Here is a 70,834-nt window from a genome sequence, read left to right as displayed (position 1 = left end):
TCAGTGAAGAGACAGGGGAGTGAAGCGTTAATTACCCCCTGTCCCCAGGTCATTAGCTGCACAGCTACCTGTGCACAGCTATCATCGTCCTCTCTGGCACCGATGGATTTGGGGCTGTTTGGGTTGGGAGAAATGCTGAGATCCTTTCATGACCAGTTCAGTGGCTGGGTCAGAGACTGAGCACGCTCTGCCTGCCTTCCTTCACCCCCCGTGCTGCTGCACTTTGGCTTTAATTACAATTTTCCAGCCTGACTTTCAACTGACTTTGCTGCAGCTGGATAGGAAAGCTTTGTAGGGCTTTGCAAAAAAATTAAGCCACAAAAATTTAACCTTTCATAAAGGAGTTGCTGACAGTTTCTAGAGGCTGATCCTGGTTGTTGTCCTTGAACTCAGAGATGCCTCAGTTCCCAAAATCACGTGTGAACCAATGTATCATAATCCCTACCCCTGATAATTTTGGAGTGGATTTTGGCAACTGTAATACAATTCTGAAATAAATAGAATTTTACACTTCTAAAATAAATAGAATTTATTTCAGCTGCTGTGAAAAGGGTGGCTTAAAATGTACATGGGGTGATTTTTTCTGAGAGTTTCCAAACCTGTTTAATCCATTTTCCTCTGCACTTTACATGTGTAATTGCACTTGCCTGCAAAGAGCATTTGAGTGAATGCACAGATCAAAGGAGCTGACAGCTCACATAATAAATCCTGTTTGCTCCTAATAGAGCTACAGGGCTGAGCATTTGCATGCACAAATCTGGGGAATTTTTAAATATCTGAAGTTACACAGCAAACAAGTGGTATCAATCTCATTTCCAACAGTTAATCATCATCTTAAGTATTTTTATATGCGGAGCAATGGGATGTTTTTAAATTATCCTGACAGTATTTCAGCTATTTCAACCAAAGGGAATAAATAGGCAGTGAACCAGGTCCTGTAAGTAATTTTCCAGCTTTGTATCTCTGCTGGGGTCCTGGAAATCAGGTGTGCAACTGAAGTATTTAAAATCAGAAGCAGGTAAAATTCTCCAGGTTACAGCCCTGAAAGATAAAGAAACAGTGACAGTCTCCAAATTCCATCTGACTTGCACAGGACAATGAGGCTGATTTAAAGCACTGAGTAATCCCCTGAACAGTTTTCAGAGGGACTGAGATTAATGTTTAGTACTGAACATAAAGCACAGGTGATGCTCAGGATTGCTGTATTCCATGTTCTGCCCTTCCATTTCCCATTTTCCTGCACTTATCTTCAAAATCCATAATTACACTAATGAACCTCTCTGCCTATTGCTTGTCTGACAAGGAAATCACTTTCAGACACTTGAAAAACCGAGCACAGGAATTACTCAGCTGGCTAACAGTCTGGATCTGAGCTATCCCTCACTTTTAAAAGCCATTAGGAAGGCTCTTGACACGTGGAATATTCGAGCTGGAATCTGATGAGGAGAAGCAGCAAAGGAAAGACAAGTTGCAGTCAGGATGGATTTACTGCCAAAGCTAAACGACTTTTCAGCAGCCCTCATTTCCCAAAGAACAGCTGGTTTGATTCTCTGAGTCAGCTGCTGATCAAAAAAAATGCAACATCAGAGGTGGGGATTGAAATAGGTGTTAGACACCCTTCAGAATCCCGCAGGGCTTCAGGGCAGGCAGGAATTCCAGCCTCAAAAAAGGGATTTTTCTTCCAGCTTCTTTAGGGTGGAGTGCTCACAGCCTCAAGTGATGGATATTGTGAAGTTGGGTCTTCAAAATTAGGCGAAGGAAGCAATGAAGAGACAGAGTTTAGGTGTTGGGAACTTGGTTTTGCAGCAAGACCTTGAGGCTCAGATGCATTCCCAAAAGTAACACCCTGGAGCCTGCTGTTCCCGTGGACTCCCTGCTTCCCATTTCCTCGTGCACTGAAAATCCAGTTGTTAGTTAAACAGCTTATTAATTAACACAGGAGACCTGCCCTTCTCCATCCCTCCAGATCCTGAGGGGTCACCTACAGGTGTTGCTGTCAAAAATGCAATTTCCATCCTGAGTGCCCCTTGGTTTGAAAACTCCTTTGCAGGCCCACAAATCCTCTGGAGTTCTGCTTAAAACAAAAAAGCAGCACTGCTGGGAAAAGCAGAGTTAAACCCTGGATTGTAAATGCAGGTGAACCCGGTGGGGAGGAATGCTGGTGTGTGACTCCAGCTCAGGAGGCTGAATGATTTCTGTATTATAACTATGCTACAATCCATTAATATACTGTTTAAAGGAGGTACTAAAACTACAAACCTGCTTTTCTAACTACCAAATCTCACTCACAACTGGTGCCCCTCTCTGAGAGTGCAGCCACAGGTGGGCTGGATTGGCCATCAGCTCCAACAATCCTCACCAGAACCCAACCAAGCAATCACCCCAGGTAAACAATTCTGCAAACACATCCCACATGGGAAAAACAAGGAGCAGGGATAGAAATTGTTTTCTCTTTCTTCTCTCTGTGCTGCTCCATGAAAAATCCTGAGCGAGAGAAGAATGTGCCTGGCACACCCTGCCCCATCCCCAGAGGGCAGAACACAGCCCAGCACTTCCCACTAAAATATCCCAATAAAGGAGTGGGGAAGGGCCTCTTGGTGAGGATCAGTGGCACTTCCATCCCCAGCCAGCTCGTTTTCCACCTCAGTCTCTTTCCCTCTGGTGCTGTCTGCAAATCCTGGGAGGCAGCTCTGCAGCGTGCTGTGGGTTTGATCCCTTTGCACCTCTGGAGCAGCAGTTCTGATAGCATTCCTCTCGATTTAGCACAGATAAATGCAAGCTGTAATATTTTATTAAACTGTTCCCACTTCTTCAGCTTGCTGTCTATGAGATGCTGGATGGTTAGCAAAAAAAATTGGATTAACAGAACGCTACGTTCATTTTTCTCTAACTTCTGGGTCAGATTTAATCAGCTTACAAGTCAAAGAATGCTTTCTGCCACAGCAGTAAACACAGCTGGGATCCAAGTGGAGCTGTTGGGGGCAGAAAAAAGGCTCATGCACTTGGATTGTCAGCTAAATTCTTCTTTCAGGCTCTTTCTCACTGCTTGTGATCCTTGGGAGAAAGAGGCACTTTTTCATTTCAGCAGGCCAGGTTGTCTGGGCCCCAGGATTGCTCATGTGGTCCTGTCAGACTTTCCTCATTGCTAAGACATCCCAGCCCTGCAAGTGCTGAAGGAGAACATTTATTTCTTCAGTGAAGCCCGAGTGGAGGGATCAAAAATCGAGAGAAAACAGATTTATTGTGTGAGGTGGGTGGGGTTTGCCCTGGCCTGCTTTTCTGACAATAATCAAAGCTGTCTGCAGCATTGCATAAGGCGAGACCCCCAATAAAGGCAGGGGAAGGCTGGGCATTTATCATCCATTTATCAAATTCCCCACTCCTGGTGTGCACAGCCTCGTCTGCCCTGGGCAACAACAGAACAGGGAAAAGGAGGAGTCTGACTTCCCTGAGAAACTGGGGAAAAAAGACTTTCTGTCAAATATTGACCAAGAAAATGGTGATACAATACATTATCCTTCAGAGATCTTTTAATTCTGACAGTCCCGATGTAAATTTGGTGAAGGGATGTGTTTTCCCCTTGGAGCTGGTTGCACTTCCCCAGGAGAATGTAGCACCAGGATAATGTGCTTTTTCCCAAATGCCCCATTGTGCTTTCAGCCATTTACATTTCTGACACCCTAATGCACACTCTCTGCTGCTGAAATGAATGTTTCATTAAAAGAATTCAATAGAATCCTAATTTGTTTTTATCTAATTATGTGTCCTTTCAGCTGGCCCTCAGAAGAATTTAGCTCCTTATCTCGCTGCTGGGATGATCCACCCAGAAGGAATTCTGGTGGGGTTTTTTGACATCTGAGTGCAATAAAACAGCTCTGGAGGATCCCAGTTCTGGCATAAGCTGTGCCAGGGTTTGTAGAACATCAGGGAATTTCTGGACCTGCAGAACGAATGGGAAGATTTTTGGCTTGAGCACATCAGCATCTCCGGGTGTTGGTTTTTGGGAGGCAGGGAATGCACGTGGGAAAAGCAGGACACTATTCCCCATCCTCTCCCTCCAGTGCCCAGCACCTTGGCTGCTGGTTTGGCCATTTTTTCATTGTAATTTCCTCCAGAAATTTAAATTTTGTTTTCTTCAGTCAGAATCTCACCTGGGCCATGTTGCAGTGAAAAGCAGATTTTTTTTTTGGCTGGAGTTTTTTAAATGCTCAGAAAAGTGTTTCTCTCTTTTTTTTTTTTTTTTTTTTTTTTTTTTTTTTTTTTTTTTTTTTTTTTCTTTTTCTAATTAAGCTACACTAAGCCAGTGTAGCTTAATTAGAGGGAAGCAAGGAGGTTCATAAAGCCCTGCTGCATTAATTACTATTGAAATATTACAGGTAGCATGGGGAGCACAAATCTCGTGGAATAATTTCACCAAAATCTGTGACTTTCTCTATGTTTTCCAACTCCTGTTCCTCGTCTGACTGAACCCAAACCAGAATATCATTTTCTGATCACAATATTTTTTTTTTCTCCAATTGTTTGTAAAGCAGTGAATTGTACAGCACATTCTGAATATTAGAAAGCATTTCCTTGCTTGGTCAGGAGCCAGTAATAAAATAAATTATAATGAGCTAATTTCAATTCCAAATGAACTCATTCCTGTGCTGGCTGCTGAAAATGCATGAGCCACTGGCACAAGCGATTTGGATTCTCCCTTTTTCCTCCTGCGTGCCCACAGCAAACATCCAGGCTGGAAGAGTTCAAAATGAACAGGTTGGAGGAGAAAATTACTGCCTGTTATGGTATTATATATATAAAATATATATATAAAATATATATATAAAATATATATAAAATATATATTGTATAAAATATTGCTGTATGAAATCCGAGCAGGTTGTGTAAAATCTATATTGTATAAAATATTGTTGTGTGAAATCCAAGCAGGTTGTATAATATATATCTATTGTATAAAATACTGTTATATAAAATCCGAGCAGGTTGTGTAAAATCTATATTGTATAAAATATTGTTGTGTGAAATCCAAGCGGGTTGTATAAATATATCTATTGTATAAAATACTATTATATAAAATCCGAGCAGGTTGTGTCAAATCTATATTGTATAAAATATTGCTGCGTGACATCCAAGCAGGTTGTAAGGGGTGAGGAGAATCCTGCTCCTTGCCAGCCTGGGGTGGGGGCTCCCCTGCTCTGTTCCGGTCACAGAATGAACAAGTGCAAAAATCACCTTTTCAGCTCAGTTTGGGTCTGATTCAGGTCTGAAGCTCCAGAATGAGGGGCATAAAGGTACTTAAAGCCCCGAATTCCTCCCTCTAAAACACCGTTTTGGGTAGTGGTAGGTAATCCTTTTTAAACTGAAGTCCCTGAACAAGCTCTTAAAAACCCATCAAATGTCCCCCTGCTCTTGTTCCAAAATTGCCAAGATTGAGATAAAAAGACATTGACTCTGTTTTCTGCTCCCATATTTCCAAAGTGTTCCAAAGGATTTTTGGTATCAGGATTCAGTGCTGCTGCAACACAGACTTTAAATGCCTTGAGCTCTTATAAGAGGGATTTCATTTTTGTTTTTTAGTTTGGGAAGTCTTGGGGCAATCAAACTGTGAATCTGCTAAAATCTGTGGCAACACAGCCTAGGAGATGTTAGCAAGGCTGTTCTCTGTGGGAGAAAAAGGAACTGCAGCTGGTTAAATTGGAACGGAATTCCAACCATTAATCAAAAATACAAAATGTTCTGGTGGAAGGCGTCCCTGCCCATGGCAGGGGTTAGACTTGATGGTCTCTAGGGTCCCTTCCAACCCAAACCTTTCTGTGATTTGAGGATTTTTTCTAAGCTAAAACTGCACCAGGTTTCTTCTCCTCCTCCTCCTCCTCCTCCTCCTTCCCTTAGAGCTGTCCTTCCCTACCTGCCCTTCCCATTTACTCTGAAAGCTTTTTAACAGACACCAAATATTAATTTTTGAGAGCATTTGAATCCCTAATTCACTCTTCCCAACAGCTCCAGGTTTTCATGCTCAAGCTGGGACAAAACTGATGATTAATCCGCCAAGCCAGTGACTGGAAATCTGATTTTGAGTCAGCAGCCTCAGCTCAGGGAGGGGAAAAATCGACCTTTGTACCTGTCAGGAGACCTGACTCACTGCTCACAAACGAAGTGCACTGCTGGAAAGACAAGCCAGGGCTGCAAATCCCCCTTTTATTTTGCCTCAGTGCTTCAGATGGGCCTGGGGAAGAGCCTCAGGCTCCTTCTGTCTCATCCAGTTATTGTCCAGCACCAGGAATGTTGTCTCCAAATAAACCATTCCTCACTGTGAGGTGAGCTGGGATCCCAGCTGGAGCTGGGCTTTGTCCTGGGGCTGACTGGGAACCCAGGCTTTGTCCTGGACTGGGAATCTGCTGGCACAGAGCAGGAAAATCCTCCCTGGGCAGCGCTGGGGTGGGCACAGGTCCCATCCTGCTGTCCCTGACCCCACTCTGCCTCCCCGGGGGAGGAAGAGGCAGAGGGGGAGAAGGCTGAGGGATGTCTGTGGTTCTGTTGTTTCTCTCTGCAGATTCTCTTCAAGAATCAAATTGTGCTTCTGCCAGAACTGGGTGAAGATTTGGGCAAAAGCAGCAGAGAGAACAATTCCTGTTGGCAGCACACGCCCAGAGCAATCCAGAACATCCTGAGGATGCTCTGGCACCCCAGTTTGGATTCAAATAAGGTCTAAAATAGAAAGCAAAGCAATTAACCCGCAAAATTAACTGCTGGGGTTATTCAGTGGAGCAATCCAGGACTTCCAGAGGATGAGGATTCCACACCCTGCTCCATCCAATTCCAGCTGATCCCAGCAGAACTTCCTGGAGGGTTTGGAGTAAGAACACTCCAAAAACATGATTTTACTACACTGAACGTTTTGGTGAGCTCACTTTCCCTCTCCCCCTCTCCTCAAATCTCTGATTTAAGTGTGACTGGACAATGTGCTGAGGTAAAAACTCCAATTCCAGCCAAGGTGAAGGATTCTTCCCTTCATTTCTTCTAATTCAGCTTAATTGCAAAATATTCGGTGTGATACTAAGTTTGGCTTCAGACTGGTGGCGTAGAAATGGTTTTAATTTTCTCTCTCAGCTTGAAGCCTGCCTTGTAAACATTGCCTGACAGGCATATCTTTCATCTCACTGACAGCAAACTGATCTGTCAACAACCCCAATTAATATTCCAAGAGGGAGAAGGAAAGTAATGCAGTTCAAATCGGGTTAAATCACTTAAAATTTGGGATTCCTCCCTCTGAATCTCTCAGGTGCCTCTTGAAGGTGTCATTCTGCACGTGGGTTGTCCAGCTGCAGTGGAACTCTGCCTGTTTGTGCCCCCAGGAAGAGGTTCAGGGGTTTATTTGAGTGTCCTTGTCCTGCCCAGCTCTGCCCTGGGCTGCCCAGAGCTCCTTCCCTAGGACATTCACTGCTGTTTCCATCACTTCTGCATTTCCCTCAGTGAAAACACTGTTGATCTCCACACATTCCGTGAGCTGAAGATCTCTGATAATTTCTTATTTACATTTTAAAAGCCACCAAGTCAAGCTCACAGCACTTCCTGCACAATTTGAAGAGGCTTTTCAGTGCTCAAATCGCTTCTCTGCTGAGCTGTGGTTGAAATTCAGGGATTGCAGAGGGCCAAGTGCTGCTCCTGCAATAAATTTCCAGGTCTTGTAAAGCAGCTGAGAGCGGGGTTTGATCCTGTTGTTAATCACCATAATGGTAAACAAACCCTAATGTTAGGAAAGCATTAAAGGCAATGAAAAACAGCATTGCAGAGGGAAGTGGCGGGTGGCTGCGTTTGCTCATTATCCACTGAATAACCCCAGCAGTTAATGCCTTTGCAGGCTAATTGCTTTGCTTTCTATTTTAGACCAGAAAAGTCATATTTGAATACAAATTGGGCTGCCATGTTTATCATGGAGCATTTTTTTAATGACTAATTAACTTTCTTTTGCATTTAAAGCACTAAAGCCAGTTGAACTCCAGGCTCACGAGCACCACTCTCCTCTTTGGGGAGCACATTTAAAATTCCAGCAAGGGATCCCAGATGATCTGAAATGCTTTATTAGCTCTTAGACCCTCACTTCAGATCACTCAAAAATCAAAGTGATGCTGCAAAAGACTGATTGTTGTGTGACTTGCAGAGTTCTCTGCTGTTTGCAGAGCAAACTGATGAAATACAGACGTGTTTACCAAATATTGTTCAGGAGAGATCATTGCAGGCACTCCAGTTAAATCTTTCTATTTGCCACAGTAATTGTTCTTTTACAATAACAGTGGGGGCTGGGAAAGAATAGTTTGGTTTCTGAAGTTTGAGTTTTGGATTGGAGGTTTTTTCCCTCTGTAAATCACAGAATCTTGTGACTTTTGCCTGATCCCCACCTCGTCCCCAGCCCAGAGCTCTGAGTGCCACCTCCAGGAATTCCTTGGGCACCTCCAGGATGGGCACTCCAAACCTCCCTGGGCACTTCCAGTTCCTGACCCCCCTTTCCATGGGGAAATTCCTGCTGCTGCCCACCCTGAGCTGCCCAGCCCAGCCTGGGGCTGTTCCCTCTCCTCCTGTCCCTGTTCCCTGGAGCAGAGCCCGACCCCCGGCTGTCCCCTCCTGGCAGGAGCTGTGCAGAGCCACAAGGGACCCCTGAGCTCCTTTGCTCCAGGCTGAGCCCCTTCCCAGCTCCCCCAGCCTCTCCTGGGGCTCCAGCCCCTCCCCAGCTCCCCCAGGAATTCTCCAGCCCCTTCCCAGCCCCTCAAGAATTCTCCAGCCCCATCCCATCTCCCCCAGGAATTCTCCAGCCCCATCCCATCTCCCCCAGGAATTCTCCAGACCCATCCCATCTCCCCCAGGAATTCTCCAGCCCCTTCCCAGCTCCCCCAGGAATTCTCCAGACCCTTCCCAGCTCCCCCAGGAATTCTCCAGCCCCTTCCCAGCCCCTCAGGAATTCTCCAGACCCTTCCCAGCTCCCCCAGGAATTCTCCAGCCCCATCCCAGCTCCCTCAGGAATTCTCCAGCCCCTTCCCAGCTCCCTCAGGAATTCTCCAGCCCCATCCCATCTCCCCCAGGAATTCTCCAGACCCTTCCCAGCTCCCCCAGGAATTCTCCAGCCCCTTCCCATCTCCCTCAGGAATTCTCCAGCCCCTTCCCAGTTCCCTCAGGAATTCTCCAGACCCTTCCCAGCTCCCCCAGGAATTCTCCAGACCCTTCCCAGCTCCCCCAGGAATTCTCCAGCCCCATCCCATCTCCCTCAGAGATTCTCCAGACCCTTCCCAGCCGCATTCCCTGCCCTGGCCACGCTCCAGCCCCTCAGTGTCCCTCTTGTGAGGGCCAGAACTGGACGCTGTCACCTCCCCAGTGCCCAGCACAGAGGGACAATCCCTGCCCTGCTCCTGCTGGCCACACTATTTGTGGTACAATTTTTCTGGTTTTTTAGGCCAGGGGCATCCTGGCTTGTCCTCAGAGGTGAGTGAATGCCTGCAGATGGTTTAGCCCGAGGGAATGATGTCTTTTTAACAAACTGTAATTGCAGCATGCATTTCCATGGCAGAGAGCTCATGCACAGCTCAGTGCCTGAACACACTTTCTGATTTTAGTTCGTATTTTGATCATTCTCTTTTGCAGCTCCAAATGCACAACACTGAACATCCTTTCAAACAGGATAACAGGAAATGCTCTCCTCACACAACTTTGGTCACGAGTGAGTTTTATTGACTGAGTGCCATTTTGGGCTTGCATTTATTTAAACCCCCAAATACATCCCAGTGAGGTGTGTCCTGAGCTGACCTGCCAGTTTTATATTTTCTCTCTTTTTTTTTTGGGGGGGGGAGGGTGGTATGGAAATGAGTGCCATAGGGGCAGCAAAAGCAACTTCTGTTGTTCTGTTTAATTCAGCATTTGCTAAATTCCAACTCAATTCCTGCCAGGTATTGCCAGAGAACCTGGATCTGCCATCCTGCCTGGGTGTGCAGATGTTCCAGGCTCTGCCTGCCAACTTCCCAGAAGATTTTCTCTCTCGGACTGGGTTACTAAGACAACAGCTCCACTTGATTCTTTGAAGCCAATTCATTATTTGAACGAGCAGAACGAGTCCTTCTGCCACTCCTTGCGCTTCTCCAGTCATTTTTAGCTCTCACATTGCCTCGGGCTGGTGGCAGGGTGCTGACTTGTTAATTCTGCAGCCTCTCTGTTCTCTGGAAGCCTCAGAAGGTGCTGGCAGATGCTGCTGGACCCGTTCTCAGTGAGATCCTGGTCTGGGATGCTGCTGTGTGACAGCCACAGGAGGATCAGCTCGGGCCCAAAAGGCAAATTCTGGGTTTCTGGTACATGTTCATGAACAAACCCATCCAGAGGAGGTGGCAGCACGTTGTGGTTTTGAATGATTGTGATTCACTTCAGTGTAACGTGATCTGTGTAACATGCACAGGACTGAGAATCAAACAGTGGGAGGAGAACAAACACATTTGGCTTGAGAAGAATTTCTTTAAATGTCCTGAAAAGTAAAAGTGAATGATCCTTAAGGAATCCAGGAACGTGACGAGCTGCAGCATTACAGAAATTCAGCATTCCTGCATCGTGTCCAGTGGTCTCTGTGATGGACCAGAGGGATCCATGGATTGATTTTAGATTAGTCCTTCCAACACTTTTAAGACTGAGCAGTGAAATGATTTTGTTGTCTTCAGTCCTCAATTTGAGGCACTTAAAAAAACCCAAAAACTGAACATGAGCTTCCTGGAGATTTGATCATTGCTATAAATTTTGCATTGAGGGTGCTCCAGGATAATGAAGATGGTTGGAAAACCTGGATAGAGGGAGAAAGGTTAGCTGAAGGAAACATCCTAATTGCATAAATCATTACTCCAGGGCAAAATGTAATGAGAATTTTTTCAAACATGAGCTGTCTGCACTCAGACATCTCTTTAACCTCGTGCCATCATTCCACACCAATAATTGTTAATTTTAAATGAATTTCTCTTCCACCTCCATGTCACTGATGCTTTTGATTATTCTGCAGGAATCACAACAATCCTCAGGACTGATTTCCATATCAAAATAGCTTCTAGGTCCCCTGGTGGGAGCAGGAGACACTTGTGGCCATGCAGATCTCAAATTAAAGGGCTGCTCTGGTGTGACTGTGAGGATTGAGGTACCTTGTTTGGTGACAGAGCATCCCAATTCTGCCATAATAAATACCTGTAGAAAATCCAGATTTTGGGGTTAAATCCCCACTGCACATCATCCCCCCTCAGTGACAGCCCAGGGTTTGGCACAAAGGGGTCACTCACAGTGAGCAGATGTTCCACTGAGGCACATCCCTGGGTCTGGACCGCCTCTGGCTCCTGAGCAGGAGTAAAAACCTCCCACACAGTGATGCTGAAGGATTTCAGCTTTTATATTTCCCATCTATCTGTAACCCTGCAGTTCTTTAGTGTGTAACTCTAACCTCCATGTACAGTGTGAGCTGCTGCTTTCCCATTCTGGGCAGACAACAATTCCTCTCCAGGCTGGGAACCAAGGACACCTCACTGCCTCAGGCCAGAGAGGTGGAAACCAAAGTGAGTTGGGGGAGCAAACTGGGGGTCAATGACTTCATTACCTGAAGATTAACCCCCAATATGCAAATGGACCAAGCTTATAAAAGTATAAAAACCTGTCATCCATTTTGGGCGCAGCCCCTGGGGGGCTTTTCTGCCCTAGAGGTACCTGAAGGCCCTTCAATAAATATAATTGCTTTTTATTCCCTTAATTCTCTCTGGATTCTGGGTTTTTTTTTTTTTGCCTGAGAAGGCATCAACAGGACATGGCGGGGGAAATTTCTTTTCAGTTGCGGGTGAAAAACTGGAGCAAGACTAAGGGAAGGTTTTTATTCAGGAGGGACCTGGTTTGAAGGAGTGATTGTGAGGCAGGGCCTGGCCCCATCCCTCCCCGCGATGCCTCCGTGTGCTTGCTCACATTTCCACAGGAAAAATCATCTGCCACCTTCAGCTTTTCCCTCCCCCGGGGGGAAATGCAAATCTCCATTTAGCTCATGTGAAAAACGCCAATCACTTGGTTTTTAAAATTTTAAAAGTTTAATAATAATAAAATACTTATAAAAATAGTAATACAATTAGAGTAATGAAAATTTAGAGTCAGGACAATTACAAGACAATAAAAAGCAAGGAATTACGGACGTCCGTATGCTCTTGGGCACTTAAGCCCGATAAGCATGTTTTGTGAACAAAGGGATAACCCTTAAAAACCATACACTGCTGCATATTCATACATACTTCATGGTTATGCATACATTCTATTTAAATAATAAACTCTGTCTGGAATAAGTCAACTCCTTCTTCTAATCCCCACGGCGTCTTCGGGTCTGAGCAAGGCCCGAAGAAATTACCTTCTTCTGATAAGAGAACCATCAATTCCTCTTCTCTGGAAGATTTAGGTGTTTTGGGACTGTTCTCTCAAAGCGAGTATCTCATTTAAAAAAAAAAAAAAACAACACATACATAGGTTCTATTTTAACTACAAAATTACATTTACCATACTATTAAAAAGTTGATACAGCACTTCTAATCAATATAACATAATACATATAGTATTCAATGTAATATTTGCGAAAAGCCAATCATAAAATATGCATTTTTCACAGCTCACTGAAATACGGCCAGCTTTGGGGTTGCTCCTGAGCTCTCCTTCCTAACCTGCTCTTCACTCCCAGGGATGCCATCACTGGAATCTTGTTCTTTTTCTCCCTTCCAGCAGACAAATGAAGCTCTTTGTCTATGGGTTAGTTGGCTTTTCAGCACAGAAAGTTTAAAATTCTCAGCATCCAAGATTCCAACTTTTGTCTTATTTTTCTCTCTTTTCTTCAACGAGCTGCAGGTTTGGTGCAAATCCCATGACGCTCCCGGTGTGTGGCGGATGGTTTTCCTTCCTCTTGCAGAGCTGCTTTTCCTTCTGTTCCCTGCCAGGGCGAGGTGAGAGCCTCCACCAGCTGCTGTCTGGGCTGGGTGTCGTGCTCCTAATGCTCCTTGTCTGCTCGCCAGCCTCGTTTGCAGAGCTGGGATAATGCCAGAAGAGGGAAATTTGGCTTAAAAAAAAAAAAAAAAAAGGAAAAGGTGATTTAACATTTTGTCTGTAAATTAAAAACACCAAAAAAACAACCAAATTTGAAAAAAACCCAAACAAAATAAAACCCCCAAAGCCCACTACCCCAATACCTACATGGCAGAGCTTTATGGGGTTTAATACAATTTAATAACAAAATGTGCTTTTAATTGTCTCGTGCTCCTTTACGTGGCAGTGATTCAGGCAAGGATGTTGCCTGTAATCCAACCTGCTCTGGAGCACAAACCAGGCAGATTCCCACCAGCAGGGCTGCAGGGAGGGAGGGAGGGGACATTTCCAGGCTCCAGGTGCCCAGGAAGTCTCTTTGCAGGGAAGTTTTGGGGTGGCAGACCCCAAAATTTGCCTCCTCCTGGCTGCTGTGAGGTGCTGTGCTGGACCAGGAGTGCTTTTGGTGCAGCAGCAAAGGGCAGCAGCGTTTTTGTTGGAATTTGTGCTGGCTTTGACATGTCAGGGTCAGGAGAAGAGCTGGGATTCCACCACTTAATGATGATAAAAGTGGTGTTGTGAGGGTGGCTGCAGAAAGGAAAGCCATGGGGTTTAGGTGTCACTTCAGCTCCTGTTGCTCTGCAATACTGGAGATGCTGAGGGCTCCTCCCAACCCTGACTGTGACAGTGAAGCAGACTTACAGGGAGGAATGTGAATCACAAATATGATTTTTTGACAAGGTTGTTGGGTTGGTTTTTAAAAAATTCTTAATTTTCCCCAAAGCCTTGAAGATTGATCAGCCCCTCAATGCCTGGGGACATCAAACTGGATGGTTCCATTGCAACTGCAGTGGCTTCATCTTCCAAATGACTGCTTTTATCTTCCTTTTTTTTTTCTTTTTTCAAGTACTTTCTGACTGATTCTAAAATTCTTGTCACCGAAAGACTGAGGAGTTGTGAGCAGAGCTGTAATATTTGCTTTTATCTGTCACGTATATTTTCACTTGCTTTGAGTTAATTTGTCACATATTTTATAATTACCATTAACCATCTGAAACCTTCTCTGGGTGAAATGCTCTGCCAGCGTGGCCGTTTGCAGTTACTCACGTTCAAATAAGCAGATTTTAAAATAAACCTTTTGATCTTTTTTATATTTTCAGAGCCTGCCTTTTAGCTTCACCACGCTGGATTTTGGCTTCTGGTTCATGAGTTTTGAGTAACCTTTTTGCCCAAATATCCTTGAAAATACTGCAAAGTTCACTATCTAGGCTGATTTCATTTATACTTTTTGTATAAATTACATTATTTATATAACATATGTATGTATATGTTACATTTTTTCTGTTAAATTATATTATTGAGCTGTTAGGAGGTCTTTTCCCCCCTCTCCTATATTTACCAGCAGAAATATTTTCCAACTCAATGGATCCTTTGCATTAAGTTACAAGGTGCTATTTAGTTTCCATATGTGCAAGGTATATTTAATTTTTTTTTTTTTAATGTGTGGTTTGTGCTTCCTTAAAGCCTGAGTTGCTTTTTTTTTTTTTTTTTTTACTGACTCAGCTCCAAAAGTGCACCCAGAGTTTATTGCTTTGCCTTCCAGTCCTGCAGTGCAATTGTTTCTGTTCTGGAATGTTTGGGAAATCTCTCCCTGCCAGATAAGGACACATCAAAGCCTTTAATAGTTTATTTTACAAGGAGATTTTGGAGTCTTTCTAATCTGCTGGCAGGATTGCTTATCTTCTGCACTGCCACTTGTTGAGTGAAAGGATAATCTTCCTTTTGGATTAGGTTGGGAATTTTAGAGCAAAAAGTGCTCATGTGAGAGGAGTTTATTGTGGTGTTTCTGCTGGGGTTCAGGGAGGTGAGTGAGCCCAGATCAGGTTTTCATCCTGCTTAGCTGCCAGCATTAACCACAAAAAGAGCCAGGAAAGTAAAATAAACAGAATTATATAGAAAAAGGTTTTCTGCCTTTCTTCTAGAAATGAAGGTACAAGCAAAAAATGTCAGTGAATCCATTGCAAAATGTTTTCTGGGATTACTGAGATGATCTGGGCTGAGATGTCCTTTAAGGAATGGGCAGGACTAAATCAAAACTCCACTCACATATTCTGATGCTGGTAACTAAAAGATGCTTCAAACCAAGCTGTTCTTCAGGGTCCTGTTGTTATTCTGAAATGAAAATGCCTAGAAATGTAATTTATAAAATTAATAAAAACCAGCTGGTGATGTTAAAGGGGCTGGGGCTTTACAAAAGTCAGATTTTCACCTTTTCAATCCAGTTTTGAGAGGTGGCAACAACACCTGAACGTATCTAAAATGCACGCAGAGATTCCACTGGATATAAATTTTATTCTTTCCCGTCAGTGGTTTCAAGGTTTTGTCACAATGCAGTGGAGTCAAATTCCTTAATTTAAGTTGCATACAGGAAGAAAAGCTCCAGGAGAAAAGCCACTAAAGAACTTTACCCATCCAAATCACCCATTGCTTACACTTTTAAAGTAAGAAATGTCACAAAACCTTCAATAATAGCAATAACAAGTTTGTGTTTTGCTCATTAAACACCGAGTTGCTAAGCTCATTTATAAAGACAATCTGTGTAATTAGATTTGCAATTATGCATTTTGTTTAGTGGCAAGCAGTTTGAAACAAAGCAGAAAATGTGATGGTGACATTAAATATTCCCCAGAAATGCTTTTTAGCAAAGCTGCCCAAAGGAGGGCTGAGAGAAAGGGCCGGTCCTCATCAGAGGAAATAACATTTGTTAAAGTTTGGTGTCAGGGAAATGAAGTGTCCCAGGGTGGGAGGAGGATGACAGCAGAGCTCCAGTGCCATGGAAACAAACACTCATCCCTGATTCATGGCCATGGCTCCATCCAAGCATCACTTGTGCTGTCCTGAACTGAACCACAGCTGGCAACTGCATCCTGAGCTGATCTATCCAATGGCCCCTCCATCTCCCAGGCAGGTGAGATTAACCCTCCCAATTAACCTTCCCAATTAACCAAGGAGCTGCTTGGTCCTCTCACAGCAGCCTGGCCGTGCCATGGGTGACCAAAGTCAGCTCCGTGTGTGCCATGAGATAAGTCACCCCTATTTTCATTGAGGGATGAAATCACTGAAATCATCGAGGGATTTCATCACTGTTGGCTCGTGTGTTGTTCCAGGATGTTCAGAAAAGAGGGAACAAGCTGCCAGAAAAGTGATTACTGGGTGGCATCTCTCCAGATCCAAGGGATTGCTGACCAGGAAGTCCTGCTGGTGGCCAAAGGAGCGGCCCTGACAGCCTGAATGTCATTACTGGTGTCCCCACCTTCTGCAGGAACGTTTTCCATCCTGTGTGAATTCCTGCAGGGAAAGATTGACTGTGGAGGAGAACTTTATGTGGTGAGAGCCCACCTGGAATCCTGCACCCAGCTCTGAGGCCCAGCACTGGCAGGAGCTGGAGCTGCTGGAGAGATCCAGAGGAGGCACCAGGATGGGCAGAGGGATGGAGCAGCTCTGCTGGCACAGCTGGGATTGTTCACCTGGAGAGGAGAAGCTTTGGGGTGAGCTCAGTGTGGCCCTGCAGTGTCTGAAAGGGCTGCAGAAAGGTGGAGACAGGACACAGGGAATGGCTTCAAACTGCCAGAGGGCAGGGTCGGATGGGATACTGGGGAGGAATTGTTCCCTGTTTGGAGACCATGAGGCAAACTCCCAAAACAAAGGACAGACCCACATGTCCACAGGTGCAGGCTGGGCTGAAGGGCATGAAATTCTGCCAGTTTGGATTTACTGAACCTCCAGCCAAGAGTTACAACAAGCAGATACCAATTCCTCCAGGAAAAAAAAAAAAAAAAAAACCAAAAAAAAAAAACAAACCCAAAACCTCTAAACTGCTGTTATTGATGGAGAGTGAGAGCAGGGCTTTGGAATTACTCATCCATCATTCCAGGAACAAGGCCTGGAACAGCCATGGCTGGAGCAGTGCTCAAACACCATTCCGGGGGTGAGGCCATTAATTTGTGATGTCACCATGGCAGTGCTCTAATTGAGGTGCACACTGAAGGCTCCTCCTGAGCCAGGGCTGCAGCTTCCACTGCTCGTGGTCAGGAATTCCCAAGAGTTGCAGGAGAGGGGTGAATTCCTGCCCTCATCTTCCTGCGTGAGGCCGGGGGGAGCTGCCACTGCAGTAAGCACAATAAAATCCCTGGAATCCTCTCTCCCTGCTGCCAGCTCTGCTTGCTCTTTGCCCTCTGCCTAAACCCTCCCAAATCCACTGCAAAATGGGAAAATCCTGCAGCGGCAAAGCCTCCTTCCAAACGCAATAACCAGGCTGCCCCAGGACCTGCAGAGGGAGGCAGCCAAGCCCCAGTGAAAATCCATTCAGAGCTGGGCTTCCTTCAGCCCTTCTGAAAATCCCAAAGCACACAGGTGATGTCTGGAGCAGCACAGCCATGCCCACACCTCCTGCAATGGTGCCAGGAGCAGGATTGCTGCCAGATTTTCCAGCTTTGGACAGATATTGTTGTTACAGCTGCAATTTAAAATGGCTTCTCCCATTCCCACCTTTTTTTGGCCGTGGTTTGTTCTGGAAGAGAAGGGTCTAAGTGTATAAATTCACAAGGACTCACCCTGAATGACCAAAATTTGAATTTCAATACTCTTGAGTAACCCCTAAGAGTCCTACAATAATGATATTATGAGGTTTTAATACAATATTTAAGTTTCAGCACATTTTGTTGTGGGTTATGGAGAACACAGGTTCAGTAATTCCTCAGCACGGCATTTTATAACAATTTCTAGCCTTTTTGTCACCCAAATTCACTTGTTATTAATATTCATATAACATTTAAGCTGCTTTGTAAACTACTGATTGGAAAAATGTGAGCATAAAGTGAGATAGATGTGTCTGGCCACAAATAATGACAGAGTGAAATTTGAATTAATGTAACATTTAAATATCAGTGAGGAAACAGGCACTGCTGACAGGACTTCTTAATGTTGGGCAGGGCAGGTTTCTCAGGCTGGCTTTGTTGGTTGAATTAATGAATTTATCAGTGTATATTTTGTAATTTTTGTATATTTTGTAATTTTTGTATAATTATTTGTATATTTATTATATATATTTATAGCCATGCCTCTTTCTGCTGCTGTGTTCCCCCAGTCAGATGAGTCCCCAGAGCCAGGAGAGCAAAGCCACCTGTGCTAATGAACCCCCGTTTGAAATAATTTACACAGTCTGCAATATTTTCTGTGTGAATTGCAGGGAAATCAAGGATAATTGGGTGCTGAGTGGTTCTGGGGCTGCAAATCCCTCCCACTCCAGGAGAGCTTCAATTCACGGCAGCTTTGGTGGAAAACTTGGCAAACTTTGGGTGATAATTACAAAATAATGTTATTGACATATTCTACAGTCAGAAGCCCTGAGTTTGTGCACTGCTTTTGGGTGACCTGGCACAGAATTGAAATCCACTCTGGCAAAATTCTGTTTCCTGCAAAGGTAGGAAGACAAAATCCACCCTTCCCACCTTCCCAAGCTCCAGGGCATGGGGACAGCTTTGGCTTTTCCTGCCTGCAGTCCTGGGCAATGCTCTTTGTTTTCCAATTCATTCCTTTGATGTATTTATTTTATTTAGCCCAAATGCTCGTGCAAATTTAACCCTGCCCAAAGGAATGGCAAAATCCAGCCCCCGATCTACTGCTCCTAAGGCAGCACAAAACAACAAACTGCCTGGTAAACTGGCACTGTTTGGTGTCTTTTCCAAATGCCATCTGCAAGGACTATAGTTAGAATATCTCCTTTCTCCCAACTCACTTAACAGCAAGAAAAAGAACAAAACCCAAAATTCCAAGCGTAAATTTTCTGCAGCAATAAGTGCTAAGAGCTGCACAGAGGCAGGGGAAGGATTTGCCTTGCAGAATTCTTGGGATGAATCCTGCTCTGTGCACAGTGACATGGCAGCCCTGTTAATCGATTATTTATTGTCATTAAATATTGATTATCAGTGGCTCCTGCTGGCAGGCACGGCCCTGCTTGCTGCACAACGAGCTCTGTGCCTTGCTGCTGCAAGGATGGGGTTTTTTAATCAGTTAAATGTTCAGTCTCATGAATTCTCATGTTTTGGCACTGACTGACATCTGCATAGTAATCCTGTGTGCATTTCACTAGTGCAGTTTTCTACCTGATGTGTTTAAAAATCCCCAGAGTGAATGAAGATGCTTTAACCAAGGGTCCTGTCCTCACTCCACCGGGGAATGCTCCAATTTATGCCCAATTTGATGGGTGTTTCCTAAATTCTGTGACCCAACTCCTCAGCCTGAAGCCTGACAGAGCTGGACATTGCCTGAGTCTTAGAAACAGATTGTGGATGATGTGCAGAGAAATATGTACAGGAGGAGATGGAACAGCAGGGAAAAGTACCTGAGAAATCTTCATTTCAGCAGAATTCATTCACTCAAAATTAATTAGCACCATGACACATAAGTGGGGAAGGAATTTCTGAGCAGTTTTATGCTGTGGATCCAGCATTTGCACCAGAGGAGAATGAGCCACAGTCATGAGGCAAAATTAATTAAATCTCTGCATTCTGAAAGAAATAAATTTGGGATGAACTCCTCTTTTTTTTTTTTTTTTGTCTTGCTCCAAAATTAAATGATTCAAGGCAGCACTTTGCAAAAGGAGAATAAGGGATTTCTAAGTCTGCAGTAGCATGAGGAAACTCATGGATTTTTATAAAGAATTAGTCCCTTATTTCACTCATTACCTGTTGTAACTCCTCACAGCTCGAACTCGTCCAAATTCACAATTCCCACTGCAAAAATCAGGAGGAAATATCAAAAATGTACCTCACACCACAACAAAATTAGACACTGGAATGCCCAAAAGCTTTTCATGGAGACCCTGTGGTTGAAATATTGCCTATCAGTAACCTCCAAGCACTTGCAAAAGTCAGCACACTCACAGTGATGTTATCATCTGCAAACTGCTCTGGAAAATCAAAACAAAAGCAGAAAAATGTTGGCACCTTGACCTTATGGAGGCAAAATGGTAGGGGAGCATTTCATAAAAAAATATTGACGTGTGTTATAGATTTCCAGAAAATCATTTCAGGGTGATCCAATGAAAAACTTTTCTTTTCTTTTTTCTTTTCTTTTCTTTTCTTTTCTTTTCTTTTCTTTTCTTTTCTTTTCTTTTCTTTTCTTTTCTTTTCTTTTCTTTTCTTTTCTTTTCTTTTCTTTTCTTTTCTTTTCTTTTCTTTTCTTTTCTTTCTTCTTTTCCTTTTTTTTTCTTTTCTTTTCCTTTCCTTTTCCCTTTCCTTTTCCTTTTCCTTTTCCTTTTCCTTTTCCTTTTCCTTTTCCTTTTCCTTTTCCTTTTCCTTTTCCTTTTCCTTTTCTTTTTTTTTTTTTCTTTTCTTCCTGACTTCAGGAAATAACTTCCATGGTAAATATTGCTCCCTGAAATTAAGTAGTTTTTTATCCTTTAATTTGGGAACTTCCAGAGATGTTTGGCAGATTTCAGCCGTGATGAAATAATATCCTGAAATTCTTTTCCTTTTATTGCCATTTTTATTGCTGCTATTTCTTAGGAAGAGCCTCATGGGCCTCATGCTGCAGATAAATAAGAGAAATGTAACTTCCTTTTCAAATGTCAGGATGGCATTTTGGGGAAAGCTGAGTTCAAAATTGTGATTTGTGTTTGCAGGGGGCTAAAAGCAACGAGCTCATTGCAGGGCAGCACAATGAGAGTTTTGATGAGATTAAAATATAACAGTAATCCACTTAAATTATTAACAACAGGCTGGTGCTTCAAAGTGACCCTTGGCTCTTATCTTCCCCAGAAATAATAGCAAAAATATTGGCATTAAAAGGAAAAGAATTTCAGCGACAGCTTATTAAAGAGGTTTTTGACAGTTTGGAATGTGGATGAAGATAAATGTAGTGCTGCATTTCCTTGTGGTGAGGGCTAATGGTCAGCAGACCCAGGGAAAGGAAAGGATTCCTGTCAAACCAACCAGGGCCCACATTTACATATTAAAAGGTGGGAAACAAGTTTTTTTTCTGGAGATAGCACCGAGGGGAAAACCTGAACAATGAGATTTTCTGGCACATTCTTGGAATGTATTGCCCACATGGGAATTAAAGTGCATTTTCTCTTTGAACCGTGGCGTGTGTAAGGGATTTATGCTGTTCAAAGGGAAGATGTAAGTGGCCTCTAATATCCTAATTCATCAAAGAATAAGCACAGGCTTAAATCCACCTTGACTTAGCCAAGCTCTCAGGAATGTGTTTACCTGCAGGAATTTGCCAGTGACTGATGAAACCAGCAGTGAGTGTTTACAGGTCCTGCCAGGGATTAGAAGAAACATCTAAACTTGTTGAAAAGCCACATAAAGTGGCTCTGTCACTTCTTCCCTGCTCTGAATGTCTTTGAAACCCAGCCAAGCCTCTCTGGGTTTGTTTATTATTGTTATGTTTTATTCCTGGGTTTAGAAGTCACTTGATGCTTCCAGCATTAGTACTGAACAAAAGGGCATTTCTCGGTAATTCTGCAGCCTGGGCTTTGCCACGTGCAGCTGCTGTGTGGGGATTTCATGGCATGGTTTGGGCTGGAGGGACCCTAAAGCTCAGCCTGTGCCATCCCTTCCGCTGTGCCAGGCTGCTCCAGCCTGGCCTTGGGCACTGCCAGGGACCCAGGGGCAGCCACAGCTGCTCTGGGCATCTCTGCCAGGGCATCCCCACCCTCACAGGGAACAATTCCTGCCCAATATCCCACCTGAACCTCTTCTCTGGCAGTTTGAAGCCATTCCCTGTGTCCTGTCCCTCCATCCTTTGTCCAAACTCTCTCCCCATCTTTCCTGCAGCTCCTTCAGGGCCTGTGAGGCCACACTGAGCTCACCCAAAGCTTCTCCTGTCCAGGTGAACAATCCCAGCTCTCCCAGCATTTCCTTATAGGAGAGATGCTCCGTCCCTCTGATCAACCTGGTGGCCTCAAGGTCATATTCCAGACTTATCTCAGAATATTCCTCTAATTTCTGGTGTGTTTTGGTGCATGAGGGTGGAAGGTTCTGCTGTTTCTGGCTGGAGCTGTTTTATTTGACGCGTTCTGTAAAAAAAGCTCTGTGAAAAGGAGCGGGAAGTGTAAAATCCCAAAGTGAGGAGTGCAGACTTGCCTCCTCTATCCTCAGTGAATCAGTCCTTCAGCTGGAGAGCCCTCCGAAATCCACTCCATCAATTAATATTCTGCAAAGCCTCACAAAGCATAATCACCTCTCCAAGCAAGAGCTGCGAGCACCACGCTGCCACCACATCACTCCTGGCTGCCCGAAGTGATGGAGCCACACATCCAAACCAGACAGGGGCCACTTCTATCAGCGGTGGATTTAGCCTTGATAATCTTTTCCCACCTAAATGATTCCTTGATTCTGTGATCTAAATAAATATGGGCAGCTCTTCCCCCAGCCCTGAGCTCAGCCCAGCTGGGGCTGCTCTCCCTGGCGTGCTCCGTGGTGCGTCCCTGCTCTGCCATCTTTGCTGTCCCATTTGTGATTTCCAGCTCAGGATAATTCCCAAGGTCAAAGCCCCGTGTCTGGCTGACCTCCTTGGGCTGTATTTGTGGCTCTATTAAAAGCTGTTTTGCAGAGCTGAGCAGTCCCTTTTCCAGGACAGGGTATTTATAGTGTGCCACTGGCAGGTAACCCGTGAGGAGCCACCAGAGCCCCTCTCTGCTGCATCTCCGGAGTGCTTGGCACTGTTTGCACATTCTTGGAAAAGGAGAACTTGGAGCCACAGAAAGCAACCCCAGGGCCCGGTGCCAGGCAAGGTCTGTCCTTACTGCGACCACATAGTGCCCATAAAAATCACAGCTCAGGCTCCTGGGACATTTCCCCGGCGTGAGGCACGGGGCAGCAGCTCGGGTTACCCGTCCCTCGTCCTTGGGAGGAGATTCCCGAGAATCCCGCCCGAATTTCAGGCATCCAAAAGTCTTTCTGGGAAAGCCACTTTGCTGGGGAGAAGCCACAGGCCTGAGGCAGGTGTTGCAGCACGGAGGGGCTGCTCAGGGCGCTCTCGGCTGGGCCACCCGCAGCTGCAGGGTGCGGGATGGGGGTGAGGATGCGGGGATGGAGCAGCGGGGGTCGCATAGGGAGTGCGGACGGGAGCTGTGACAGCTCTGTGCCCGGCCCGGGGCGCTCGGGGCTTGGTGCGGGAAGGCGCTGGACAGAGCGGAGCGCTCCGGGGGCGGTGCGGGACGGAGCGGGAATGGAGCGGGGCGCTCCGGGGGCGGTGCGGGAGTGGAGCGGAGCGCTCCGGGGGCGGTGCGGGAATGGAGCGGAGCGCTCCGGGGGCGGTGCGGGACGGAGCGGAGCGCTCCGGGGGCGGTGCGGGAGTGGAGCGGAGAGATGCGGGTCACTCAGGGGCGGTGCGGATCGCTCCAGGAGTGCTGCGGGTCGCTCCAGAGGGCTGTGCGGGGCGGTGCGGATCGCTCCGGGGCCGCTCCGGGGCCGGTGCGGTCCCTCCCGCGGCGGTGCGGGTTGTTCGGAGGGGCGGTGCGGTGGGAGGTGCGGTCCCTCCCGGGGCGGTGCTGTCGGTCCCGGGGCGGTGCTGTCGGTCCCGGGGCGGTGCTGTCCCTCCCCGGGCGGTGCTGTCGCTGCCGGGGCGCGGCTGGCGCTGCTCGGCCATGCGGGCGGGCTGAGCGGCGCCGCCGCCGCCTGTCCCGGGCGAGGATGGCCTCCAATTTCAACGACATCGTGAAGCAGGGCTACGTGCGCATCCGGAGCCGGCGGCTGGGGGTGAGTGCCCGGGGGAGCCTGCCCAGGGCTGGCCATTTTGCCTTTTTTTTTTTTTTTTTTTTTTTTTTTTTTTTTTTTTTTTTTCCTTCCTCCTCCTTATTTTTTTTCCCCTGCCACTCCTTTGTCCTCTTTTCGCAAACTGAGCTGGGTGGTTTTTTTCCGCAGGAAACAAAAAGACGAGGAGAGAGGAATGAAGGCACCTGAATATGTGTTATGTATAGGTGTGGATGGATATATTCCTTTTCTCCTCTCTCTCCCGTCGGGAGCCGGGGATGCAGCGCTGCCTCCACCCGCTGTCCCTGAGCTCCGAGCGCTGCTCCGGGGGGGACCCGGGGCTGGGGGCCGTGCCCCGGGCTGGGGGTGCGGGGAGCCCCGGGCAGGGCTGAGCTGAGCGCTCTGGAGCCGCTCAGGTGCTCCGGTTCCTGCTGCCACTCAGGGTTTGGGGTCCCGCGTGGGACAGGCGAAGCTTTGCGGTGGCTTCGGGGCTTTTAGAGTCGCTTGAGTTGCGCGAAATGAAAATTCACGCAGCCCCCTTTAGCTGCTGGTTTAATATTGAAGTTATTTTCAGGTTGTTGTGCTGCCCTGGCGTGTTCCCGGCTCCGGCTGTGGGCAGGGCAGCTCCCCGCAGCAGCTGGGCTGGAATGAGCCCTGAAATTCCGGGGCTCCTCCTGTGCAGGGGCTCCCCCGAGCATGGGACTGGAGAGCTCCGTGTCCCCGAGGGAGCCTGGCTCCGGGGGGAAGCACCTGCAGGGAGGCTTTGTGTATATGAAACATTTCAGTTGGTGTATCAGCCTCTCAGGACCGGAAAGGAACTGATTTACTGTGCTTATTAAAAACTGTTGGGTTGCCAGCTCAGAATTTGTTCGTTTCGGGGGAGTGTCTGTGGTCCTCTGAAAGCTTTTGCTGCTCACTGCAGTTACAGTTCCCTTGTCTTGCTGTACCCATGGGCAATGACTTCTCCACAGTTTTGGGAACTTGCATCTCCCAGGCTGTTTTGGAAACAGGAAAGATTGAGAAGTCTTCCATCAGGCTGGATTTCTCATCCCTGCACTCGCCCGCACAGTTCATTCTGTAAAACCGTGAGATTCTGTGGCATTTTGGGGGAATGTTATTCGGAGAGCAAATTGGGCACAACTGGTGTGTCCTGATTCAGTCTCATTACTGAATACTTATCAGTGCTCAGTTTGCTCTGGCATAAAGGATGAGTGAGATTGAACTGTGATCCATTTTTCCATGCTGTAACAGTGCAGCTCAGTGAAGATGTGAATAAGGTTCACCGAAGCCCACAATAGCTGTAAATGCTGTCAGTGCTGGTGCCTTTCCTTTATTAAGGCTTTCCAGACCACTCTGAAGGGTGCTGCTGTTGCTGAGGAAGTGCTGCATGCCCTCTTAGGAGATGTGCATGTGACAGCTGTAAAAGAGCAATTTCTGTCCCTCCTCTACTCAGAGCAGTCTGGGAAGTGCTTCTTAAATCGACCTAAAATGCATTAAAAGCAAGACTTGAGTCTCCAGACTGCTCTCCCTGCAAAACTGATGAGTTGGATGTGGTATCATTAGAAAAATCATTATCTGAAATATTCTTCCTCTTTTTTATGCACCTACAGCCTACAAAGTGTAGATTTGCTGGCTTGTTGGGGTTTTTTACAGACCATACACAGAGCAGGTTATAATTCAGGGCTGCTTACTTTCCAGCTTGGGAAGTGTTGGCCCACGACTCGAGAGCAGATGTGGCTGCAGATTCTTCCTGGAGCATTTTCTGTAAGCTGCTCACAGCCCAGTGCCCTGGTGTGCAGCAGCCAAGCAGAAATGGGTAATTTCGATCAGTCTGGGATCTCTAAAGGCAGGGCTGGAGCGTGTCCCTGCTCCTTGGTGCCCCTTCCTCCTGGCTGCAGGTGTGATGGGACACCTGGAGCTGGCTGAGCTCCTGGCTTCAGCAGGAGCCTGAATTCAGTCTCACTCAGTGGCTGCTGTGAGCTTGGCTCCTTCAGAGGGTGAAGGATTTATGCCCACAGGTTGTTTTTGTGCTGGGGAGGGCTGTGGGACACCCAGGAGCTGGGATGGGAAAAAATACTTCAGAGCATAAGAGAGTAACTTTTTATCAGACAACTTCCCCACGCTGTGAAAGCATCAGGAAGGACGAGCCTGCTGCAGCCCCTGCAGGACTGCTGGATAATTGAGAGGGATCTCACACTCCCACTGGGGCAGGATGTGAGTGGGAGTCACTGAAATCCATTCCCATGTTCTGGCGGCACAGCTGTAATCAGAGCATTGTCTCCCCAGGCTGAATGCAGCTCAGCTCCTGCCTTTGCCTCTACAATGCTGTGGCAATTCCATCTCCAAGGGAACTGGGAGCAGGGCTGGCAGCCACAAATTACCTCGAGAAATGACTCTCCTGAGGAACTGGGGTGCAGGTGCCACATTTGGAATGAAAGGGGTGCAGAGAAGCAGCTTGCTCCAATCCGAACCTCTTCTGAAAGGAACGTGACAGTTCTGGAAGGCCCTACTTTGTAATTCCAAAAATTGAATTTAGGCTAATTAGTTTTGCACCTGAACTCTTCTTGCGTGCTTCTAACGTGTGAGTTTAATTGAATATTATTTAATAGAATAGTTTCCATGGCAACATTTGTATCACATGTGTCTTCTGCAGGGCCAAATATATTCAGCAGAAAGCTCACTCTTCCCCACTCTTTCCATCCTTATAGGGAGGAAAATAATTCCCTCAGCCAGTGGCGTGGGGCTGGTGTGTCATTAGCAGTGACACACAGGAGGCTGTGTGCTGGAAAACTGCTGACAGGGCAGAAGCACAACCTCCCAGAGTTCTTCAAACCGGGAGAAAATCAGCTTTGCTTTGGGAGGAGGGATTCTGTCAGGGACCACCAGGACCTGTGTGTGGGGAGGAGGACACTCGGTGCTTTTGCAGCCACCTCTCAGCTGATTAAGGGATTTATATCTATGCATGAAGCAGGGCTGTTGCTTTATGGCTTCTTTCTGTCTAAAAAGTCATTTTTGTGCTCCTGATTTTCAGACAATGCCTCGTTCTGTGGTACAGGGTGACCTTCCTGAGGGGGAGTGCATCATGGAGATGTTTCCCTGATGGCAAACTTGTTCTGGCCTTTCCATTATTGGGGTGGGGGTGATGTGAACACACCTGAGCTTTCTCTCTAGGTTGGGCTGGCTCAATTAAAAATACCAATTAAAATCAAAACAGGAGCAGATCTTTGAACTGGAGGGGTTTGTGGCTCTGGTGAGCGTGAGAAGCTGCACAAGGGACAAGGCAGCTGAGGCTCTGTGGAGGCTCCAGTGGTGTGTGCTGGTTCCAGGCTCACTTTTTGGCTTGCAGTCCCTGTCCAGGCTGAACTTCCCCTTCCTGTATCCACTCCTGAGCTCTGGTGGAAGATGTGACTGCTGGGACTACAACAGTGGAATTGTTCCCTCTTTAGTGTGACCCTCGTTGAGGACAGAAATTGGATCTGGGTGGGTCAGGTTTCTGTGCTGGATGGGCCTTACTGGCCCAAAACATCTTCATCACATCAGGGGGAAGGAATGTGGTGTCAGGGGTGTCCTCCAGCATCGGGGCACTCCTGGCCAGCCCCTGGAGGGATTTGTAGTAATTCAGCCTTCAACTTGTGACCAGAGGGAGCTGAGGCTGCCCAACTTTGCAGCCAGTTCTTTGTTCCCAGGAAATGCTGAAGTGGTGTCAGCAGTGCTCAAATACTTCTGGATTGATTAAAAAACTCAGCGAAAAAAACCTAGTTCTTAGTTTTCTGGATTGCCTGCTTTGCTTTGATTAGTGATTTTCTGGCAGTATTACACTTTCACCTAAAATGAGGAGGATGTGAAGCCTTCCAGTGTTTATTTGAGCGTTGGGTGAGGAGTTCCCCATGTCACAGTGGCCACGTGCAAGACTGAACTGGGAAAACCCAGCGGTTTTGTCCTGTGGGCTGTTCCTCAGGAAGCAGAGCACAAGTGCTGGCTGCACACCCTTGTTTTAGATGGGAAAACCTCTGCCTCGTGCCTAGAAAATTGGAGGAACTCCTGCACAGAGCTCAGGACTTGTCCAATTCAGCAGAAACGCTTGACTGTGGGAAGCTGCAGAGAGATTCAAGCTCTCAGGGTTTGCTGAGCTTGATTTTAATTAAAGCGAGTCCTGTGGCAGCTTCATTGAGGAGACTGGTGCTGCACGTTGCCTGTGACATGTACTTTGACAAGTTCTGCACAGCTCTGATTCTGTGAAACCCTGTGGGAGGAGAGGTAGAGTGGGGGAGAGACAATCTGCAGGACTGGAACCATATGGTGGGAGAGATTTGGTGCCTGAATACATGTGCCAGCAAGTTAATATGAGGATTTTAGAGCCTGAGCTGTGAAAACTGGAAAGAAGAATGATGTAAGGCTGGGGGAAGGGGGAAGGAGAAGGAAAAAAGTTGCCTGTATCTCCATTTGAAGCAGCTTTATTAATAAAACTCTGTTCACCTCTGCAGCTCCTCTCAGTCTGGAAGTTGGAGACAGGGAAAAACTGAACAGATTTCTCAGGCACCAACTGCAACCTGCAGGATATTAATCCCACTGGAAATTCAGAGCTCTGGCAAGCTGCTAGATAAGGTGTTAGAATATATTCATAGATATTAAGATTTCTTATTGCTTGGAGCTTGTCAGTGGCAGCAGGGATGGGCTCCAGAACATTCCTTGGGGAGCTGGAGCATTTTCCTGGAGCTGCTGAGGGGATGGATCCCAGTAAAGGCCAGAGCAGCTCCCTCTGGGCACTGGGGCCAGGCCCCTTTGGGTTTTCTGTGGCACAGAGTTGATGGGATGAGAGTCCAGGTCCGTGTCCATATGGGGTCAGCTCTGGGCCTGGGCTTGGAGAAGGGTTTGTCCTTTGGGTGCTGTCACCTCGTGTCACCCCTGTCTTGGGGGATCAGGGTGCTCAGCCCGGCTCTGGAGGAGGTAAGAGGAAGTTTTGCAGCTGCCGTGGTGGAATTGCATTTTGTTTCTTTTAATGTTTGACTTGTGGGAACAGCATGGAGTGATGAGGGTCTCAGTTTGTTCCCAAAGAACCCCACCAAAAGCCAAAAAGGACAAACCTCAGAACTATTCCTGGTTTCCCCCCAGAAGATTACACAGATCATGATTTGGAGTATGAAACTCTTGCTTTGATGCTGGCACATTTTAGGAGGAGGAATGGTTTTTTTGTGCTTTCCAGCCTGTTTTCAGATAAATCACCTTCTGTGCTCTTCTTTGGAAGATGGGCTTAGTTTGTGAAGTCAAGCAATCAATTCCAAAGGTTTTCATGGGCTGAACTGACTCCTAACAAGTGCCTCTTACCCATTTGCTATCTTGTTCTAAAGATGCTTTATTGTAACAAGTTTAAAGCAAATCTGACCCTTTCTCCTTCATCCCAAACACTTCCCTGACCTGCTGGTTGTGGATCCTGGCTCTCTTCCCTATTTGCTCTTCCTTTGGTAGAAAAAACCTGTGATTTCTGGAGGTGACAGCCCCAGCCCTGCAAGGGTGTGTCAGGGATGATTGTACAGGCAGGAAGAGAAAGGAAACCTAATTATAAACAGGTGAAATTCACTCTTTGGAGATTCTGGTGCCTTCTCATCCTCAGTTCCTTTCCCAGTGTGAAGGAAATTCTCCCGCTGCTGTGCTGGGGCATTGCCCTGGAGTGAGATCAGAGATAAATAACATTTTGCAGTGGCTGTGGAAACACTTGAAAGAAAGTAACAGATGCAAGGGCTGCTCCTGAGACTGACATCTTAATTTGAGCCTGACATCTTAATTTGGTGTTTGTGTAGCTTCAGGAATGCTGTGGAAGATGATGGACTGTTCCATTATCTTTTTGTCTGGCTTCATCAAGTGCTGTCAGAAATACCAGTGAGAGTTCAAGCTGTTGAAATGAATATTGGTGGGTTTTTTTGGTTTTTTTTTTTTTTTGTTTTGTTTTTGTTTTACTGATAATAATGTCACTTGTTTCAGTTCAGAAGATCAATAGGGTAAAAAGAGTGGTATTTCCCCTCAGTGATGTCAGTGTAAGAGGTTAAATTGTCCTTTTACTTGCCAAGTAATGTTTGTCTGGGGAACTATCAATGACTTCTCTGTGTTTGGCAAAGGAAAATTTCCTGTGAATGTCTCCAGGAAGGTGAGGGGGGATGTTTGCTGATGTTCTGAATTAATATGTTCTGAATTAACTCATCCCATTGAGTGGCAGACTCCTGGCATGGTGCTTGTGGTAAAATACAAGTGGCTATTCCCTGGTAAATGGAGGAGTGTAAAGCTTTTATAGAATTTTTAATGCAGCTTTCTCCAGTTTGGATCTTCCTAAATGGGAATGAACTCCTGAACTCTGTCTTTAATTATCCAGCTGGGACATGAGAAATTCATACGAGCTGGGTTTGTCCATTGAGCAACCTGGAAAAGGGCAGGAGGGCTGCAGGAGCCAGTGGAAAAAGGAATTCTACCAGGGAAAGACTGCCTCTGGAATCCTTGTTTTATTCAGTGTTTCTTTACGTCAGTATTGGTCCTTTCCCCTAAATAAAACAAACAAACAAACAAAAACCAACCAACCAACCAAACAAACAAAAACACACAAAAAAAAAAAAAAAAACAAAAACAAAAACAAAAACAAAAAAAACCCAAAAAAACAAAAAAGGAGCTTTGTGTCCTGAGGAGCCCAGAGCTGGGCACAGCACTCCAGATGTGCCTCATGGGGCTGGGCAGAGGGGGAGGATCACTCCAGATGTGCCAAGCAGAGGGGCAGGATCACTCCAGATGTGCTGAGCAGAGGGGCAGGATCATTCCAGATGTGCCCCACAGGCTGGGGGGAGGGCAGGATCACTCCAGATGTGCCCCACAGGCTGGGGGGAGGGCAGGATCACTCCAGATGTGCCCCACAGGCTGGGGGGAGGGCAGGATCACTCCAGATGTGCCCCACAGGCTGGGGGGAGGGCAGGATCACTCCAGATGTGCAGAGCAGAGGGGCAGGATCACTCCAGATGTGCAGGGTCACTCTCCCTCGTGCCAAAGCCCCCATTCTGGTGCAGCCCAGCCCACGGGCACTCCCTGGCAGCACCATTTCCCTTTTCATGCCCGTTCTCTTGGATTTCCAAGCTGCCCCCCAGCAGCCCGGGCAGTGGCCTGTGCCTGCAGGGCTTTGATGCCAGGAGTGAAGGGGAAATGTGGAAGGAATGGCATAAATTTACCTCGTGCTGAGACAGTGCCAGGGCGTCACCTGCGCATCTGGAGCTGTCTGCAGGGGTGGCAGCAGCTGCATTTATTACAGAAAGTCCTCTGCTGCTTCCTGCAGCTCGCAGGGGAGTGGCACAGGGTGACAGCAGGCCAGGACTGGGAAGTTATTCCCATTTTCCCGTCTGTTGTGGGATGCTTGCAGGGCATTTGTCAGCTCAGCTCTCCAAGCAGCTCCTAACAAGGAGCATTACCCGAGTTTTGCAGGTTTTTTTATCCTGTTTTCAGGTACAGCTGGGCTGCTCAAGGATGGAGCAGCTGCAGCCCTTCTCCCGTGGCTGGCTTTGGATGCTGGCAGCTTAGTGCTGGAAAAATTGCTTTACTGACAGAAAGACCTCATTCCTGTGCAACTTCTGCCCTTTTTTTTTGGGTCTCCTTAGGTGTCATCTTAAAATTACGAGTCCAGCTCTGAAGTACAAGTGCAGCTCTGAAATGCAGCTCCTGGTGCTGTTTGTGTGCGGTGGGGGGATGAAAACCTGGGTTTGTGAGCGAGTCCAGGCATGGGGCAGGTCCCAGCTGTGCCTGCTGGGAGAGCACCCTGCTGCCCCGGCTGTAGCAGGAGTGTCCTTGGCAGAGCTGGGGATGGCTGTCACCCAGAGCATCCCATGTCCTAATTAGTGAGCTCTGTGAGCTGTTAATGAGCTGCAGCAGTGCCCCAGAGGCTGTGGAATCAGGGTGGCACACAGGAATCATTGCAGACCCTGTTCTGCAGCTCCCTGATCCCACACGGGGCTGGTTCCTGGGATTGTGCCATGGCTGGCCCAGCAGGGCAGCACATCCAGCTGCAAATCCAGCTGCAAATCCAGCTGCTGGCAGCACGAGCTGCCTGCACAGAGCCCAGCTTTAGCCTCCAGGGAAGCCTTTACTGTTCCTCCTGCCCAGTTACAGTCCCAGGCTGATTCTCTTCTCTCCAGTTTCATGCCCAGAATTAACTGTGCCCGTGTACAAAGCTTAGCAGATGGTCAAGGAGCCAAATCTGATACTTAGCTCCAGCCTGGCTGCTTTTTTTCAGCTGTCACTGCTGTAAATGCTTCTTGGCTCTTCTTTAGGAATGGCTCTTCTCTCCCCTAGTGGCCTTAAGCAGCCCTGAATTATAACCTGCTCTGTGTATGGTCTGTAAAAAACCCCAACAAGCCAACAAACCTACACTTTGTAGGCTGTAGGCCCATGAAAAATCTCAGATAATGCTCTTTCTAATGATACCTCATCCAACTCATCAGCTTTGCAGGGAGAGCAGTCTGGAGACTCACATCTTGCTTTTAATGTCTTTTAGGTCACATTTAAGAGGCACCTCCCAGTGTGCTCTGAGTAGAGGGAGGAGAGAAAGGACTCCTTTACAGAATACTTGTGATATTCCTGTGGGACAAAAAAGGTCTAAACCCCAGCCCTGTCTCCTTAAAGACATTTTCCATTGTCAGCTCTCACTGTCCAGCCCTCCTGGGTGTCCCTGTCCCTCCAGTGCTGCTCCAGGTTGCTCCCCTGCCCTGCCAGAGCCACACAGTGCCTGCAAAGCCCTCCAGAGGTTGTGCCAGAAGGATTTCACTGTAAAGTCCTTCATCACCTGGCCAGGGTCTGTAATCAGGAGCCTCTGAAGTGCAGAGCTGCAGCTGCTGGGTCCAGCAGCAGTTTGAGGGGACATGGTGCTAACCTGCTTTATTGGCACGTGCAGCGATTCTCTGGTGTGGGAACCCAGCACATCCCTCTGGCTGCCCTGGCCATCTCCAGACCCTGGCACGGGGCTTGGAGACCTTGGCACGAAGTCAAAACCACCTGTGGCTTCCATTTTAGCCCGTGGAAAAAGCTGCCAACTTTGTGTGAGGAATTACAAGCCACAAGGGTTTGAGTAGTGTGGTAGCTGAATTAACACAGGGTGAAAAAGTAGAATTTTGGGGTTTGAAAATTAGGCATTCAATAGGAACAAGCTGGAGGGATTTGGGCCTGTCCTGACCTTCTTCTCCTTCTCCTTGCCCTCCGTGTCTCGCTGTGATGGTGACACTTTTCTGTTGGTTTAAGGCACAGACACACTGCCCAACAGAAATGACAGATATTGGCACGTCATTGTAAACATGGCACACAGAGTTTTTGGTATAAAATGTGAACACCGCCCCAAGGGGCTGGGAGTCTGCCACAGACTGACAGACTGACCTGCTGGACAGACTGCAGCTCCTTGAGGAAGCGTGTTCTAGGTAAGAGAAAATAAAAGACCTGGAGAAGCCGACCCTGTGCATTCCGACTCCTTCTTTGGCTGCGGGGCCGGGAGAACAAGACTTTTTACACTCTCGGGGTCATCTCGACCACCAGACCCCCGAGACTCTGGGAAGGGCTCTCGGAAGCTCCCAGGTGTCCCTTGGAAGCTGATTTACAATCCCATCCCCAGCAGGCTGGGATAGCTCAGCACAGAGCTTGGCACAGAGCCCTGTTGGACCCCAGGGTGCCCTGTGCCCGTCTGGGTGAGCAGTTCCCCTCTGAGCCAGGGGCTAGTGGCCACCCAGAGCACAAGCTGGCACTGCTGCTGGTGCTTCCCTGGCCGTTGCCCAGAGCACAGCGTGGGCACACAGAGAAGCAGTCCCTGGGCTGTCAGGAGGTCCTGGCTGAGATCACAGAATGACCAGGTTGGGAGAGACCTTCCAGACCAGCGAGTCCAGCCCAGCCCCAGCACCTCAGCCAGCCCCTGGCACCCAGTGCCACATCCAGGCTGTTAAACACATCAGGGGTTATTGTAAATGCAGGTGAGCTTGTTGGGAAGAAATGCTGGTGTGTGACTCCAGTTCAGGAGGCTGAATGATTTCTTTATTACAACTATGCTATAATCCATTAATATACTGTTTAAAGGAGATACTAAAACTACAAACCTGCTTGTTCTCCCATATCTAACTCACTCCCAACTGGTGCCCCTCTCTGAGAGTGCAGCCACAGGTGGGTTGGATTGGCCATCAGCTCCAACAATCCTCACCAGAACCCAACCAAGCAATCACCCCAGGTAAACAATTCTCCAAACACATCCCACATGGGAAAAACAAGGAGCAGGAATAGAAATTGTTTTCTCTTTCTTTCCTCTGTGCTCCTCTATGAAAAAATCCTGAGAGAGAGAAGGATGTGCCTGCCACAAGGGATGGTGACTCCACCACCTCCCCGGGCAGCCCATTCCAGTATGGGAATAAATCACACGGACTCCCTTTTACTCATGGTGGAAAAAAGCCCATTCTTTATTCACATAACTCCTTTTTATCTGGTTTTACAGACCTCCTGTGGGACTCCAATTGATCAGCAGCTTTCTTGTTAATTACTTTATTGGTCATTAACAAGTTGTTACCCTGTATGGATTGGTCATTCCAACCCTGGTGTGGACGTGCAGGAAAAGTTGTTTGTGAGGGACAGTTTTCATTTTTCTATCTGGCGGTGTAAAACCAGTTTATACAGGTGCTGGTTGTTTTTCACCCAGGAGTAGACTGTTATGTTAGCAAAGTGTTCACACACACCAGGATTGCTTTCACATGGAACTTGCAAAGTGCCAGCTTGCCTTAGGAGGAATGACAGGCTGGCCAGAGCAGGCCTGATTTTATGAAGCATTTCTTTATGATTTTTCTACCTTACTGCAACATTCTAGTACTTGATCACTCTTTCAGTAAAAAACCTTTTCCTGACATCCAACCTCAGTGATGCTCCCCAGCCCCTTGTGTGCCTCAGACAATGTCACAGACTTTCAGGGGCTTTGGCAGTGAATCTTCTCTGTGGAACCAGTCCTGTGTAGTCCTGAAGGACCAAAAAACCCCAAATAAATGAAGGTGTAGGACAAAGCTGCCTTCTCATTACGCTGTCAATCAGGAATGCTTCTGTGGGCTCCAATCCAGCTCTCAGGTGTTTGAAGCTGAGGCTGGATAAATGGCTCTGAGCCTGAGCCTTTAACAAAAATCCCACTTCTGGTTGATGTCATTGCAGCTGGGGAGGGGAGAGTTTTTGAAGAGAAAAGACCTGAAGTGCCTGATGTTCCAGAGCAGTAGCAATCTGTTGTGACTTGCATTAACAAGAGTTAAAGGTGCACAGATTCCTAAAGATCTGCCAGGCATTTCTTTGTGCCCTGGCCTCGCTGCAAGTCCTGGCCAGTGCCAAAGCTGGGTTTTGTAACTTGATGCAAAAACCTTTGCAATCCTGAGCAGCAGTGTGCATTCTGAATGCAGCCAGAAACAAGATTGCAGCCTCATTCCCTGTTAGCAGCTGTGGGTGACTCTCATGTAAAATATTGCTGGTGGAGACACAGCCTGAATGAGGAGGGAGGGAGGTTTATCCTTCCCCAGATGTGTTCTCACGGGGAAGGAAAATTGAGATTATTTTCTGTAGTGCCCAGGAGAAGGGAAAAGCAGGATGCAAAGCAGCCTTGATTGATGCAGACATTCTGAGCTGATCCAGGGAATGTGGCTCACTCCTGCCACACGGAATGGGTGTTCTGGGACAGGGAGATTGTCTCGCTGCCAGGAGCAGGGCTGGCTTTACAGCCAGCACATGGGCAGCTCTGCTGCTGCTGTTACACAGCCCCTGCTGAACACAATTCCAGTTAGAGACCTTCAGAGCTGTGGGATTTTTTCCAGTGATCCGTCTCTTTGGAATTGTTATATTGTGGCGTTTCAGGGGGAAATTGGCCTGAATGATCTGCCAGCGAGGGCATGGGTGGGAAAAGGAGAGGCAAGCCATAGTTTTATGGAGGGAATAATTCCAATTAGATAGTTTGTGAACTCTCAGGAAGATTGTTGGTGTTCCCCAGGGTCACCCAGTCCCGTTCAGACGAGAGCTAGAGCAGAGCTGGTGTTCCCAGAGCTGTTCATGGGAACAGGTTCCTGATGGGATCTGCTGCCTGAGGGGATGCCAGGCGCTGAAGGAGCTGCAGTCTCTCTCTTGGCACGGCTTCATTCTTCCAGAAGCACAGCAGAATTCTAGATCCCATCCCCTGACAAATTTCCTTTGAACTAGAAATGATTTCAGGCCTCATTTCCCACCTTTGGACTCTGAAGTGACAAAGGAAAGCATTTTTTTCTTAAATAGAAGAATGAAGATCCAAACCCTGGCTGGTTGCCTGTGTAAACTGCTCCCTGTTGGAAGGACCTTGGACCTGGAATTCCAGCCCTCCCTCTCAAAGTCCAGCAAAACACTCCAATGATTTTCCATCTGCAGCCTTCAGGCCGAGAGTTCCTGCCAGCTTTGGGTAAAGGGGCAGCACTTTTTTCCCCTACAAAACTAAAAAATGCAAATTTCAGAAGAGACCGAGGAGTTTCTCGAGGGTTGTGCTGTGCCTTTACTGTTTTTATCTGTTTCTAGAGGTCACCAGAATCACCAAAAATAAATTCCTGGCAATGTCCCAGGGTTCCTGGGAGGCATCCCAAGCTGCATGGGAGAGCTTGCAGCTCCTGCTTTGGGGAAAAAGCAAAGTTTGTGTTTGTTTGTGTCCCAGTGTCCCTGTAAGTGCAGCTCGCTGGAATTCTTTGTTTTAGGGCAAAGTGCAGAAAAACACCACAGAGGAACAAACCAGGGCAGCTTCCCCTGGAGGCTCACTTGTTCTCAGAGGAGAAATTTGCCAGCTGAGGCTTTGTGCTGCTGTTTGTGGCCTCTGGGCCCCTCTGAAATAACAAACAAGGGTGGGATTGTTTGTTTTAGTAGTAAAATCTCTCTGCCTTCCTGGAGTGTGGTGGAAGCCACGTATCTTTAATTTTTAAAACAGCCATTTTTAACCCCCCTGCCTCAAGATCTGAAAAATAACCTCCCCCCCCCCCCCCCCCCCCCCAATTTCTAAATATTTGGCCATTTTCAGATGATTATTTAGATCGGTTCCTGAACAAAAATAATGAGGGTCTGGGCACAGAAATGCAGATTCTAACTTCTAAATTCAAATCTTTTGTTTCTTATCAAGTGGAATATTCTGGTCCATGCTTACTGGGTGCAGGAATTTGTGTTTCCTGGGTAAGGAAGGGCATTTCAGGCACTTGGAAATGCAGGATTGGCGATTCTGTGCTCACTGGAGGTGAGGACTGCCAGGTCTCCCTCCTTTCCAGGATGCTCCAGGGTTTGGGTCATCACACAGGACAGCAGCCCCTGGTTTCAGTTTCCCTGAGAATATTCCCAAACCCCAAAGCTGAGAAAACCAGTTTTCCATTTTACTCATCCATATTGGGAATTAATGTGAGGATTAAGGATTTCTAAATTTTGAGGTTCATAGGGAGAAATTTGGTTTAGATATTCTATTTTTTAGTGGGATTGAGAACAAATTGTGGAAGATTTGGAGAGATATTCTCCCTCATTTCCAGGATGCTCCAGGGTTTGGGTCATCACACAGTACAGCAGCCCCTGGTTTCGGTTTCCCTCTGTGCCTGAGAATATTCCCAAACCCCAAAGCTGAGAAAACCTGATTTTTTTCCATTTTACTCAGCCACATTGGGAATTAATGTGAGGATTAAGGATTTCTAAATTTTGAGGTTCATAGGGAGAAATTTGGTTTAGATATTCTGTTTTTTAGTGGGATTGAGAATGAATTGTGGAAGATTTGGAGAGATATTTTGTGGTATTGGTTAATTGTTTACTGGTTAACCGACTAAATAGGTTGAGAATGGTTTTTTTTGGACTTGAATAAGTTAAATAAATGGTATCTAAGTCTGATGTATTGGTTAAGGTTACTTCAGTATTGGTTTTTGGCTGATTTATGGATAGAATTGTGTTATTTAAGATAAACAATGAAGTAATAAGATATAAGTATGATATTTCATTTAGTTTTATATTTTTCTTCTTTTTTTTTTTATTTAAGATACTTTATTTTTTCGTTGTTTTTTTTTTTTTAAATTTTGTTATGGGATAGGTTAATTGAAATTAAAATTTTATCCCTGGGAGTGTCCAAGGCCAGGCTGGACAGGACTTGGAGCAGCCTGGGACAGGGAAAGGTGTCCCTGCCATGGAGGGGGAATGGGATGGGTTTGAAGGTCCAGTTCCAGCTGAGCTCAGATTTGCTGCAGTCTCTTTGCAGCCCAAGGATGGACGGGCATTCCTGGCCATTCCTGGCCTCTCCTGCCTTCTTGGGAAGCTCCGAGGGGCAGGAATCCAGATCCTCACTTTGCATCATTCCTTTGAAGTCCCTGCACTTGTGGGAATGATTTCTATCAGATGATCTCTGCAGACAAAAATAGAAGGGACTTGGTGCGACCTTGGCCATGCAACGCCTCTCTGGGGTTTGGGGGATCCACCTCACAAACAGCCACGATATTTCCTTGGAATTTTGTGGTGTTGCCTGTCCCACGGCCTCTTAGAAGCTGGAATTTTCAGGATAAGCCATAAGGAGATGATAATTTTTGATACTTGAATTAAATCCCCAGTTGGGCTTTTTCAGAAGATCTCACAGGGAAAACTTGATGAGTTTTAGGTGTTTTGCACATGCCAGCTATTCCTGCTCTGTGCCAGCACATCAGATCCCAAAATTTGCTGTTTGGCTTCTCTAATCCCTGTCAGCCCCAGTGCTTGCAGTGCAGGCAATTCCAGCAGCACTTCAGCTTATTCCTGCTGGGGAGCAGCAGTGGAAATGTTGGTGTGGGGGCTGAAAATGTTGGTGTGGGGGCTGAAAATGTTGGTTTGGGGGCTGAGTGAGCCCAGCATTCCCAATGGAGCAGGCACCTGGGAGCATCTGGGGCTGGTTCTTCTGGCAGAGCAGCTGTGCAAACACCAACAGGTCAGGCCATCAGTGCCTGCAGCCTGGAACAGTGACCAGCCCAGGCACCTCCTGGCCCTGGTGGCACCAGAGACCTCGTTCCTTGCTCTGTGCTGGGGCTCCAAGCAGGGTCTGGGATTCACCCTCTGTCCTGGGCACGGCGCTGAAAACTTCTCCGTGCTCCCTGGGAGGTGCTGCCAAATTATTCATGCAATGATTCCAGCTTTAAAAGCCACTTTTTATTGGTTTATTGCTGGAGGTTTAGGGCTTCCTGTCGTTTATGGTCCCTAAAGGTGGTGCTGGGTGAGTTTTATGCACTTTGAGGGCACGGGAGTGGGGCAGTGCCCATTCCTGATGTCTCCACCATCCCATTTCTGAAGGCTTTAAGCAGGTTTCAGGTGAGGGTGTGTACACCCTTCTGAGTCTGTTTATAAACACAACTGCAAGTGATTACGAAAGGATTCTTCTCTTCTTTGGCCTTCTAATTGCTAAAGTTAAATCCACAGGGTTTTGAAAAGCAAAAGGGCTGAATACTCAAACTTTTGGCCGTCTCTTTTGGGTGGGGTTTTGGAGATTTTTTTTTTTCTTGTCAGGTGTGAGGAGATGATGTTGGCCCAGCAAAACAAATCCTCAGAGGGCAAATGTGCCAAGCCTCTCCCAGCAGAAGTAGGTGCATATTTAAATAGTGGCTTTGGTGTGAGCTGTCCTTGTGCTCAGTGACTTCTGAACAATTCAGTTCAAACCCCTGCATTTAAGAGAACAGGCTGAGTGGCCAAAAAGCTGGGAGATGGGGAAAAAATCCTGAAAAAATGGGGGAAAAAAATCCAGTTTCAGCTGGTGCCTGGCAGAGGAGCAGCCTGGCCATTACCTAAATGCTCCTGCAGCCACAAGGGCCAGGAGTGTGAGATGGGGTGGGAAAGCTGGGGAAAAAATGATAAAGCTGGGAGAAACAGCTAGAAACTGGTGAAAAAGTGCACAGCCAGTGGTGAACAACCTCTTTTGGGTTCAGCAAGGCAGTTAGAGCTCCTTTTCATAGACATAAAGACTTCTTTGGTCCATCAGGATGGAGCTGTTTGTTGGGAGCTGCCTTAGGGGGCAGTGGGATGTTGTGGCCACTGACCACTGAATTTGTGCTGTGAACAACTTGCTGAGGGCCTGTCTGATTATTTTTGTTTTGTTTTGCTCTTGAAATCCCACTAATTTTGGTGGCAGTTTGGATTTATTTCGAAGCTGCCAGGTGTTGCTTTGGAATTGCTGATGGAGTGTGGGCTGTGAGCAGTTGGCAGGGCTGGTAATTCCTGCCTTCTCTGCAGGCAGGGTGAGCTCAGCTGGCAGCTGGGAGTGCTGGATCGGTCCGTGTCTCACAAACGGGACGGACCCTGCCTGGCTGCAGACTTAGGATTTATTTTCTGTCTGTATCATACAAGCAAAAGGCAAGAAACACAGGGAAATAACAGCATCCATGCAAACCCAGATCAGAGGCAACACAGCAGCTCATGCAAAGCCTTTTTCTACAAATTCTTTGAACCAACAGCATAAAGGAAAAGGTGTGAAGTCATTGTACTCTAACCAATTAGAAAAGGACCCACGTGGGTTTAACATTAACTAAAGGACTTCTATGAACCTCAAACAATACACAATAATTCATTATTTAAGATGGAAACATTTTGTATCTTTGCAAAGTATACATCTAGGACTTTTCACATCTTGAGCTGTCAATAAGTTCTTGTTCATTCTTGTTCCTTATGATAAATATCAATGTATTCACTTGGTTCTTAACTCCCATGAGAAGGTTTAGAAATTTCCCAGCCTTTCTTGGTTTTATGCCTACTTTCTGGGGCCTTTTTGCACTTTCTAAAGTCTTTTACCTTTTTATATTCCTACACAGGAGCACCAGAACTCAGGGGCGGCTGGGAGGACTGTAGGGAATGGTGGCAGGAGCTGGAGAGCTGGAAAAGGCGGTTTTAAAACCACTTTGCACAGAGTCTGCCCCAGGTGACTTGGATTTAAAGTCAATTGGACCCTGGGAGCAAAATCCTGGGTTTCGCAGTTAAATAATCTGATTTTTCCATTGTCAGTAATTCAGTTGCTGCTCCCTCGTGTTACCCTTTTTCACAAAATACAGAATTCACAAACATACACCTCACACACAAAAAATTCTGGCTGGACCCAAAGAAATAGGATGGAGCTCCCCAACAGCCTGGGCTTGTGTTCTCTCTAAACTTCTGAGAGCCCACAGCTGATTCAGGATTTCACTTCTCTGTGGGTATTGGTGATACCCAGGTCAGTGGAGATGCCAAGTTTATTCTTTTTGTACCTCCAGATTTACCAGAGATGCTGGTTAGTCTTCAAAAAAGCTTCAAGCAAAGGGCCCAAGAGGCTGGAGAAGTTCTCAGATGAACGAGCTGCTTACTTCAGGTGCTACCACAAGGTAAGGCACGAGGTTTTCTCAAACTTTCGTTACTTGATTGCTTTTATTGCTTAGGAAAATCTAATGTTCTGTGTATTACTTAGCCTGAAAATTGATTTTTTTTGTTTAACTCTTAAGGTCCTAAACTTTTGTGTGTGCCTTCATTTAGTGAAGTAGAGGCAAAATAAATGTTCTTTCTAGCAAATGTCTTGCTAAGTAAGTGGAAAATGACTTTTTTGTTAAAGCATTTGGTCTTTCCTCAGCCCTTTAAAATCACATCTGAAATACTTTGCAGTGGCTCCTGCTCTTCATATTTACAGGAACAGCCATTCCAGGGAGCATGGGAATTCCAAAGGCTCCTGGAGGTCCCCATTTTCCTGGGATTTTGCCTCTGTGGGAAGACAGGAGGCAGCTGCAGACACGAAGCTCATTTCTACAGCAGCGGTGCTGTGAAAAGCTCTGCTAAATTCACTGGCATTGAAAGAATGAAGAGTTTCCCTCCAGCCACTGCTCTGGAATGATGCACGTCTCATATCCAGCTGAGAATTTCCATGTGTCATTCTCCTGGGCATGGAGGTGGAAATCAGAAACCTTTTAATTTGTAATAATTGTAGGCAGAAACTGCAGGTTAGGGGTTATGGGCATAAACTCCCAGGAGCTCAAGGCCTCACTCTGACAGGCATTTAGGAGGAGATCCTGGGAGAGTCCTGCCTCTGAATGCCACGGAGTCTGGAATTGATTGGTCATAAAACCCGTGGCTATTTCTAATAAGTCAGGCCCAGAAATAAATCACATTTCTGTAAGGCAACTTCCAGAAGTAATGAGGTTTTTTTTCCTTTGTTGTGTGAGGGCTGCACAGTGTGTGTAAGAATTTCAGCCCCGTGTCAAACACTGCATTTATTTTATATATATATAATTATATATTATAACTCCATCAATTATTGATGCAAATCTGCATTTTTTTCCATTGTGTCAATGCAATGTATGAGCAGCACCTTGGGTAATGCAGATGAAATCCAAGAGGAACCTGAGTGAGGCTGGAATTTCTTCTCTTCTTTCATGAATTTCCATAGGTTAGCACCTGTTTGCAGGTGTTTAACCCACAGCAGAGTAAAGCACCATGGAAAGCCTCACTGGCTCGGAGGGATTTCCAGTTTTAAGCCAAGCTTTGCACTTACTTCATTTCAAACTATTGCTCCTCCTATCAGTTTAATTTCTGGATCTCTCTAGTAGCTGATTTGACAGGAATGAATGAAGGTCCAAAATCAGTCCCTGAGAACTACCACACAAATCTGGTGTGGTTTTTATCAGAACTTTGCCAGTCATGTGCACAGGACCTCGAAGATCACCCAGTTCTTCCTCAGGGACACCTTTCCCTATCCCAGGCTGCTCCAAGCCCTGCCCAGCCCAGCCTTGGACACTTCCAGGGGGATGAAAAGTGGGAAAATTTTGGTTTTTCTGGGGTTCATTTGGATTTTGAGAATATTCTCAGGCAGAGGGGGGAGCTGAGATGGGATGCTGAGTGAGGCTGTTCTCTGGTTTAGAGCCATCAGCTCTCCAAGCTGACAGATCTCCTTTATTTTTAACAAACCTCACTGAGAGGGAGCTAATGAATATTAAATGGCATTCCTGGGCAAAATGTGCTCATTTGTGAAGAGCACAGGTGGATAAAAATGCAGGTTTTTTTTTTTTTTTTTTTTTTTTTTAATAAGCCTTGTAAATGTGTGAAATTTAAATGTGAATGATGTAGCTTCTGAGAGTATTAAATATGAGCTGCTGGAAAAAGAGAACTTGTCCCTGCTGCTCTGTATTAGGCTGTAGCTGAATGATTCTTATGGAAATCATAGTTAATTATTGATCAAAACACCCAACAAAGACCATGGCAGTGTCTTCCACACTCACTGCTTTTTAGTTACAAAAATTTTGGTGATATCATTTATGAAAATGTTGGGATTTTGGTGCTACTACTTATAAAAATGTTGGGATTTTGGAGATATTAGTTATAAAACGTTGGGATTTTGGAGATATTATTTATAAAGATGTTGGGATTTTGTAGATATTATTTATAAAATGTTGGGATTTTGGAGATATTATTTATAAAACGTTGGGATTTTGGAGATATTATTTATAAAACGTTGGGATTTTGGTGATATGATTTATAATGATGTTGGGATTTTGGTGACACTATAAACATTTCTTAACTTATCAACTTTAACTACACTATACTATAAATACCTTAAAACTAATCATCTGTAATTACCTCTTATAAGTACTCCTACAATACATCTTTCATAATTCTATTTCTCCAGAATACCTGATCTTTTTTACAAAACCATCCTTTAAAACTTATTCCTAATTCAATTTCTCTCTCAACAATATCTATCCTATTCCATAACATTTAGAAATTAACATTTCTTATCTCAAAATTTACATACTAATACACACTGTATAAACCTTCTCTCAAACTTTAAAATTTTTCTCCAAATCCTTTTCCATTTACCTGGGCTCTGGTGTGATTCTGAAATGCTGCTGAAAGCAGCATCATCTCTGATGATGCTGTAGTTGAATGATTCTTATGGAAATCAGGGTTAATTATTGATAAAATAATTGATAAAATAAAATAATTGATAAAAATACGAAAGCCGAGGAGCCCTCACTCAGCCCATCAGTCTCGGGAGAGCTTTAATCCATCATAAAACCCTAAAGAGGGGAAAAGGAAAATGATGAATGGAGCTCATTTCTCACCAGCACCTGCCTCCTTCACTCAGGTGTTCCCTTCTGAGGCTGTCCTTTTTTCCTGGATTAAAATCAAGATTTTCTTTGATTTGTTGGTGCAGAGGGGCTGGCAGGGCCCTGGTTGTGGTGGCACCAATTCCAAGGGGCTGAGGATGCAGCTCCTTTCCTTCTCCATGGGAATTTTGGGTCCCCAGCACTGTCTTGGTGCTGCTCCTGTTATTTTGGAGAATCCCAAATATTTGCATTTTTGTCCTTGTCTGCAGCTCTGCACAGGGCCTGGGTTTGGACATCCTCAACACTGGAGGTGCAAAACAGAAATAAGCACTTTTTTTTGTGTAATATTAACCTTTAAATCCTTTCTAATCTGATCTTGTTCTATTTTTTAAAAGTGGAAAGGTCATAGTGCCCTAAAATAAAGGTTATGTGAGAACAGTCAGCTGGGGTTTATGGAGTGAACTGGGAATTTGCATACACAAAGCAAATTGCCCACGTAATTCCTTTGGTCCCACAAGGGAGGGAAAATAATTAGAATTCAGGCTACAAAATTTGCACAGAGAGTTACTTTTCAGGTGAATGTCTGATTTTTCACTTGTTTGAACGTAAATAAGCAACACAAATTGCCACATTCTTGAACAAAATAATACCGGAGGAAGGAAGAAACTCTTATTTCTTTTGACTTTGTGATGTGCCAGAAGAATCCTCAATATTCCAGTAAAAACTGAACTAATTGTGTCCTGCTGACAGGACTACAGCGAGCCCTCGAGGGGCTCTGAGTTTTAATCCCTTTGTATTAATCTTGCCTTGAAACAGCAGAAGTCATTGACACAGTCTTTTCTGTCTGCTTATGGAATAATCCATTTGGAAAATTGGATTGTGGAACATTTAATTGTTTTCCAGGCAAAACTGTATCAGTAGCAGATGAAATGTTTCAAGTCTGAGCACTCTGCTCGGAAGGAGCTGTTGAACATTTATTTTAATGTTAGCTTAGCTAACTTAACTTTCAGCTTAGCTGGGAGTGAGGCACCAGGTTCAGGGCTTCAAGAGAATTAAAGGAACTTTTCATGGGGTGTTGGTGTCTCCACTAAAATTCCACCCAGGGGAATTCTCTGGAATGTTTGTGAGGAGGAGAGAAGAAGAAAAAAGAGATGAAAATAAGAGAGAAGGGAAGAAGAGCAGAGAGAGGAAGAAAAAAGAGATGAAAAGAGAGAAGAGAAGAGAAGAGAAGAGAAGAGAAGAGAAGAGAAGAGAAGAGAAGAGAAGAGAAGAGAAGAGAAGAGAAGAGAAGATCAGCCTGGATGGGCTTTTAGGTCCCTCCAGCCCCAACCCTTCCATGATTTTATATAGAATTTAATCTGCTATTCATACTCAGCAGGTTAGAGATGTGCAGGCAGGAGTGAGCAGTAACATTTCCCATTCAGTGTTCCCCTGGGGTTTCCTGGGAAATGGTTTATCTGTTCTCATCATGGGGGCAATTTTCAGTAAGCCAAGACAGACAATCCTTAATTAAGATTAAAACCCAAGGTGCTTGGGAGCCATTGTGTAGGCAATAAATATAATCCCTGGTGTTATGCTCTGAATGCTCCCCATATCTGAGAATTATGCACTGATTCAAACAGTACTTGGAATGCTGAGGACAGTTTTTTAGGAAACTGCTTTTTTGGTGTGTTTTTGATGGGAATGAGAGAATTTAGGCTGAGTGGACGTGTCAGACTGAAGCTCTGCTTGTTCTGTCAGCTGGGAAGTGACTGATTGATTAATCCCTGGTGCTGGTTCAGAGCTCTCACTGCACAGCTCTGCAAGTATTTTAGTTTTTAATCTAATCAAATGCATTTCAATTGTATGGATTGTCGTCTTAATCCAAAGGAAGGGAAAAGGAGGGGGGAAATATGCAAAGAGAGTTCTGTAAACCTCAACAAAATATCAACAAAAACTCTTTACAATCTCAAAATCACCTCAACCTTCTAAACCCCAAAACATCGACGTGTCAGGTGATGCCCTTTCCTGACCCAGAGATGGGGCAACTGAGAGGTGTTTTAAAAACTCTCATTCCATTTTCAGTCTCATGTGAAGGGTGAGACAACACAGATGTTATGATTCACGCTATTGCACCCAGAAGTCAACGATTTCTTAATTACAAAACATTATAAGCATTTCTTGGCCTGGCAGGTCCATTTCCCACAGGCTTTTCCCCTGGGAGTGCTGAAGGAATTGCTGCTTGGATAAAGCTCTGGGTGGTGTCAGGAGCTGCAGATGGAGAATATTCCAGAGCGGAGAATATTCCAGAGCGGAGAATATTCCAGAGTGGAGAATATTCCAGAGTGGAGAATATTCCAGAGCAGAGAATATTCCAGAGCGGAGAATATTCCAGAGCAGAGAATATTCCAGAGTGGAGAATATTCCAGAGTGGAGAATGTCCCTGGAGCTGGGAAGGGTGAAGGCAACCTCAGCTCTCGGGCAGCTCAGGTGGCACCAGGAAATCTGGAGGTGGAGAAGGAGACTTTGGGGCCCTGCTCTGTGAGATGCCATCACACCAGAGCTCTCAGTGCAGCACAAAATGAGCCAGGGGCTGCCAAATGTTGTAGCAAGCATTTCTCCAAATATAAATTCCTTTCTCCCCCCACCCCTAAAATTCAGAGCTAAAACACAAATTCGAAAGGATTTGGTGAAATTAATGATGCAACAAACTATTAGCAGTGTCTGATTTGTGTGCTCTGTCTTCACCCTCTGCTCTTGTGTTGATTTAGACAGAATTTTTACTTAAAAAGATGAGTTAATCTCCCAGAAAAGCCAGACAGACCTCTGTGAGTACTGCAGAGGCAATAGATAAGAGATAAACAATGCTTGGGTAATCTGCAGTTTCCCTTGCAGGAAATGCAAATGTGCTCGGCCTAAATGTCAAGGTGGTCGCTGTCCTGAATGGGGAAAAATCTGATTTTATTCCCCCTTGCATTCAAATCCTTTCTTGACGTCTGAGAAAAACATCTTGGAGTGGAAGTGGCAGCTGGCAGTTTGTGCTTGGCCTGCCACGTCCCAGGAATCCGTGACAGATTTGTGTTCAGCCGTGGGGGATCTGCTCCCATCACAGCATTTCCTGCAAGAGCGGGGAGAACCAAAAACCTCGTGCGGAATTAAGCCCAATTATCAAGTCTCAGTTTTGACACTTGACAAAATCTTCAAGCTGGAGGCTGGAAAAAGCTGAGCTCCAGATTTGGCAGCTCTGCTGAAGGTTTGGGTGCTCCCCATGGGATGCTCCTTCCATTCCATCCTGCTGCTGCTGCCCATGGAATGAGGTTCTGTTATTGGCTCTGTTATTTGTTTTTATTCTGGGGAGATGCTGTCCATGAACTGCTCTTTGTGCCTCCCATTCACAGCAGGAAAAGCTTTTCTGGGGTCTTGCTTGGAAGTGTGATTAATTTAAAGAAATAATAAAGAAGACTTGCTCCTCAGCCAAATTTCGGAGCATTATTCATGAGTTGTGAGGGTGAAAGGTTCACGTTAGAAAAATGAAATCAGTGTGTTACGTATTTACTAAAGCTGTGTACAAGGTAATACCAAATTTTTTATTTTTTTGTGTGTAAAAGCTATTTTTCCAATCATTGTTTGGCAACCAAACAACAGAAAACTGTGTTTCTGAATCTTTACCACTAAAAGACTTTGTGATAACAAAAACTGGGATTTTATTTTTGCTTTTTTTTTTTTTGAAGTGGACCAGTCTAACAAATCCTCAACCTTCCCTCAAAAAAAAAAAAAAAAAAGTAGAGAGCAGCTTTTCACCACTGTTTTTTCCTCTGTGCTGGAGCTGGGAGTGCTGGAACTCCACACGGGTGAATTTGGGTTTCCATCTCCACCTCTCTTTGGTTCTGCTGCACCAGGTTGGTTTTTCCCGTGCCCTTCGTGTGAATGTTGCTCAGGCTGGAGGGAGCTTTGGTTCCACCTTTCCCCTGGCTGAAACTCCATCAGCATGGTGTCACACTGATGTCTTGGAGAGCTGGGAGAGCTGGAGGACGTGGCTGCTGCATGCCCAGGGGAAGATGGGATTTCCCGTGGAATTTCCGAGGTGATTCCTGGCCAGGCTGCATCTCCTCAAGAGCCATCACCGGCATCCCGAGCCTGCTGATGCTGCCTCGCCTTTTTCTCCCTCTTTTTTCCCTTCTCTCCTCCCCTTGCCCAGCCAAGAATGGACAGATCTCCTGCCCAGCCCCTCATTAAAACCCCAAATTGTGCTTTTCCAGGTCACGGAGCTCAACAACGTGAAGAATATCTCGAGGCTGCCAAAAAGCACAAAGAAACACGCAGTGGGCATTTGTTTCAGTGATGACACCTCCAAAACCTTTGCTTGTGACTCAGGTGGGTGAAATGGCCAGGCTGCTTAGAAAACCTCAGAGCACTGATTGTGAAATTATAAATGTTATGTACCTACACAGAGGTTTTCTGGGCATTTATACAGAGCTTGAGGCAGATGAGTGGTGCAAGGTGCTGCAGATGGAGTGCCTGGGAACACGGATTAATGACATTAGCCTTGGAGAGCCTGACTTGTTGGCATCTGGAGTAGAGAGGGAGCAGAGTGGTAGGTACAGAAATTTTTACATTTTGGATTTTTAATTGCATTGTTTTCAAGCCTTTTTGACTGTACATACTGGGAATAAAGAGGAGCAAAACTGTTTTTCCAAGCCCTCCTTGCTGTTCTGGGGGGTTGGTTTTGGTTGTTTGGGGGTTTATTTTTGGATTTTAATTGCTACCAGAGATGATAAATAAGTTATTTAGAATTATTTTGGAGTAGCACTTCCCTTTCTCAGATGAGTTAGTTGCTCCTGGAGATGGGAACTATTTGTTGTGTGTTTTTTTTTGGTGTGATGTCATGACTGAGGCTTTGTAAAGAGAATAATAAATAACAGTAATTGCATGCAAAACCTGAGCCCGTGGCTACTCCACTTCCCTGTGCAAATGAGCTCATTACCTGCACAAGCAATGGATTTATTCCCAAATTGCTCACAACTTTATGAGCTGTTTGCAAATACCAGCATTGTGCTGGTGCACTTCTCCTCAGGCTCTGAGTGCACACACAAATATTTGTTGCCCTTTGGGTGCAGCATTTGTGGAGTTTACAGAGTTATAGGAGGGAATTCTTTGTGTGGGAATGACTAGTTCTAAGTGGAAATAATAGTGGAAATAGAGATGGAAAATAGGAAATTCCTTGAATGACTTGCACATGTGCTGGGCAGGGATTTTAGACTAACCTTTTGTTTTTCTCCCAGAGAGATTCAATGTGTATTTGATGCCATCCCCTAATTTAGATGTGCATGGGGAATGTACCTTGCAGATAACATTTGAGAATATCTGTCTTTGGGACATCCAGAATCCCAGAGTCAAACTGGTCTCGTGGCCACTCAGTGCCCTGCGGCGCTACGGGCGGGACCCAGCCTGGTTCACCTTCGAGGCAGGCAGGTAGGTGCAGGATTTGCTCTGCCTTTGCCTCCCCGGGGCTGCTTCAGCCATTCCCAAGGGGTTCCCAAGGGTGAGGGAGCTGATCTTCAGCCAGAGGCCAGTCTGGAACCATTGCTTAAAAAAAAAAAAAAAGGCAATTAGAATGTTGAAACAAGTATAACCTCTCCCAAAACCAAATTAAAAGACTGAAAAAAATAACCCCTTCCAACCAATAAAAATATTGAAACAAATATAAACATCCCTCAAAAACGCAGTTAAAATACTGAAACAAATATAACCCCACCCCCAAACAAAATTAAATTGCTGAAACAAATACAACCCCTCCCAAAAAAGTCCTGTTAAAATACTGAAACAATTATAAACCCTTCCAAAGAGCAGTCAATGTACTGAAACAAATATAACCCCACCCCCAAACAAAATTAAATTACTGAAACAAATACAACCCCTCCCAAAAAAGTCCTGTTAAAATACTGAAACAAGTATAAACCCTTCCAAAGAGCAGTCACTTAATGTCCTAAAACAAATATAACCCTCCCCCAAACTAAATTAAAACACTAAAACAAATTTGTCCCCTCCCAAAAACATTCAGTTAAAATACTGATACAAGTATGAACCTGCCCAAAAAACATCCAGTTAATATACTGAAACAAATATAAACCCCCCCAAAAATCCCAGATTAAAATACTGAAACAAATATAAACCCCCCAAAAAACCAAATTCAACTTTTGAAACCAATATAAACCACCCCCCAAAAAACCCAATTAAAATATTGAAACAAATATAACCCCCCAGACAGTTCAATTAAAATACTGAAACAAATATGCAGCCCTGTTAAAATACTGAAGCAAATATGCACCCCCCCAAAAAAAAAAACTGAAATAAAATTTGTATTTATTGTTTCAAGGGGAAGACAAAAGTCTGCATCACTCATTAAAAGTCCAAAAGGGGAAGACAAATGAATCCTGCCTGGCACAGGTTCCAGATAGAGCCTGGATGTAAAAATCTGGGGTTTGTGCAGGAACTCTCCAGAGCTTTTGCACTTGTGAAGGTCCAGCTGAGGCTGTTTGGAGAGGGTGACCCAGCACGGCCTGGAGCAGCAAATGCACCAGGGCTGCAGAGGCACAGGCAGAAATGATGCAGGAAATGCACCGGGGCTGGGCAGAGGCACAGGCAGAAATGATGCAGGAAATGCACCGGGGCTGGACAGAGGCACAGGCAGAAATGGTGCAGGAAATGCACCAGGGCTGCAGAGGCACAGGCAGAAATGATGCAGGAAATGCACCGGGGCTGGGCAGAGGCACAGGCAGAAACGATGCAGGAAATGCACCGGGGCTGGACAGAGGCACAGACAGAAATGATGCAGGAAATGCACCGGGGCTGGGCAGAGGCACAGGCAGAAATGATGCAGGAAATGCACCGGGGCTGGGCAGAGGCACAGGCAGAAATGATGCAGGAAATGCAACAGGGCTGCACAGAGGCACAGGCAGAAATGATGCAGGAAATGCACCGGGGCTGGGCAGAGGCACAGGCAGAAATGATGCAGGAAATGCACCGGGGCTGGACAGAGGCACAGGCAGAAATGATGCAGGAAATGCACCGGGGCTGGGCAGAGGCACAGGCAGAAATGATGCCCTTCAGCCTTTGCCTTTTTTCCTGAGCTCCCTGTGTTCTTTGTACACCCATTTGTAGTTCTGTGTTTGTGGCTGCTCTCCCCAGTCGTTTTCCACGGCTTTTCCCTTGGCAGAAAGGCAAAACAAACTCCAGAGCTCCTAGCCCTGGGGCTACAGGGCCCCAGAGCTGTCTGGGTCCTTGCTGGGAACCAAAGCTGGAGAAGAGCTCTTGCAGATGTTCCATGGACAGAGCACAGCCAGTGCCCAGGGGGACTCCAGAGGAGGGGCTTGACCTGGGGGGGAATTCCATCACCACTTGTCCTCCTAATTGGTGCTCTTTATTAATTATAAAAATAAATAATTATGAACAGTGGTAATTAATAATTATTAATAATTATTTATTAATAACATGTAATAATATTATAGCAAACACGTTTTCTATTATATTCATATTAAATATTAATATATTATATTAATGTACTGTATGAAAGATAGTATATAAACACAAGATGATTACTATTATTAATTAATTATTATTAATAATTATTAATTATAATTAATCAACAATATGAATTATGTTAATTTCCTAAAGCCTATATAATGCCCTCACCCCTAGGGCCTTTGTGGGCATCTTTCCATAACTGCCCCTGGAGGCTTTCTGATAAATACCCACTCTTATATCCCCTCCTCACTAAAATGATCCCGAGTTTCATTTCCAGGCTGAGAAAAGGCAGAAAACGGAGGGGTGGGAATAACTTGGTTCCCTCACCCCTTGTGTGAGAGCACGGAGGGCAGCGCGGGGAGGCTCTGCTGGGTCCTGCTGGGCTGGGCGCTGCCCCCTGCCACTGGGCTCCCCTGTGCTCGTGCCTTGGCAGGATGTGTGACACAGGAGAAGGGCTCTTCGTCTTCCAGACCAGGCAGGGGGAAGCCATCTACCAGAAGGTTCACTCGGCTGCCCTGGCCATAGCAGAGCAGCACGAGCGGCTGCTGCAGAGCGTCAAGAATTCCATGGTACGGAGCTGGCTGGGGGCACTGGGAGTGGGGTTCCACGCTGGGCATCCACCAGAGCTGGGCTGCTTCAGGGGGATTGTTCTTGTTACCACCATCATCATCATCATCATCATCATCATCATCAGTCTGATTATAATGTTGTTATTATTGCTGTTCTTATATGTTATTAGTACTAGGTTATTACTTATTCTATTCTATTATGTTATATGATATGATATGATATGAATAATATATGTTATTCTATTTATTACATTATGTTACATTGCATTATATTATATTATATAATATCATATAATATATCAATAATGTGTAATATATCATATCATTATATTTATTACATTATATTACATTACATGACATTACATTCTATAACATTATATTATATCAATCATATATATTCTATTCTATTCTATTAATAATATATTTATTACATTATGTTACATTGCATTATATTTTATAATATCGTATAATATAATACCAATAATTTATAATATATCATTATATTTATTACATTATATTACATTACAGTATACTGTATTGTATTACATTATATCAATATATTATATTATATTTATTATATTATATCATATTATATTATATTAATTATATTAATTATATTATATTTATTATATTATATTACATTATATTACATTACAGTACATTCTATTCTATTCTATTCTATTCTATTCAATTAATTCAGTTCCACTCGATTCTAAAATTTAGAGCAATCTGTATAACCAGAATTCCTGTTTAAGGATAAAAACAACAAGGACACGCACATTCCTCGGTGTTTGTGGGTGCAAAGTTAGTTTATTCAGTAAGTGTGAATGAATGCAGAGAAAATCACTCCTGTCAGTGCACAGGCTCATTAATTTCCTGTGATTAATCAGCACCATGAGTTTGTTAGGAAGCATTTCTCGTCAGTCTGTTTGCAGAATGAGGTTGGTTTTCTATTTCCTAAGTGCTGTCTGTGCTGCAGGGGTGGTTTGGGAAGGGCCAGACAGGCTCCCTGGGAAGAGCTGGCCACTTGGATTCTTTCAGAAATATGAGAAGAGCTCACCTGCAGCCAGCAGTGCTGCTGATCTGCCCTTTCCCAGTAAAATATCACCTAACACCATCTTTGCTGGGCTTTACTTTTCTCTTTGAAACCAAGAACCTCTCAGTTCTACTTAATGGAGTTCTTGTTCAAAAATATCTAAATTTAACTTCAGTGGAGACAGATGGATAGATGAGACGAGCACTCAACAGCGACTAAATTAAGCAGCTTCAAATTAACCCAGGCTAGGTCAGCATAACTTCATTAACATTTGTAGCCCAGCAGGGTCAGAAGTGATGGAGCAACCTGTTGAGAGAACAATTCCACTTTGAGAAAGCAGGGTCAGTTCTGCAGTGACCCTGAATAGGTTTACAGTTTGTTTGGCTTGCATTGATGGAGTAACATCTTTAACAGATGATGTGAAATCTCCATCTCCCCAGTGCCCACAGACTCACCAGTTGCAGAGCTGCTGTTGAATTCAACAGGCAGCAGCTGCACACCCTCTCAAACAGCTTTTTCAGCAGCACTGTGTCCCCCCAGCACCCCATCATGGAGTCTGCAGCCCCTGCAGAGGCAGCTCAGCCGTGGGGGTGCTGTCCCACTGCTGCAGGCTGTCCCTGAGCCCTGTCCTGCCTTGCAGCTGCAGCTGAGGAGGAGCGAGCGGGCGGTGTCGCTGGGCACCGTGGTGCCCCTGCCCCGCAGCGCCTACTGGCACCACATCACCCGGCAGCACAGCACCGGGCAGCTCCTGGGACTGCCAGGTAAGGACACTGCCACGCCTGCCACCCGCCCAAGGGTGGCACTGAGCTGCACCCGCCCAAAGGTGGCACTGAGCTGCACCTGCCACCCGCCCAAAGGTGGCACTGAGCTGCACCTGCCACCCGCCCAAGGGTGGCACTGAGCTGCACCTGCCACCCGCCCAAGGGTGGCACTGAGCTGCACCCACCCCCAGGGTGGCACTGAGCCATGCCTGCCACCCGCCCAAGGGTGGCACTGAGCTGCACCCGCCCCCAGGGTGGCACTGAGCCACGCCTGCCACCCGCCCAAGGGTGGCACTGAGCCTGAATGCTGCTCTGCTCCATGGGGATGGCACTGATGGGGGTGGCACTCATGGGAGTGACACTCACAGGTGACATTCATGCGGGTGACACTCAGCCCGAACGCTGCTCTGCTCCATGGGGATGGCACTCGTGGGGGTGACACTCACGGGTGACACTCAGCCCGAACGCTGCTCTGCTCCATGGGGATGGCACTCGTGGGGGTGGCACTCATGGGCGTGACACTCATGGGGATGGCACCGATGGGAGTGACACTGATAGGGGTGACGCTGATGGAGGTGACACTGAGCCCCAATGCTGCTCAGCTCTATGGGGTGACACTCGTGGGGGTGACACAGGTGACACTCAGCCTGAACTGCTGCTCAGCTCTATGGGGTGACACTCGTGGGGGTGACACTCACAGGTGACACTCAGCCTGAACTGCTGCTCAGCTCTATGGGGTGACACTCACAGGTGACACTCACAGGTGACACTCAGCCTGAACTGCTGCTCTGCTCTATGGGGTGACACTCGTGGGGGTGACACTCAGGGGTGACACTCAGCCTGAACTGCTGCTCTGCTCTATGGGGTGACACTCACAGGTGACACTCACAGGTGACACTCAGCCTGAACTGCTGCTCTGCTCTATGGGGTGACACTCGTGGGGGTGACACTCACGGGTGACACTCAGCCTGAACTGCTGCTCTGCTCTATGGGGTGACACTCGTGGGGGTGACACTCACGGGTGACACTCAGCCTGAACTGCTGCTCTGCTCTATGGGGTGACACTCGTGGGGGTGACACTCAGGGGTGACACTCAGCCTGAACTGCTGCTCTGCTCTATGGGGTGACACTCACAGGTGACACTCACAGGTGACACTCAGCCTGAACTGCTGCTCTGCTCTATGGGGTGACACTCGTGGGGGTGACACTCACGGGTGACACTCAGCCTGAACTGCTGCTCTGCTCTCTGAGCTGCAGGCTCCTGCCGAGGGGAAGGTGCAGCACCTGATGTGCAGCACTGATGCCTTGTGCTGATGTGCTTCCCCTCCTGGAGCACGAGATGCTCAGACCTCGGAGGAGCAGGGCCAAGTTCCGCTCCGTGGAGTTGTTTGTTCGCAGAATTGAAAATCCCAACCAAAAAAAAAAAACCAAAAAAAAAACAAAAACAAAACCAAAAAAACCCAAAAACCTTAAAGGAAATGTTTTAATGTTTTTCCTGGTTCTTTCTTTCCAACACTAGAGGGGGCAGGCAGCACGTGGAAAGCTCCATGCAGAGGGATGGAGGATGAAAGCAGCACTTCCCTGTCTGCTCAGAGTTGTTCATGGATGAGGGCATGGCAGGAGGAGCTGCTGGTGGCAGCCTGTGGCACAGTCTGTGCTTTGGCCCTGCTGTGCCTTTCCACAAAACCCTTTATTAAATCAGTAATTCTGCATGGAGCTGGCACGAGATAAACAGGCTGCAGGGGTACAAACCACTTGTTTTATATTTAGAAAAATAGCTTGCTTGTTAGACTGGGAAAAAAGGATCTAAAAGAGCATTTTTACCTCTTAAGTGCAAGAAAATTTCAGAAGTTTGAAAAAAAACTTAATTTGCTTTGTATAAGTGTCTGTTCTGAAGGAAGTGGTAAATAAAATCTGCGTGGATATTTCTGAGCTGGAGCAGCAGATTCAGCAGGGTTGGATTTAATGAATTGATCTGTGTGTAAATCACTGGCTGGGGTGCCTGTGTTTGACTGGGTTCTTCTGTTTTCTCCATCTGCTCTGTGAAGATGTTTCCAGCCCGCTGAAGCTCCATCGCACGGACACTTTCCCAACCTACAGGTCGGAGCACCGATAAAAATCCAGGCAGAGCTTCCCAAACTCTGTGTCCTCTGACCATCTGCCCCAGTGCATGACAGTGCTGATGACAACCAAGGATGGAGACACAGAGAAGTTCAGGTTGGATGGAAAATTCTTGCAATACAAAGGATTTTTTAAACTTTGCCAAAAGCAGAAACACTTCTGTGGATCCTGGGGAGAGGAAGCAAACCACCAAACCCTCTGGTGTATCTTTTGTATCTTACAGCTGGACAGAGAAGAAATCACTCCCTAAACACTTCCCACTGGTTTTGTATGATAGGTATGTTGTAAATATGTGACTCCTGCTGTGGTGTGGTTATTTTGTCTCCTGACACTGGTTTGTGGCAATGCTTATCTTTAGTTATTCCCATTATTGTTACCCTATTCCTGATCTCTGGAATGGTGGCCAGTTTGAAGCAGCTCTTGGATACAATTTCTCCTGTTTGAAGACTTGATTGATTTCTTTTAAAAGAATCTCCTCTTTCCTGTATTTATTTCCATCTCTGTAACCATTGAAAATAAAAAAAGTAAAAAAAGTCCCACGCAATTTGTGGTGCAGTGGTTTTGTTTTTGTTTTTTTTTTTTTTAGTCATTCAGTTAGCACAAGCTAATTTTCTTCTAGGACAGGATTATGGTCTGGGGCTTTGAGTTGAAAACAGAAAAAGGTAAATGCTGGATTTCCACGTGCAGGAGTGTTACTGTAGGGACAGAACTGGAGGGGAGAGGGAGGCTCTCAGGGAAGCCAAACCCTGAGAGTGGTGCAGGTAAATGTGTTTCTGAAGGAAGCAAAATCAATCTGCCATCGTTATGGGAGGTACCCCACAGTGCAAAGATAAGCTTAATTTATTGTAAATAGGGATTATGTTCATCCCAGAGCTGAGCAGCTCACACAAAGAAGGGATTCAAAGGCATGTTGTGACTAATAAGTCTTTATCCTCCAGGTTTGCTTCTGCTAATGCATTCCCTCCCTGGCAGCAGCTGTTGTTTTATCTGGATATGGCAGTTCAGTAAATGCTTTTATTCACCTTTATGCAGTGATTGATAGGACACAGCTATCTGTGGCTGAAAACTCCAACTGCAAAGAAGGCCCAAAAAAAAGCCACTCTAACCTTGGCCTTTAAATGAAGGGTCATTAAATCAACCAGCTCTGAGATGATTCTTGCCAGTGAAACTGCCTGGGAAGGCTGGAAACAGCCTGGAATTCACTTTGCTGGGAATCACTGGGTGGGGGTGACACAGGATGAAGAAGCTGCTTTGGTTTGATTTTTGGTAGCAGCACATGAAGTCAGCCTTGCATCACTGCTGGCTCAGAGGGAATGAGGGGATTTGCTGCTCCTGGAGGGAATGGCTTCCTTGTGACATTCACACTCTCTGGACAGAGAGACACGATTCTGTCTCTCAGGAGAAGCACAGAGAGAAGAAAACAATCTTTATCCCTGCCCCATTGTTTTCCCCATGTGGAATGTGGTGTGGAGATTGTTCACCTGCAGTGATGGCTGGGTTGGGTCCTGGTGAAGGTTGTTTGGGGTCAGTGGCCAGTGGGCTCCAGCTGTGTTGGGCTCTCAGCAGCGTCAGAGTTTGAGTTGGTTAGACAGGTAAGTAAGAAGTAAGTGTGTAGAATAGCACAGTATCTCTTTAAATAGTATATTAATGTCATATAGTATAGTTTTAATAAAGCTGTGCTTCAGCCTCCTGGTCTGGAGCAGACATCAGCATTTCTTCCCTGGATCTGGGGTCAGCTGAATTCCGATACTTCCTGGCAGTGGGAAGGGCTCCCTGGCTCTGGAGCTGGCTGTTCAGGCTCCGTGGATGCTGGCACACCTGGGAAGAACTGCAGTGGATCCTCCCGGTGCTTCTGGCTGAGGAGATGGACTCAGAAAACGTGCTGCAAACCCTTTGTGGGGCTGTGGGGTCCAGGGCTCAGTGGGTACCACATCCTTGGGAATGCCTCATCTCCAGAGTGCCCTGCACAGGGACCCTCCACATAAACAGCCCCCCACCAAGGGGCAGGGCTCTGAGTAAAAGGGACAATAAGAACCAATTTACAGACTGGTTTCAATTGCCCCATGGGATTCCAGCATGGCCTTTTTTATATCCTCCAGCCTCAGGGAAGTGCTGAACCCCTGGGCGCTTTCATCCCACAAAATCCACCTGCAGGCCAGAGCAGTGGAGATGTGTTAGGGGAAAGGGAAAAAAGGAGCAGGGAGGAAGTGTGGAGCTGCTCATCCCACGTCTCAGATCCATGCTGAGAAGTTATTCCAGGTTTTGAACCAACAAACTGGAACAGCACGGTGGATAGAGGGAGTCCAGACCACAGCAGGTAATGATCCTAAAATGCCAATCTTTGAATCAAATGCATTACAGAAAAAATACCTAATGTCAGGACTTCCCTTTTTGTTTTTTTTTTTTTTTTTTTTGGTAGATGTTTTTATTGCAGGTAGCAAAAGCATGATTTAAATAGCACAGAGGGCAACACAGCTGCTGGAAATAAATCCTGGTGCTGCTGGGAGAAATGGGATGGGTCACATCATCTCCATTCCCATTTAAAGGGATGAAGGGACATGGATTTGCACCAGGACTTGCTAAAAGTTGCTCAAAACCTCGAGGTATTTTTATCATAGGTCAGACCTTTTTTTGTTGTTGTTGTTTTTTCTTGAATAAAGGAGATCTTCCATTTTTTTTCTTGACCAAGATTTAATAAAGCAATTTTTGCCTTCTTGAGGGCAGGCAGTGATTGAAGTGGGTTGGTTTGGCATTTGTCTGGGTGAAACACCTTCTCTTTTTCCAGCTCAATGCTTATTTTTCTCAATGCTTATTCTTACAATTGTGTTCAGTTTTCCTTTCCCTTACACCGTACAGCAGAAAAGCTTCATTAATATTAAAGCAGGTGAGTATCTCTAGAAGCTTGTGACTTGCAGGCAGATTTGCACTCATGTAAATAGTCACACAGATGAAATTAATTCGAGGACAGCTATATCTGAGCCCTGTAGCTGAGCAGTTTGGGGAGTGATAACAACCCTGCAGCCTCAGGCACTGAGATCAGGGCCAGGATGTGAAATCTGCTGTACTCATTAACTTTCACCAGGGCAGACTGATCCTCTGTTTCCATGAACACTAATGAACCATTCTCTGATTTTTTAGGGAATATTCTGCCCCTACCAGGAGCCCTGTACTGTTTAAAGAAAAGCTGGTTTCAGACAGAAGGCTCTAATTAGACCCCAGGCCTCGGCTCTATTGATTGCTCCGCACTTCTGGATTTACAAATGCGGGGAAAAGTTTGTTGTGGTTGTTTTTTATTGCCTGTGGGTTCTGATGTTGGAGTTCTGGATGCTGAGAGTTTGAGACTTTCTGTGCTGACAAACTCTGACCCCCAGAAGAACAACACTACATTTGACCTGAGGCTGTGGAGAAGGCTTCCAAACTTGATTGACAGAACTGGGATTAAGTGTGTATTTTTGATTAGAAGTGTGTAATATCACACAGTAGAAAACGTTAAAATATAGTAATATCTATAAAACAAGATAAAAAATTTAAGGCAGAAACTAGTCCTTCTCCTTTACCTTCTTCTTCATGAGTTGAAGCAATATTTTCTAATTAGACAAAGAAGTCCGCATTGCGGACTTGGAGTGATTAGTTATTAAGTTAAAAGTGAAAATAATTTAAGTGTCATTTCTTAATTAAATACTTTAACCTTAAAAGACCTTATAAAGAAAGATAGTAAGTTTTGACCAAAAAAAAAAAAAAAAAAAAAAAAAGAAAGGAATTAGGTGCTGAGGCATTCAGGCTGGTTGGTTTGCCCATGAGTGTTTTCCCAGCTTTTCAACACTCTGGGAATCCTGCAGGTAAAAGGAGGGGGAGGTTCATCTGCTCCAAGCCATCGCAAGACTGATTTTTTTTGCGCTGGTGAGATGAATTTTTGGTTTTCCTGCCGCAGGGTACAGGGAATGAGGGGACAAGGGGATGAGCAGCAGCAGGCGGGAGTGTTTGTGTCTGCCGGGTGCGATTCCAGTGGCTGCCGAGGGATGCCAGCCTTGTCCTGGCTATGGGATCTGTGGGATTCCAGCCTTGTCCTGGCTATGGGATCCTGGAGTGCCAGCCTTGTCCTGGCTATGGGATCCTGGGATGCCAGCCTTGTCCTGGCTATGGGATCTGTGGGATTCCAGCCTTGTCCTGGCTATGGGATCTGTGGGATTCCAGCCTTGTCCTGGCTATGGGATCTGTGGGATTCCAGCCTTGTCCTGGCTATGGGATCTGTGGGATTCCAGCCTTGTCCTGGCTATGGGATCCCGGAGTGCCAGCCTTGTCCTGGCTATGGGATCCCGGGATGCCAGCCTTGTCCTGGCTGTGGGATCCCGGGATGCCAGCCTTGTCCTGGCTGTGGGATCCTGGAGTGCCAGCCTTGTCCTGGCTGTGGGATCCCGGAGTGCCAGCCTTATCCTGGCTGTGGGATCCCGGGACGCCAGCCTTGTCCTGGCTATGGGATCCCGGGATGCCAGCCTTGTCCTGGCAATGGGATCCTGGAGTGCCAGCCTTGTCCTGGCTGTGGGATCCTGGAGTGCCAGCCTTGTCCTGGCTGTGGGATCCTGGGATGCCAGCCTTGCCCTGGCTATGGGATCCCGGGATTCCAGCCTTGTCCTGGCTGTGGGATCCTGGAGTGCCAGCCTTGTCCTGGCTGTGGGCTCCCGGAGTGCCAGCCTTGTCCTGGCTGTGGGATCCTGGAGTGCCAGCCTTGTCCTGGCTGTGGGATCCTGGAGTGCCAGCCTTGTCCTGGCTATGGGATCCCGGAGTGCCAGCCTTGTCCTGGCTGTGGGATCCTGGAGTGCCAGCCTTGCCCTGGCTATGGGATCCTGGAGTGCCAGCCTTGCCCTGGCTATGGGATCCTGGAGTGCCAGCCTTGTCCTGGCTGTGGGATCCTGGAGTGCCAGCCTTGTCCTGGCTGTGGGATCCTGGAGTGCCAGCCTTGTCCTGGCTGTGGGATCCTGGAGTGCCAGCCTTGTCCTGGCTGTGGGATCCTGGAGTGCCAGCCTTGTCCTGGCTATGGGATCCTGGAGTGCCAGCCTTGTCCTGGCTGTGGGATCCTGGAGTGCCAGCCTTGTCCTGGCCCGCCCCGGCTGCCACAGCGCTGCGGACCCGGGGAGCACCCGCGGTTCCCGAAGGGATTTTGGGCTGTGGGAGCAGTTTGTGGGCTCAGGTGAGGAACCCAGCAATGCCCACCTGGGCCCGGCTCTATTGCAGTCCAGCCTGGATTTACTCCTTCCCTCTTTGCTGCATCCCTGGCAGTGCCCAGGGCCAGGCTGGATGGGGCTTGGAGCAGCCTGGGACAGTGGGAGGTGTCCCTGCCATGGCAGGGCTGGCACTGCGTGGGCTTTAGGGTCCTTCCCAACCAAACCATTCCAGGATTCTGTAATATTTCACTTTCCACATCCTCACAGTGGGAATGGCACCCCTGCAGTCCCCGGGATAATCCTGCAGTACAAGTCCTACCATTTTCAGAAACAATGGGATAAGGACCACATAAAACAGTGTAGGGAAGGATCTGGCCCTACTGGACAAACTACGTGTTAAGGAACACATTAAAATGAGCTTTAATTACTTGTGCTCATTAGGATGCTTTTGGTTATTTTTTTCTTTTCTTGAGAATTTCTCCCAAGCCACAGTTAAAATCTGGCAATTGCTTTAATTTTGTCTCTCAGAAATCTTCCTGGGCTGACTTTCCCTAACCTTGCGTCCTCTACTTTTTTATTCTGCTGTGAACTTAACATATCTTAACAAATGCAAGGAAGGGCCTTTTCATGTTGCTTTAATGAAATGTCCATTTTCTTTGGAGCCCAGGGTGCTTTCCATGTCCTTGGCAAGGGCTGCCAGGCGGGCAGGGTTACAGCTGCCACTCTCCTCGGAGCAGGAGGAATTGTGGGGAGCAGGACAGAGCAAAGCCATGACAGGGATGTGCAATTCCTGCACCGCATCTTTTAGCTGGACATGTGAGAAGGAAAAAAAACCCAAAAACCCTCTGTCATAACACGCTGGTTCTGCCAGGGACAGCTTTTACCCTGGGATGTGCACGAGTTCACAGTGTCAGAAAATCTCCAATTCCCAAGATGCTGGTGCAGCATTTTCCTGCTTCCTCCCTCCTGGAACCTGAAGAATTTTGAGTTTTGTTTCATCCCAGCACTGCCTGAGGACTGGTGTGTACAGGAGTCTTTATTAATTTTATCTCAGCCTGTCGCTGTTGGACATGAAATGAGTACACAGAAGCTTGGTAAGTTCAAAAGAGCCAGTTTTATTCAAACATCTGGGATTTATAGAGTTCCAAAGGTGACCGTGGATTGGAGGATGGAATTGCCACCTCTCCAGCCACACTGGTCCAAAGATCAATCCATCATTTCTCTCCACCCACAGAGAAACATGCAAACTGTTCTATTTCTATATGAAATTGTGTGGGAGCTCTGACTCTCAAATATGTAAAGATTAGAAGTTTTAGAAGGCTAAAGAAGTTTTATGAGAACTTTAAAACTTTTAAAAGAACTATAAAACAAAACTTAACACTCTTAAAAATCAGGGCAACATCAGCCCAAATTCTCCATTTCTTAAGCAACAGTTTCTTATCTCTGTCACGTTCAAAAGCAGAGCCTGAGACCCGAATGTTTTGCCCCAGGTTTGGAGGAATCCCTTGGGTTCCAGCAAAGCCCTGGTCTGCAGGGCCCAGAACCAAACCAGAGCACAATCTGGGAATTCTGGTGTTCTCTGGGGGCAAGCCTCAGTTGCTATCTCTACTTTTGGGATATTTGCCTTCTGCTGTTTCTCTTAGCAAAGAATTTTTTCTCTGGCAGGAGCAACACAAAAGTCATCTTCTACAATTTCCACACAGGGTGGAGAGCTTTAGATCCTCCTGGCTCCTTCCAGCAGCCCACATTTATCTCCTGCCTCCTCTAAGAGGATGTGACTGCTCGTGGAAAGGCTGAGACTCAAAGGGTTCATTTCATCCCCCCTGCCCAGCACCTGGGCATTCTGCAGAGATTAAATTGTTTAAAACCCAGTGCAGCCTCCTGGGGATGGGATTTTCTGCCAGAGGCTTCTCCAGTGCTGCTGCTCCGTGGGGACCTTGCAGGAGCCCAGGGGATGAACATCCAGGAGCACTCAGGCTTCCCTCAGGATTTTGGGAATTGGCTGCACCTCCCTGTGCTGCCTGGGATGCTGGGACCAGAACAGCTCCTCCTTGTTTTACTCCTAGTGACTGTGGAAGGCCAGCAGAACACGCTGATAACTGAAATATCCATTTCCTCTCCTGCAGCAGGGATTGGAGGTAGGATTCATTCCATCAGGGAGGCACCTGAGGGAATTCTGAGCTGGCACCCAAGCAGTGCTGGGTATGAACCATCTCTGCCTCTGCCAGTGTTTGTGCCATTCCTGCTGAGAGCCTTTAATCATTCCACAGCTCAGGCAGGAATATCCTGCATTTTCTACCCTGAATGGACTGTGCAGAGATCTGTGTCGTGCCATTATTTCAAATAAATCATTTTCAAGTCCTGTGAGGAGTGGCTGAGGGAGCTGGGGGAGGGGGGTTCATCCGGGAGGAAAGAGATGGGATAAAGATTTGTAAATACCACACAGGGAATTGATTATATATGAATTAAACACTCCTGGTCTCTGCTGTGCCCACAGCATGCACTTTGGTTTTGCCTGTGGTCAAACATGGAATGAGGCCATTTAGCCAAGGATGAAAAGCAATGTAAGCCATGAAATCAGCAGAGTGCCCATAATTGAATAACACCCGTGCCTGCTCCATCAAATGCTCCCGACTCTGCTCTGCAGTGAAACCATGAGATGCCAGCAGAAGGTGTGCTGAGATACTGCTCTGGAGCCAGCAAATTGCTGATACCTAAAACCAGCTGCTACTTCAATTATTCTTGGCAGGGGGATGTAGCTGTGGTTAAAATAGATGTTAAGTTGTGGCTGTGAACAGGAAAGGAACAATAAAAAAAAAAAAACGTGCTGGGACAGAAAACTAAAAGCAGATGATTCTGATTCTCTGACTAACCAAGGTGAGAGAACTGATTGAAGCTGTGAAAGTGGGGTTTAACATGATGGATGATTTATGATTTTGGTAGCTGGATGCTCTCAGGTAAGGCTGTCACCTGCCCGGTCTGTTTAGGCATTATGTTGGCACAGTTCTCACCATCCACTCTCCACTTGTTTTCCATCATGGAACCATTCAAATGCTTCTAGAAAGTAAAACTTGGAGGGCAATACCATCCCTAATCAGAAGAACAAACCCCAGGCTGTCCTGCCAATGCACACAGATTTATTTTCCCCATGTGCAAGGTGCAGAATTGCTTGCCCAAGTATTCTTCCTTTTGCTGATCCCTTTCCTGTGAGCTCCAAAGCATCCTAGCAGATGGTGAAATTCCCTGTGTCCCCCCAGAGCAAGGCAGGAGGTGCTGACTCTTCCACTCTGCACCAGAGTTTGGGAGCCTGAGGGGTGCAGAAAGGATGGAGCTGAGGCAGAGCCCTGCTCATTGCAGAGATCTTTCTCACTCCAAGCAGGATTTCCCCCTTTTTTCCTCTCAGTTTGTTTGGTTTTGGGGTGACCAGCTCCTCTCTGTGGGGATGCTCTGGGCAGGGCAGAGCCTTGTCCCCCAGGTTTGGTGAAGTGTCCTGAGAGCTCAGGATTTATTTATCCCTCCTCCCACTGAAATGCTGCTCTCCCCATTAACTTCCATCACTGCGGCTGTCACCTTTGGATTCATTCACTCCCAGGAAAAATATTTATTTGCCTCGCCTGTGGAGCGGGGAGGCAGTGATTAGCCATGCAATCAGGAGATGCTGATCTCCATAGAAATCCTCTCCTTTCTGACATGAATGGGAATTGTGCACCCTTAAACTGTATTAGTTCCACTCCTTAGGCAGCCCCAGTGCAGGGAGACAGGCGAGTTCAGCAGCCAGAGGAAAGGGCTGCACTAATTTCAGCGTGCTTTGGATCAGGGCAGGGCTCTGAAGTAATTATACCTGCAGGATTAGAGCAGGGAAGGAGTAAAGGAAGGCCCCTTACCTTGGAGCTCGCTCACTCTCAGCACTGCTCAAAGCAGGCAAACCAGCAACCTGCTCCAGCTTTTGGGAAGCAGATTGAATTAACAGATCTGATTGATTCCTATTTCAGTGCTGAATACCTCCACTACTGAAGGCAGCGTTGTTCCTTGAGCTCCCAGGCAGTGCCACTGTATTTTGTGTTTATTTCTGTGCCTCTGACTTTGTGGATGTTGTTGTTCTTGCACTGGAATAAAACAAAAGCCAGTCAGATGTGTTTGACTGAGCTATCATCCCTACAAAATATAAATTATTCCAGAGGGTCCATCTGCACAAGCACACATAAATCTACTTCTTAAATATGTTGTAGAGCCTTTCCCCTGAGGAGGCTCTGGAGCTGTGCAAATGTGTAACAGGAATTAATGACAAGGCAGGAAGAGACTCACATGGCATGTGAGGACTGCCAAAACAAAATGTATAATCAAGAGGTGTCTGTGGGGTAATGGGAGCTGGGCAGGGATCTCAGACAGTGCCAGTGTCATGTTTAATATCCTATCAAAAGGAAAGTGCAGGGTTCTATTTGAATGGCATTTTCTGTATGAAGCAGCTATTTATTTTCACAGCTCATATTTTAGACAAACAAAACCATTTTATTCCCGCTTTCCCAAGAGATCTGCCTTTATTGTTGCCGCAGAAAAAGCCATTTCTACTTTTAGGAATTGCTGCTGAATGTATTATTGAGGTTTGAGGTATTAAATATCACTGCCCTGTCTGTGGGTGAGCTGGAGATGAGAACGAGCTCCTGAAAATGCCTCCTGTGCCCTGTTCTCTGCCTTTCACCACTTCAAGGTTCTGCCCCAGCCCTGCTCAGCCTTCCTCTGCTCTTTGTTTTATGCTTGGTGCAGCAAAGGCCTCTAAATGATGTGCAGGTGGAGGTTTAACCCAAATCTAAACCCCCAGGAAATTTCCAATCTGATTTACCCTGAGCCATGCACTAATTAACTCCTAGGAAATCAGGATCTGGAGGAGCCACTGCCACCCTGGTGATGGGAAGATTTGCTAATATTAAAATATTTGCTAATATTAAAATATTTGCTAATATTAAAATCCTAATATGGCTTTTAATTCAGGGTATTAAAAGGGGACTCAAGATCTGGGTATTTAATGTGACAATATCAGGTGGACAAAGCCATCAGGGGCAGTGAATGCAATTTCTCACAGCAGGAGGCAGCACATGAGAAAGTTCTGGTCTGGAATATCCCTCTAGACCTTTCTGGACAGGACACTGAAAGCAGGACACTTTCTGGACACCAGTTCAGGACTGCAGAACAAATGATTTCCACACAACTGAAGACTTACTGCAGGTGTTTTCTTCCTCTTTCGAGTATAAAATTCACTGTTTCTAATAAAGAAGGGGAAAAGCACATTTAAAAATCAGGCACGTGGTGTTTCCACCTGCTGGGCAAATAGGAGGAGGACTGGAAAAAATTAATTTGGATCATAATGATGGGTGCAACAAAAGGCAGTGAAGAGCAGAGGAACTTCAGGGGAGATTTGTCAGCTCTGATTTTAGAGTGCCTGGATTCGTCCTGTGGATGAAAAGCAGACTTCATTTTCCACAGAGGTAAATTCAACATCTGCTCACCAAGCTCATTTTTAAAAACAGCTCTAAGTGGAGTAAAATAATATCTTCTGCCAGAACCTTTGAGGAGAAGGTATTTATATTCCTTGCTGTATTATGTGGGAATAGAGTGTGAGGTTTAAAATATCTTGCTTTCTTCATTTCCTGAGCATCTGTGGCACTTTGCCAGCTGAAATGATCTTTAAATCTCTTCCTTTTCAGAAACTGAAACCTGCTTGGCTGTTTTTTTGCCCTTTCTTTTGATGCAGAGTGTCAGAAACCAGCAAGGAGAGCAGTGGGCTGGAGCTGCTGGGGGGTGCCTGCCTATCGTGAATGCAGGTGAACCCGGTGGGGAGAAATGCTGGTGTGTGACTCCAGATCAGGAGGCTGAATGATTTCTGTATTATAACTATGCTATAATCCATTAATATACTGTTTAAAGGAGATACTAAAACCACAAACCTGCTTTTCTAACTACCAAATCTCACTCACAACTCGTGCCCCTCTCTGAGAGTGCAGCCACAGGTGGGTTGGATTGGCCATCAGCTCCAACAATCCTCACCAGAACCCAACCAAGCAATCACCCCAGGTAAACAATTCTCCAAACACATCCCACATGGGAAAAACAAGGAGCAGGAATAGAAATTGTTTTCTCTTTCTTTCCTCTGTGCTGCTCTATGAAAAATCCTGAGAGAGAGAAGAATGTGCCTGTGCCACCAGCCTTTCTCAGGAAGGTCATTTGGGGAGCAGAGAGCCCATGGCAGAGTGCCCCCCCTGCTCCCCGAGCTGCTGGCACCTCCTCAGCAGATGGTCTGAGCTTACCTGCTCCTGTTTGTGCTGCAAAAGCAGAGGGGAGATGGAGCAGGGAAGAATATCCTGTGGTTTTCTGCAAATGTTCTCTACAGCAGAGCTTTTCCTCAGCATGTCAGAGCAGGAGCAGCCTCAGGAGGAAAACACCCTCTGTGGTGTTCGCATGTCGGTACCAGCGGAATGAAGATTACTTGGATTATCCAGGTGCCTGTTTGTGCTCCTGAGTGTCCCATTTCTTTTAAGGACAGGCTCTAGCTGCACTGAACTGAGCAATTCTCAGAATAATTCCAACCCCAGCAATGATCCCACACTGACCCTTCAAGCAGTCTCTGCTTTATGGGCCCTCGGTGGCCAGCGAGGTCCAGGCAATTCCTCCTTTTTTCCTGAAAATCCCACCCCAGGGAGAGCCTTGCAAATGGTAATTTAGGCCTTGAGAATGAGGCTGAATATGGTTAAATCTGGTGACCCATTTTCCAAGATGTCATCCAAATGTCAATTATTAATAATTGACAACAATAGAAATAATAGTAATTAATACAAATTATAAATTAATATAAATATAATGTTATATAGTATTGAAATTAATAAATAATCGTCCATATAAATAATACAAGCTACTATAAATACTAGCATATCAATAATATAGATTATTTTCTGACCTTACACTCATCATAAGCTGCCCTGAACACTCATTTGCACGATGGAATGTGGTGATGTGCTTCCAGGGCTCTGCAGATGTTCCTGAGCACTGGGCTTGGATGGTGCAGCAGGAATTCCTGGAGCAGCCCCACCAGCTGGGGAATCTCAGGGGGGATTAGAGATGACAGAAGGTAGGATGATATCTTGCTGACGTACAAAAACCAGTTCTAGCTCTTTTTGCCTGGCTGTGCAGAAGAAATCCTGTGAATCCCTGCACTGAGGTGAATATTTGCCCACAGCCCCTGACCCTGTGCCCCAGGGGTTTAGGAATAAAGCAGAAACTCAGTGATCACCTGCACGTGGTGCTGCCCTGAGTGGGGGGTGAAATGTAGAATTCTGTGGCTGAAATTCTTCAAAGAAGCCGTGGTGGCTGATCAAAACCAAGTGGTGTTTGTTAGAACTTTTGTAAACCTTGTCCTGGTTGTGTCTTTCAAAGTTCTCCTGTAGCCAGGGAGAATTGATGATTTCAGTCTGCAGCACAGGGGACACTGGATTCCCTTGCTAATTTTCCTGTCAGAAATAGAGGAATATTAATATAATACAGTTAATTTGGTCTTTCCCCTCATTAGTGAATGGGAGACACATCTAAGAATCAGAGGAGGTAACACAGGTGTGCTCCAAGGATGTGCAGGTGCCATAATGTCATTTTTGTTGTGATTAAGTCAAGACATGCTTGAAACAACACTTTCACCGTAATCTTAGTGGATTTTTCTTGCTGAAAGATAAATTAGCTGAGTCTGAACTATGGCAGCATTTTCATGGCCTTATTCTCCTCCACTGGAATGTTTCACATACAGTGAAGTAAAGAAAAAAAAATATTATATTGGGTTTTTTTTTCCTTAACTTTGTAATTTCCTGCCCCTTCCTCAGCCTTTGCAATAACATCTCACAGTGTCAAGCCTTGATTAATTCCATGAGTTACAGCAGAACTGGAGCTGTCAGGAGGTTGCCAGTGTGTTTTGATTGATATTCAATTACTTTCCATGTAAACACCAATGATTTTAATGTCCTTAAGCTCTAAAGTTATTTATGAACCAAATTTCCTGCAGGAAGAGCTGGAGCTGGTGCTGCTGGGCTGTCACCCACATGGCATGGGTTGGTGTGGGGGGGAAACACTTGGAAATTTGCTCACCAAAAGGACAGGGGCAGAAAAATCCTCGAGGCTGTGTCCATCAGAGCCTCCTGTTGGTGCTGCCCGGGGGAGAAACCCTTCCTGCCTGCGGCTTTCATCGTCCCTCTGCCTCCTCACCAAGTGTTTGTCCATCCCTCTGAGCCTGCCCGTGCCTCTGCTCCTGGGCTAGGGATTTCATTTTCATGAAAAAAGAGCAGAAATGAGCCCCGAGCTGGTTGTGGAGTCCTCATTGCCATCACTGAGAAATTCTCAGAATAATTCCAACCCCAGCAATGATCCCACACTGACCCTTCAAGGAGTCTCTGCTTTATGGGCCCTCGGTGGCCAGCGAGGTCCAGGCAATTCCTCCTTTTTTCCTGAAAATCCCACCCCAGGGAGAGCCTTGCAAATGGTAATTTAGGCCTTGAGAATGAGGCTGAATATGGTTAAATCTGGTGACCCATTTTCCAAGATGTCATCCAAATGTCAATTATTAATAATTGACAACAATAGAAATAATAGTAATTAATAAAAATTATAAATGAATATAAATATAATATTATATAGTATTAATAAATAATTGTTTATATAAATAATACAAGTTACTACAAATACTAGCATATAAATAATATAGATTATTTTCTGACCTTACACTCATCATAAGCAGAATGATCAGGAATGCACCAGCAGTGGAACTTGGGAAGAGAGCACTGGGATGTTCTGCACTTGTTTTAGTTTTCTTTTTTCCTTAATGAGGTCTGTGTAAATCTTTAATGAGCTCAGGTGTTGCCAGCTTTGCCATCAGCTGCTGCTCAGGTTTGGCTCGGTGTGGAATAATCTGTGTGCAGCAGTGCTAAAAATGGGAAGGCATTTCCAGAAGGCAGGAGCAGCACAGGATGGGTTTTTGGGAGACCTTGGCAAAGAGGAGTTCACCATCTTCCCAGGGAATTCCTGATATCCCCCTGGAACCTGCAGCTGGCTGCCTCGGTTAACCCTCAAGTTCATGTTTCCTACTCAAAAGACTGCTCTCTAAATAGATTATTTTGCCATTTAAAAATATTTCCTGCAGCTTTGGGATTAAGCCACTGGTGCATGGCATGGATTTGTTGGATATCCTGGAATTCTTAATCATCATAAACCTTGCAGGAGAGACTTTAGACTTGATTTGGAAATGAAAGGAGCTGGAGGGTTTCACTTCCAAGTAGCTCCTGCCTTTTTTGTTTAAGTTTTTTTTTTTTTTTTTTTTTCCCCCAGAACAGAACAGATCCAGGGGAGTGAGGAATTCAAATGCCCCGAATCTCCGGGTGTCACCTGCCCAGTCAGATTGTTTCCTTTCTGTTACCATGGCTGATCAATTAGAAACCTGTGTCTAAACGGGATTTAATGGAGATTTAACAGCACACTCAGTGAAATGCCCATGCTGTCTGAATGCTGCTTCAGGAGCCATTAGCTGGGGTGGAAATCTCAGCTAGAGCTCAGCCAGGTGGGCACCACTGGACTGGCTGAGGAAAAGAAATTCCTCATTTTTCTCATTAGGTTTTACAGCCAGAATTGAAAAGTGGTTAAGATAGTATTTGGAGTTTGAGTTCAAATATTTATTATTTTTAAAAATTTATATTATTGTTTTATAAGTAATGAGTTTTACAGTGTTTTACTAATAAGTTACAAAATAGTTAATTATCTTTTTTTACAAGAACTTTTAAGGC

General features: G+C 46.0%; 1 protein-coding gene across 2 annotated transcripts; it reads left to right on the top strand.

Moving 5' to 3' along the window:
- Positions 1-23,686: 23,686 nt before the first annotated feature.
- On the top strand, positions 23,687-56,389 carry DOK5 (docking protein 5). 2 transcript variants are annotated; one of them, XM_068208035.1, is made up of 8 exons: positions 23,687-23,819; positions 41,060-41,167; positions 48,115-48,229; positions 48,330-48,449; positions 49,177-49,327; positions 51,813-51,948; positions 53,625-53,745; positions 55,794-56,389. In XM_068208035.1, the coding sequence occupies exons 1-8, from the start codon at positions 23,754-23,756 to the stop codon at positions 55,859-55,861; spliced, it is 885 nt and encodes a 294-aa protein (XP_068064136.1). In that variant the 5' UTR covers positions 23,687-23,753; the 3' UTR covers positions 55,862-56,389. The 2 variants fall into 2 exon arrangements, with proteins under 2 accessions (XP_068064136.1, XP_068064135.1); XM_068208034.1 differs by having other exon boundaries at positions 49,138-49,327.
- Positions 56,390-70,834: the final 14,445 nt, after the last annotated feature.

The sequence above is a fragment of the Anomalospiza imberbis genome, chromosome 17 (genome assembly GCF_031753505.1).
Source record: "Anomalospiza imberbis isolate Cuckoo-Finch-1a 21T00152 chromosome 17, ASM3175350v1, whole genome shotgun sequence".
NCBI lineage: Eukaryota > Metazoa > Chordata > Aves > Passeriformes > Viduidae > Anomalospiza > Anomalospiza imberbis.
This window is presented reverse-complemented; position numbering and strand designations above follow the sequence as displayed.

Bases quoted from the DNA above. Each gene is read 5' to 3' on its own strand.
- DOK5 (XM_068208034.1), top strand. From the start codon at position 23,754: ATGGCCTCCAATTTCAACGACATCGTGAAGCAGGGCTACGTGCGCATC. The intron at 48,230-48,329 runs GTGGGTGAAATG...GCATTTATACAG, and splicing joins AACCTTTGCTTGTGACTCAG to AGCTTGAGGCAGATGAGTGG. The intron at 51,949-53,624 runs GTACGGAGCTGG...CCTGCCTTGCAG, and splicing joins AGAGCGTCAAGAATTCCATG to CTGCAGCTGAGGAGGAGCGA.